General features: G+C 33.9%; 3 protein-coding genes and 1 long non-coding RNA gene across 4 annotated transcripts; 2 read left to right on the top strand and 2 right to left on the bottom strand.

The window, feature by feature from the left end:
• The first annotated feature begins 9,386 nt into the window (after positions 1-9,386).
• On the top strand, positions 9,387-12,533 carry LOC112420055 (protein ALP1-like). Its single transcript, XM_024778662.2, has 5 exons — positions 9,387-9,563; positions 10,655-10,824; positions 11,229-11,519; positions 11,655-11,886; positions 11,972-12,533. The coding sequence occupies exons 2-5, from the start codon at positions 10,675-10,677 to the stop codon at positions 12,454-12,456; spliced, it is 1,158 nt and encodes a 385-aa protein (XP_024634430.2). The 5' UTR covers positions 9,387-9,563; positions 10,655-10,674; the 3' UTR covers positions 12,457-12,533.
• A 35,632-nt stretch (positions 12,534-48,165) lies between these two features.
• On the top strand, positions 48,166-49,716 carry LOC112420054 (protein FAR1-RELATED SEQUENCE 5-like). The gene has a single exon (XM_024778661.1). The coding sequence runs from the start codon at positions 48,166-48,168 to the stop codon at positions 49,714-49,716; it is 1,551 nt and encodes a 516-aa protein (XP_024634429.1).
• A 753-nt stretch (positions 49,717-50,469) lies between these two features.
• LOC11443745 (uncharacterized) lies at positions 50,470-52,174 on the bottom strand. Its single transcript, XR_003010110.2, has 2 exons — positions 51,701-52,174; positions 50,470-51,467 (listed from the first exon to the last, which is right to left on the bottom strand). It is a non-coding gene; the product is annotated as an uncharacterized lncRNA (long non-coding RNA).
• A 12,296-nt stretch (positions 52,175-64,470) lies between these two features.
• Positions 64,471-67,794, bottom strand: LOC11441714 (E3 ubiquitin-protein ligase RNF43). Its single transcript, XM_003598910.2, has 2 exons — positions 67,626-67,794; positions 64,471-64,919 (listed from the first exon to the last, which is right to left on the bottom strand). Exons 1-2 carry the CDS (start codon positions 67,792-67,794, stop codon positions 64,471-64,473), a joined length of 618 nt encoding a protein of 205 aa, XP_003598958.2.
• Between the last annotated feature and the right edge of the window lie 4,295 nt (positions 67,795-72,089).

The following is a 72,089-nucleotide window of genomic DNA, read 5'->3' as shown; positions in this document are numbered from 1 at the left end:
TTATCTTATCATTGTGTTTATATTTTTATTTTTAAGAAATTTGCTAACTTATATCATACGAGAACATGTTAAGGAATCGAAAGGTAGAAAATATTTATTTAAAATAGCAATACTTTAACTTTTTCACAATTCATGTACAATTTTAAAGAGAATATTTCTTTTTGAGTACATCCTCCGATCACTATTATAAGCTAAAATTAACATTTTAGATTCATCCATTAAATGATGTATATGGTCATTATTATAGATCAAATACATCATTTAATAAATGAATCTAAAATGTTATTTATTGCTTATAATAGTGATTGAAAGGTGTACTTTAACATGTGACTTAGTGTAAAAACTAGCATTTTTCATATAGTATACCCCGTAATTAATATGAAATGCATCACTCTCAATTCATTAGCCTCTCCTTATATTTATGCTAAGGAGAATACACAAATGATTGATGAAGTTACTTTAATGATTATTATTCTTTTTCATCAATTCAAAATATTTTTTTTATCAATTCAAATCCATTTTATTCGTGTAAATTGTATAAGAAAAAAATATTAAAAATGCATAGTCTGCTTCTTCCAAGGTCTCTTATCTCTCCATAAAATAATGAACTAGGCTTGTTAATTTTTAAATGCCTTTCACCTTGAAGTAGTGCTCATTTGTAACCCTCTCCGTGAAATCTAATGACAAATGCACTTGTTTGATGGAGATCACTTCAAAATTCTTGATCTACGAGACTTGTTCTTGTGTAGCCAAGCATATGAGAGGTACATTGTAGTCCTCAAATACACAAGAATTACGAGTTATTGGATCATTATATGTTGGGTCAGCGATATGTTTCGAGGCCTAGTCTGAAACATGCACTAAAACATAAAAGAAATAAGAATTATGCTCTTCTCCTAACATGTTTTGCTCATTCCTAACCAAACTTGCGATAATGCCCCTGCGTGAGTTAATTCACTCACGGATGTGTTAATATCTCTGCGTTCACACAACGTGACTTAACTCATGCAGGGGCAATTTGGTCATTTTAATTGGGAATGAGTGTTTTTTGTTGAAAAGATGTCAAAATTCAAAAAAAATAAATAAATTAGAATTGATAAACATTCCAAAATTAAAATTATATAAGAACAAAATGTAGTAGCCAAGTATACAAAGTAACGTGAGTAAACCAAAGGAGTCAGATTAACTAAAAAGAAAATGTGATGTTAATGAATATAAAAGATTAAAATGCAAAGTATAGTAGGAAAGAAAGGTACTAAAGCAGCATATCAAAGAGTACATAAGAAATCAAAGATTCATGTAGGAGCAACAACAAATAAGAAAAGAAGAAGACCATTTTGAAATTGAAAAATGAAACTGAGGATAATATTGAAAATGAAATAAAATTGTAAAGATTAGATTTCTCATCCTTTCCCCTTCCCTCATAAACCCCAATTTTTCCCTCCTCATCCACTTCCTTCCCCTCATAAAAATTAAACCAAAAATATTTAATTAAAAATATTTTTTACTCTCACCATTCTTTCCATCCGTCTACCCCATACCAAACATGACCTCATGGGAGACAGAGAAGTATAATTTTAAGTCGAGTTGCTCACAAAGATATTTCTTTAATTCAGGAAGTTTTTTACTCTAGAAATGTCGATAAAATTTTTGACAATACAAGTTTCACATCTTACGTGTCGAAGAGTCTTTGAAAGAAGTCCAAAATTGGGAATCAAATATAATGCCTGATACAAGGGTGAAAGTACACTACAAAAAAAAGCGTGTTTTCCGGTGGTTTTTTACCGGTGATCCATGATAACCGTCACTATATCCAGTGTATTACGACAGTGTTGTTATCCGCCGCTATTTACAGTACATTGCGGCGGTTTTGACCGTCAGTATTAACAAAATTTAATTGCACAATTTACATTGTACATTATGGCTTTTTAGACTGCCGATATCAACCATTTTAATTTTCCCAACCTCACAATATTTGGCGCACTAACTTTCCTTTTTTTTTTCTCCCAATTTTTTAGAAAATCCCTTCATCTTTTTCTTTTGTCCTTTTCTGTTGACATAAAATATTTTAGGCTTAATACATGCTTTGGTCCCTTAACTTAATTTTGGATTTTATTTTGGTCTCCTAATTATAAAGTGTCTCAATTTGGTCCCTTATGTCTTTTGCCGTTACCTCTTTTGGTACTATCCGTTACATTTTAACCATAAATGTCTAAGGTGTAACAACATTGCAGGTGGTCTACCATAGACCTATTAAATTTTTTTAATTTTAACTGTTTGATCTTTTTTTGAAATAGAAAACCGTTGGATCATGTAGGTCTATTGTAGCCTAGGGTGAATGATTAACACCTAATTTTTTCTCTTCATCATCTTCACTATTATTTTTCTTCATCATCATCTTCTTCATCTTTATTCGTCATCTTCATATAAGAATCCCGGAAAATCAAAAAATCAAAATGAAAACTCATTATTTTTTAATTAATTAATCTTTAAATCAACAAATCATGTGTCTCTAATTCATCTCCTCTCTATCAAAGATTTTATCTCTCTCTCCTCCTTCTTCAATCCTCGTCTCCTTTTTCTCTCTTTTTTTTTTTTTTTTTTTAAATGTCAAACCAAAAACAATCCACACCCATTTGGTTTTGTTATGATCCAAATATTCAACAAAATATCTTATGAAATCTTCTCTCAGCCTTCAGGTCACACCAACATACATATACACATACAAATTACATTAAATCACTCCTTCCTAATGTTGATTCACATTAGAAAACCAAACCCCTAAAATCATTACTTCAAGAAACTCAACTTCCTCATCAACACAAAAGTGACAAAACTTAAAAGATTTAAATCCTCATTGTCCTCTATGTGTATCATGTCATTCATGAAGAGGGTGTTGTTGTTTATTTTTTACTCAATCCATCTCATCAATCCTTCGGCAACCCTATCTCTACCACATATCAAAGCTACATTTTCTATACTTACAAATCTGAGAAAAAAATTTCAAATTTCTATCAAGACAATTTTCTATCTGATAAAATAGCATGTAGTATGAATAAAAAAAATATGGGTTCGTTTTCCATATTTGGCTTTTCATTCCTCTCACTCGTCTCAATGCTTTTTTAATTTTGGGTTTTTATTTTTTTAGTTTTATGAAGATAAAAGTGAGAAGCTAGTGATGGGTGTAGATTCTGTTACGCTGCAATTGTTGATAGATTTGTGATTGTTGTTGTTGAAATTGAATGTTCATAGAGTTGTGGTTGTTGTTGTTGAAATTGAGTGTTTGTGATTGTTGAAAAGGTTGTTGTTGATGATGAAGAAGAAATTGTTATTTGTTATTGTTGAAAAGAGAGGATTTACTTAAAATCTTGAATATGTTGTTGGAATTGTTTTGAGAAAAATGGATGATGAATTGTATTGTAGTTTTAGTTTTGGGTTTGAATTTTTGTGTTGCGGTTTTTTTTTTTTTTGGGTATGAAGTTGGGAGATGAAGAGGGAAGAAGATAAAGATTGATGGTGATTTTAAATTTTTATTTTTAAGAAAATCAAGAAAAATAGAAATGATCATATGTGTTGAGCTTGTATACTTGTGTATTTTCAAATTAAACCCTTGATCACCAATCTTAAATGACATGTGGACAAGGATTAGTTGTTTTTGAAAAAAAAAACTAACGGAGAGGACCAAAACAGTAAACGACATAAAATTTATGGGTCCAAATTGAAACACTTTATAGTTAGAGGACCAAAATGAAATTCAAAAATAAGTTAAGGGACCAAAGCATGTATTAAGCCAATATTTTATAACAAAACTTAAATCTTTTTACAAACCTTCTCCAAGCTTCTAACCCTCAAACACGATTCCCATCTCTTCTAAAAATATAACTAACCCTTTCTTCAATTCACGTCCTTTTCTTCACTGATTCCTCAATCTTTTTCAATTCATTCCAAAACCCTCAAACACCCAAACCCATTCGATTCCCTCAAACCCAATCTTCAACCGATTGCAAAACCCTCAAACACCCAAACGATTTCTCAATGTTGCCGATCTAAAACCCTCATCTATGGTCCATGTCGAAGTTTTCTCTCAACTTGGTGAGTTTGAAGTTTGCTTAGTCTGAAATACCCATAATTTTTCTCTTTTGAAGCATTAGGGGTGTTGCATTGTCATTATTTCTTCTCAAAGTGAATAAAAAAACAATGTATAATAGAAAGTGAATTTTTATATTCACAAACAAATACAAGAAACAAAAATTAAAACATGGAAAGAAACTACATAAAGTAAGTCACATATTAGGAAGAATCTGACGACACATAGGGCAAGTGTTTGATCTACCTAGCCATTTCATAATACATCCTTCGTCATACAAATGCGAACACGGAAACCGAGTTGCTTGTGATCCAACCAAAAGCTCCGCCAAACAGATAGAACACATCATTGCTTCAGACCCCTTTCCTTCTTCAACTTCAATTTTTGGAAGATTACGATTAGAATATGCCTTTGAATAGTTTCAGTATTTCTTGTAGTAGTCTGAACCTCGTTGATGAGGTTATATATGGTGACGAACAACAGAAGGACGCAAGAGAGCGAACCTTGTTGATCGATTTGTACCATGAGTATGACGACTATGAGTGAGATATAGATTAATAGCATCAAGAATCATTACTTAGTCACTTTCTACAGTTTTAGAACTTCTTATATAGCGTGGTTGTTGCTCCATAAATCCACTTGGATTTTTTTTCCACTGAAAATATAACAAAGAATTAGAAAATAAGAAATAAGATAAGAACAACAGGTAATGAAATTTATTGATTTATGATAAGAGAAGGAAATTGATTGATTAAATGATAACATGAAAGAAAAACAAAGTTTGGAAAAATAGAAACCTTGTGAAATTTAGGGTTAGGGCACAGAACAAGAATTGCGCAAGAACCGCAGTGCAAGAAGCAACACGGCAACCTTAATAAAGAGAGAGAGAACACGGCAACACAGCAACCTTAGAGTAATCGAAGAATAAGCAAAAATGTAAGAGAGAGAGTGTGCCCGAACAACCTAATTTATAGCTAGGTTTTGACACGTAGCACCTCACTTAGGGTGCCACGTCAGCGTTGACCGAGTCAACAATGGACCGGGGATCCAAAACTGCCAAAGAATCAAAATATAGATGACTATTTTGTATTTAAATTAGTTAGGAGTCCATAACCGCAACTTTTAGAAAGATAGGGGTTCAAAAGTGCAATTAAACCTAAAAAAAAATAAAAACAAAGGATAGAATCGAAATTCCCACTGCCTAGCGGGTATGAGTCGGTGAGTTTCATCCCAACGGCAATAATAATCTTTTCATTTATTATCTTTATGATTTATTTATTTTAGGATAAATATTAAGGTTTCTATAAATATAAGTGGTATGTATTTATGGAAAAAAGTACCAATTAGGGGCAAAATATATATTCTCTTTTAAGAAGGCTCATAGACCATACGATCCTAATTTAAGTCTTTTAAACTCTAACTTGGTCCAACCTATTATTTCGACCATAGTCTAGGATAAATTATTTAATATTAGGATCCGTTTGATGGTCAAGATAGGGATATATGATATGATACATTAATCATATTCTGCTTAAATCTCATGTTTGATACACTAAAGAGATAGAATAAAATAAACATTTTACTATCCTATTCTAACTTTCCTTTGTAATTTCTATCCTAAATATAGATTGGGTTAGAAATTATCCCAAGTAAAACTTGGTAATAAATAATCTTTTGTAGTTGATGTTTAAGAAAATAATAATAATCTTTTGTAGTTAATTTACACTCTGGTTCCTTGAAGTTGAGCTTCTTACCCAACTTCAATGTCATTTTGATTAAAAAACAATATTTTTGTTGTAATTAATAATTTAGCTGTAATTGACTATTAAACCTACACAATTAGAAATATTGAGATTTAGTAAGAAAAAAATTAGAAAGATTGTGAGTTTAACTGAAGTTAGTTTAAGTGGATGGCCAGCAAAATTGTTTAATTAACATTGGTTAAACTCACAATCTTCAATGTCACTCTGATTAAAAAATAATATTTTTTCTAGCCAACTGTTTACTTGACTATAATTGTTATCATCGTGATCATGAATGAATTGCAGCATATATCAATTTATTTTATTATTATTTTGTAACTTTGAAAATATATTTACGTATAAATTGTGACCATTTACAAAATATTACATTCAACCTTGCTCTCACAATATCATTTCTTTGCTCTTAATCTTACACTCAATTTTATCTTCAGAATTTTATCTCTTTAGTATTTAACTTTAATTTTTAGTAGTTGTCTTAAAAATTTAAGTTCATTTTTTTTTAATTATTTTTAATATTAATATTAATTAAAAAACTAAAATTAATATTTTTTAGTTGCAATAAAATAAAGTATGAATAAAATATTAATATGTGAGATAAAATTGTAGGAGCTGAGTTCTTTTTTGGGAGGAAACTAACATGAGTTCTTTAGAATTGGACCATTGAAGAAAGAAAAAAATCATTCATCAGTCATTTACTCATTTTTGCTTGTGCCAGTAACTCTTACATGCAGTAAAAGACTTAAGAGGCAATTTTGATAGGGATATACAACACCTCTAGGGTTGACCTAGATAGGGCATCGCTGCCTATTCCTTTCTTTCACGACTACCATCATCACCACAGTGGTGGCTCCTCATCGCTATTCCGCCCCATCTATGTGATCCAACCACGAAGACTGTGAATACGCATCATAGGTTAGGGTTCACACATGGGCATGGCTTTCTCATGTCCACGACCTTGTGTGGAAGACAACCAGATAATAATATTCTCCTAAAACCAGTGAATCGACAATGTTCATTTGTTCAAGTTCTTTCACCATCATTGTGCGTCGTTAGTGATCCTCTTCCTCGACCTGTTGTCAAAGGATATTTTTTACCGATCAAAATTACAGAAGAGGTTTATGTGAAGGGAATTAAAGCATGTAAGACAATCTACATGGGAGACTTGTTTTGAGCACGGGAGATAAACCGTGCACTGCCAAACAAATTACTGCGAAATTGATGACGCAGTGGAAACAACCGACACCATGGAAAATGATTTCCTTTGGTAAATGTATTTTTGAGTTCTCTTTTGCATCTAATGAAGACATGCACCTTGCTTGGGAAATGGGTACAATGAACCTTTTAAACCGGGGTTGCTTTGGTTGTCTCAATGGACGAAGGACTTCAACAAACATACGCAGTGGCAGACTCACGCACAGGTATGGATACGACTTATGGAGTTGCCTCAAGAATATTCGTTAGATCGAAATTTCTAGAGCGTTAGGAATGCCACTCATAGTTGAGATAGATGTTGAACCTCCTGGCTAAAAATGAGGGTAACACTTTGGTTACGCAAGAGAAAAATATTTCGGAGACGCCGCTGGAAGTATCACCAACACATCCAATTTAACCGCGTTGCTAAAAAAAATATTGCTTTTATTTAGGAAGTTTTTGACTCTCGAATTGTCGAAGAAAATGTTGATAATACAAGTTTCACACCTTATGTTTCGAAGAGTCCTTGAAAGAAGTCCAAAACTGGGAATGAAATATAATGCCTAATACAAGGGTGAACGTATCAAACATTACTAATGATGTTTCTCTTTTGGAGCATTAGGGGTGTTGCATTGTCATTACTTCTTCTCCGACTGAGGATGGTTTGGTTTGGGAAAATTCGACGGATGAGGAAATTCCTTTGTTTTTAAGAGACGTAGTTTTTAGGGATAGACTTGAAATCCCTTAGCTCTTTTTTTGTTCTTCTCGTCTTTTTTTTCTTTTGTCTCACAGCCCCGCAACTCTCTGTATTTCTTTCTCTTTTATTATTAAATTTTTCAGTATGCTTGTAAGGGATTTGTGGTTCTAGGGATACCAACCTAGTAGGGATGTCTATTGCCACCTTGATGCAAGTTCATACTCTTGCTTATCTAAAAAATATGCTTTTCATTTGCTAGTTATATCTTGTTTCATTTTAATTTTTCTTTACCTGCTTAATATCTTTTTGACTAGAATAATTAATCATGAATATGCTTTCGTTTAGATTTTCTTACCAAGATTTTTTCTCTTGGCGCTTTCTTCTGCACTATCAACCTACTGGTGGTGGAGAGGATATGTTATCAGCCTAATTATCATTTGAACATTATTTGTTTTGGTTTAAAAATGAGTTTGATTTTATCTTTTTCTGAAATCTCAAGAGTAGGTTACAGATATTTTCGGGGAAGCACTTGATTTGAGAAACTAATCTCATTGTAAAAGCACTTCATCTGCGAATTCATTGATTTTAGTTTATTTCTCGTTGTGCATTGTGATTTAATTTCTTGTCGCGTGAATAAGCATTCTTCCCTCCCGTGTTTGACAGGCTTAACCAATTGTTGTTTGAGTTTTCTGCTTGATGGTGGAGAAGAAAGCACCAAGAGAAGATAGGACTGCCTGAAGACATGTAAGGAAAACATCTCAGAGGTAGAATTGTACTTGTTCTAGTAACTTGGATTTCTCTCCTCGGAAAGTGACGAATGATCCCTTCAGAAAGAATTTAAGTTGTAATGCTTCCTAATATTATTTCTGCCAAAAAGTTGGTAACAAATAGACAGGTACACAGATTCTGAATGTGTCCCTCAAAATTTATTAATTGGTCACTTCTCAACAGTACATGGAACACAGGAGCATGTTCAATCGGTAGTTTAAGAATCGAGGAATTCTCTGTTTTAGGAAGGTGTCTTAACTCCCTATATCGACAAATATCCTTACTAATGTAGAGCACATCACCACTAGAATGCTTGATAGCGTTAAAGGACTAGTGCGACTCAGATTTTAAGATTCTACCTCGTGATCATTATCCACTTGTAAAGTCATCAAGTGGTAGTAATATATAGAAGGCCCGAAGTCTAGTTCTAAGGCTCGAGAAAGAGCCTTCAATGACATCACGAATGAAACGTGAAGTGAAGTCCAAATAACTTGACCTTTGTTATTGAGATCAAATCTGGTAATGTTATACTTTCAGCTTGTTTCAAAACTCCAGACTTAGGGCCTGTTTGAAACACTTTTTAAAAACAGTTTTTTAATTTTTAAAAATTAAAAAATTAAAAACTTGTTTGATTACCTATTTTTAAAATATATTTTTGAAAAGTGTTTTGGGTTTTTTAGTTTTGGAAACTAAAAAAGTGAAAGAGCTAAAATGGGTTTTGCTTTTCTATTTTTAGTTTTAAGTTTTTAAAATAGAGTAAAAAATAAGAAAAGTGAAAACACGGAGAAAAGTGTTAGTTTTCTCCAATGGCATAGTTGTAATTATGTTTGAAGTTCAGGGGCATTTTCATATTTTTTATCAAAAAAATTTGGATCAAAAATCATTCCTCATTTTACAGAAAAACTAACGTGAGAACAGTGAGAAGCGAAATGGCGATTTCCACGGCGATTCTTCTCCGATCTCCGCCGTGATTTTTCTTCGGTCTACATCTCGCTTCTTCTTCTCCACCGCGCTTCTTCTTCTCCACCGTGCTTCTTCTTCTCTGTGGTTTTTTCAGGTTACATCTCACATCTAATTGTTTTTCATTTTTAAATTAATTTCTGTTCTTTGATTCAGAATTTTGCACCTAATATAGCGATTTCTTACTTGATTTTGTGTTTTTAGATCTATGATTTTCAATATTAGGTTAATTTGTAAATTTGAGATTGTGGTAGAATTCGAAATTTGTAATGCTTTTTATATGTTGTTGTGTTTGATAAACTCTGATTCATTTTGATAACTTATTTGTAGCTTATGTGATTGATATTTGCAGCTTATAGATCTGGATTAAGTTCCTGTCTAGATAAAAAAACTTATTTGCAGCTTATAGTATAAGTGCTTATCATAATAAGCACTTATTTATAAGCATAAGCTATTTTTATAGCAAAATAGAAAATAACGTTAAATTATTTTTCTAATTGCTATTTATAAGCTATATTAAAGAACTAAGAAATTATGAATATAAGTTGAAATCAACTCATGAAAATTGTTAACATTATTTAATTATGGCTTCTATCAACTTGTATCTTTCAATGTCATTAATAAGTTACAATATTCACACGGATACCAGATACAAAACTCACCGATGGAAAATAATTTGAAAATCTGAAGTAATTGAACGTAACATGAGTCAATGTTGTGTTAGTGCTAGACAGTGGACATTACTTCAATTTGAACTGTTGATGTTCTTAAGTGTAATTAGATTTCAGCTAGTGTGGCATTTAATTAATTTGTTAATACTGATAGTTAGTTAGTCAAGTGTAACTTATTGTACTTATTAGTGAGTTGATATGAGTTATAAATAGTGCTGCATTTGATTTTCAGTCATTCAGATAGACAATCAATAAAATGAGATCATTCTCAAGTTTTCATAATATTCCTTTTTCTAGTTCTTGTGTGCATTGATATGCTTGTTCCCTAACAGATGGCTACATATTTGTTTGGCTTACTTAACATATGAATTTTGATCCATGTATTGTTGAATCATTTGTTAACATAGACATGTAATAATTTGTTAACTGAACCTTATTGATATGACTCTCTCTTTGCATATCTGTTTTAGACATGAATCTCATCATGAATCACGATTAATTATTTGAAGTGGTGCAGGTAGAAGGATTTGAAGTAGTATGAAAAACACTAGCCACCGTCCACGTTTCACTGCTCCTGCCTCCTCATTTGTTGCGCCTGCAGCCTCTTCATCAGTCGTGCATGCCTCCTCCTCGGTCGTCGCTCCTGCTTCTTCTGGTGCGCCTGCCACTGCTGCTGATGCTACACAGGTAACCTACCTTCATCTCAGCCCCATGTATGCAAAATATTCTCATTCATCTACTGCAGTTGCACTACACCGACTCTATTTTGTTTTAGTGAGGCGTCACAGTTTAGTCATTAATTAAAATGTGCCTTAGTTGGTTGAGTAGAGCAGATAAATGTTTATGAACTAGTCCCTTGAGTCTCGATTTCCAAGCAATTTGATTATGAGACTTTTGTTTGTTTATGAACTAGTTATAAAATGTACGTTAAACTTTGGTTCCATGATTCTAATAAAACTGTGCACACAAGGAATAGAACAGAAATGAACTCTCTATTGCTACCTTGATTTTATTTGTTCTCTCTGCTGCTACTTTTATAGGACATAAGTTGTTATGAGAACTAATATTACTCAATGCTTATTCTAATGAAGAAAGAGTGTTTTCTTAATTTCTGTAATGAACTGAGAGACAAGAACTACTTAAGTGACTCGAGGGATGTGCTTGTTGAAGAGAAAGTTGCTACATTCTTATTCATAATTGGTCATAATGTTCGTCATAGAGTTGCTTCAAACCGTTTTCAACATTCCACAGAAACAATCTCACGCAATTTCAAGGAAGTATTAAGGGCAGTGTGTCGATTAGGAAAAGAACTGATAAAGCAAGAGTCTATGGAGTTGCCTAGTAGAATTAAGAATAATCCAAAATATTATCCTTGGTTCAAGGTATGTGTGTAATTCATATTATTGTTATTGTAGTTGTATCTTCATTTCACATAATTTAATCATTTATGCGTTCATATTATCAAAGATATTTGGTTGTTGTTTAATTATCCGTATAATTTGGATTATGCCTTGTAGAATTGCATAGGTGCAATTGATGGTACACAAATAAGTGCATGGGCTCCTGCTGAGAAACAAATTTCATGTAGAGGTAGAAAGGCAACAATCACTCAGAATGTCATGTGTGCTTGTGATTTCAACATGATATTTACATATGTATATTCGGGGTGGGAAGGAAGTGCACATGATTCTAAAGTTTTACTTGATGCAATTACAAATCCAAATGCAGGATTTCCTTGGCCACCTAAAGGTAAGTATTAATATCTAACATAAAGTTATACAATCATATTGACGAAATTAACAAGTAGAGCTAACATGTATTTTATTTGATGAAGGTTCATTTTATCTTGTTGATTCTGGGTATCCATGTACCGGAGGTTTTCTTCCCCCTTATAGAGGTGAAAGATATCATGCACAAGAATATCGAGGTCAAGGTAGACAACCAAAAAGTCCAGAAGAGTTATTTAACTACAGGCACTCGTCTTTAAGGATGACAATAGAGCGTTGTTTTGGGGTGTTGAAAAACAGATTTCCTATTTTAAAGTTAATGCCTTCCTACAAACCTTCAAGGCAAAGACTCATAGTAACTGCTTGTTGTGCTATTCACAATTACATACGCAAGTGGAATTTGCCTGATGAGTTGTTTAGGATATGGGAGGAAATGGATGATATAGAACTTGAGGCGGTGAACGAGGTTCCTAACCTTGAAGGGAGCTCGAATGTTGAAAACTTAACAAGGTTATCTAATGAAGGTGCAACTGAGATGGCAATGGATAGGAATCATCTTAGAGATAGGATGTGGGTACATCGTCATAATTAATCGAACTAATTACACTTTTTTTTAAATTTTCTTATATGCAACAATGGAGTATGGAGTTTTGTTAGTTATTTTGCGGATGATTGTTTTTGTTTGCTTATTTGATGTTTATGTTATCGACATTAATATGCTATAATATTTTTATATGTTTCACATTTTACAATTTTGTATCGCTTGAACAAATTATGACTTCATATCTAAAAAAATTATTTATTTTATGACTAAATTCTACATTTAACTATAGTACTTAAAATTTAATTTGATTGGTAACTAAGGATAAAATTGTAAGAAAAATACAATTATATAAAAGGTAATATAATTTATATAGGTTAAAAAAAAAATTAAAAATTTGATTACCAAACAAGTTTTCTAATTTTCTATTTTTTAAAACTGTTTTTGAAAATTATATCACCAAATGGATTTTCTAATTTTTTCATTTCTAAAACAGTTTTGAAAAGTCACATTACCAAACAAGTTTTTTCTTTTACTCTTCTTGAAATCCCTTTCCTAAAATTAGTTTTTAAAACATATTTTAAAAACTAAAAACAAAAAGTGTTCCAAACAAGCCCTAAGTCTTTGTTTTGGAAATTTATTTTCTCTGCTGATGATCAGAAATATCTATTGAAGAACTGAACGGCGATTATGCACTTGGTTACATTACGTTCGATTATCTTCAGCCCTTTTCAAAAACTGATTTGTGTAGTTTTCAAACATCTAGCCATGGAAATTGGTCTTGTCTTGCAATGTTCTTCCATACAAGTTCATCTGTTTCCTTTTGGTTATGTTTCTTACATTAAGGTTTCAAGTGATGGAAACACAAGAGGAAGTGGAAGCAGCCATAAGAACATTACAGTTGTTTTGGTTGTCATGATAACATTGCTTGTAATTTCTGTTCTGCTCTTTGTTAGGGTTTAATACTACATGAAAAAGAGTAAGTTACCTTCTCCTAGAGGAAAATTTCTTGGAAATCCCAATGCTAGTATAATCAACAAATTCAAGCCCAAATATAATCTATTTTTAACCATTTAAATTCGATCCGATTAAATTGAATATATATGAAATTTATTGAAATCTTGTGGGACATTTTGATGAATAGTTTTAAACACAATACATTGTGTATATACTAACATAATAGAAAAAATAGAAAGGAAAGAAACAAAGGTAAAAACCCAATATATTTAAAACATATTTCACCAAGAAATTGATCAAGAAACAAAAAGTTAAAACATGTACAAAGAAACAATGTCAAGAAGAAGTATGAGATACGCTCTGACGACACATAGGGCATGTGTTCGATCTATCTAACCATTTCATGATACACTCATCGTGGTAGATATGCGAGCACGGCAACCTAATTGCTTTCGACCCAACCGAAAGCTCCACCAAACAAATAGAACACATCAAAGCTTCACACTTCATTCCTTCTTCAATTTCAACTCTTGGAAGATTGTGATAAACATGTCTGACTCCACTTCTTCTACTTGTATGATTCTCGTTGATGTGGTTGATAACATGGAAAATATAGTGGCCATCAATATAAGGAGTAGTCGTTGTAGATCTTATTAAATTTCTTGTGAACCTTCTTGATGGATTTCTAGTAAGTGTGTGATAAAGAGGAGGGGGATTTAGATCAATAGCATCCAAAATCATAACCGAGTCGTTGTCTTCGATGAACACACTTCTTCTTGTACGACGTTGATGTTGCTCCATTGCTCTCAATTTTCTAAAAGAAATAACAAGGAAATACAGAAAGAAGGAATTATCAAGAAAAGAAGAACTGTTAATGGAAATTAAATTATGGATAATAATAGAAGAAAAAAGAAAGTGTGGAAAATAGAAACCTTTAGGTTTAGGGCACTTGAAAGAAACAGAGAAAGCGTGGCGTAAGAATCAACACAACAACCTTAGAGAATTATTTATCGGAAGCAAAGAAGAAGCAGTAATATATTGAGTAATGATGAAAAAATAAAGTGTGAAAAATAGAACCCTTTTGGTTTAGGGCAGAAACAGAAGAAGGGTGGCGCAAGAACCTTAGAGTTATCGAAGAATAAGCAAGAATGTAAGATAGAGAGTGTGACAGAACAACCTTATTTATAGCTAGGTTTTGAGGTTGCTTCCTAGGTTATTTCTCTAACGGTAAAAACAAAAAAGGATAGAATCGGAAGTTTCATCCTAACGGTAATGCATGTATTATTTATTTTATTTTACTTTAGGTTAAATATTAGGAAATCTTTTGCATTAATTATCACCTTTCACTCTCTCTCTCTCATCACGTGTTTGTTCGCTCTGCTTCTATATATATATATATATATATATATATATATATATATATATATATATATTTATTTATGATATAACTAATTAATTAATTTGATAAATAATTTGCTTTTTGTTTGTCACGCTACTTTTTTATTGTCTAAAGAGGCGAGGAAAATTTCATGTGTACGATGGTCAGATATGTACTGTAAGCCTAAGAGTGCAGGAGGATTGGGTATTAGAGATCTATGATTGATTAATCTTGTCTTTGTAGGGAAGTGGCATTGGAGGTTGATCACAGGAGGGGAGGTTTTGTTGAAAGATATTATTGGAGCGAGATATGCAAAAAATGTCTTCGTAGGATCATCACAAGGAAACGGGCGATGGGTTTATGATGTGTCTCAAACTGGTGAAAAGAGATCTTTTTACTGGGAACATGTCAGCAAGAGTCTACTGATTCTTCTAGAAGGTTAGAGATGATCGATTTACAAATTTTTTACAAGACCCCTGATTGAGTGTTATTCCTTTGAGAATTCGTTTCCCGAGCCTTTTTCAAGTTTCTATACAAAAAGAAGCTAAAGTGATTGATATGACTGTGAGAGAAAGATCTGATTGTGTCTGGGATCTTAAGTGGAGAGATCTTTTTGAGTGGGAATTGAACTTGTGATTTTGGAAGAGGTGCTCCAGACTTTAGAGAGCCCGATCTTCTCTAAATGTGTAGACTTTTGAGTCTGGAGCAATGATTCATCAAACATTTATTCAGTGAGATCGGCTTATAAATTCCTTCATATGAGAGACAATGTGGTGGACGAGAGCTTAGTAAAATTTGTGCAACTTCTTTCAAGGTTGTGAGAGTCTTGGTCTCCTCTCAAGATGAATGTCTTCTCTTAGCAGCTGCTTCATGATAGGAATTCTGACTTGACATAATTATTTTCAAAAAGAATTATAGTTGATCTTGATATTTCTTGTGTTTTCTGAAATGAGATGTAAGTCGGTTTGTCACCTTTTTGGTAGATGTCCTTTTTTAGGCTAAGTGTTGTATCATGTGTTTAGATAGTTGGGGTGGGAATTTGTTTTACAATCAAATTTAACGAGCCTTCTTAGTATTATGTTAGACTTAGGAGTGGGGGGAAAAGGATAGGTTATATATGTTTCTTATTAATCTGGAAAATTGTTATGTGATCCTTGTGAAGATCCTGAAATTCTCACATCATTTGGGAAATGAGACGTTTGAGCTCCAGTCGGTGTATATGATTGCATTCACCGCTTGGAAGTATTTTTTAGAAAAATATTATGGTCATACATGTTCCTTCTATGAGTGGACCATGAACACATTATGTCTTAGCACCGATAGTGTCATGTGACGGATTTTTATATTGGTTGGTTGACTGAGGGGTTATGTTCCGAGTCTTCCTCTTGTTCGACTGAGGTTGGGTGTTACTGATATGAGTCTAGATTGATTTCTGGTGTTTTTTTTACCTATTCACTTTTGTTTTATTGTGGAAGAGATGATTTGATATATTTTTTTACCTCTTCCTTTTGTTTTTTTCTTTTTTTGGTACAAACTCCTTCTGTTTTTTTACCTCTTCGCTTTTTGACTGAGGGTTTATGTTCTGAGTCTTCCTTTTGCTTGATATATGTTTTCACTTCTCATATATATATATATATATATATATATATATATATATTTGTCATTCAAAAATAAGGAAAATGAAAAATTCTTTTTTTCCTTTAGTTTTAATTTTAATAATTATAAATGTTCTGGACCGGTCAGAAGACCAATTGCACGCTAACACGTGGCATAATTTACACCGCCTTAAGGCTCCACGCATGAGGGAACACACCAGCTTAAATGCACCGTGACATACAGCAGCATTGAGGTTTTTTTTTTGTTAGGGTTTGGTTCTAATACGCGCGACCTAGCAGGTACGAACGAGTGAGTTTCGTTTCAACGGTAATATTTTGTGCATTTAATATTTATGCGGCAACAGCAAAAGAGAATCAGAAGAACTGAAAGAAAGGTGTGAAGAAGAGAAACAACGTTATTTTGTCTCAACTCAACAAACCCTTAATACTTGTGTCAAACAACAAGCAAGGATCTAGTGAATGAGTATTCTCAGGAACAAGACTCAAATATATAGCAGCATTGATTTTTTTTTTTTTAGGGTTTGGTTCTAATACGCGCGACCTAGCAGGTAAGAACGAGGGAGTTTCGTTTCAACGGTAATATTTATCTTTGATCAATTATTATATTAGAGGGTAAATCTTGGTAATAATATTTTCTATTTAATTGGTTCAAAAAAAATAATCTTTCCCATTTAATTTATTACTCTCTTTTCATTAAAAAATAACAATTATTACTCTCCCTCCCAATCTTATCACTTTTTTTTTTTTTTTTGTTTAAATGCAGTTTTTGTCTCCTTATTTTATTAAAATCAAAATTTTGGTCCTAATATTTTTAATTGCGCAATTTTTTTTTTCTGAAAAGAAAAGATGCTTATAGAATTTCATTAATAATAATATCAGTAATACAATGAGGGATATGAAAATAAATAGTGGGATTAGCTTATAACACGACTTCTCCAACTAAAGCATGAGCTACCACCTTTGTTTGTTATTTGTTGAACTCCACCTGAGAGTTTGTAAACTATGAATGAAGTGAAAAGTGGTATGACCAAATTCTAAAGCATCAGGTTTGTTGGAGTGAAAAGTGTGGTTGGTTGTTTTAGAATCCATCACAAAGCTGAGATCATTCATCTGCATGTCACTTAACCATTTTATAAAAATAGAATTTACCACCAAAGAGATTACCAGGTTGAGTTGCGACCAGGTCGCTCTCTTTAAGACGATTCACGACACTACCTAAAATTGTAGGTAGACTATCAACCACGCTGCCTCGAGGATAAAACAACTCAGTTCAAATTGTGCGATTACCTTTTACACCATAGATAACCGTTCAAGAATTAACACCCTCAATATAGTATAAAATCACTTTGAAATGGTACGAATACCACTCGAAACCAAAGGAACAAAAGGCGTAAAAGAAAAGAAGAAAGACTCGTCAACACAAGTCAAAAAGAGAGAGAGAAGAAAAATACTCGAAATTTGAGAATATTTTTCGGTTTATTGAATGAGTGAGCCGAGCTTTCCTTTTACATGAGAGTTTGTAACAAAATCCGAGTGACTTAATCAGTAAGAAACTTATTGATTAAGCTAACTTATGAATTAAGCAAACTTAAAAGGCAGATCAGCGGGTGGATATACCCAAAAACAATCGGATATCCTATTGATCGGATTTATAACGAAACTTATATTCGTTTAGAAAGCGCTCTCAGATAAATGATTAAATTAAAAAATTAATTTAACGTTAGCAAAAGTAAGTACCCCAAGGGCACATCCTTGGAGGTGATCCACCACTTATATAAACACTACTAGTGGTTGTGTCCTCTCCTATGTGGGACATTTATTTCAATACACACCAACACTAGTTCTATCCAATGGGACTGGTGATTCCTCTTCTAACTTCAACTAGTATTCTAACATTCATAAAATGCGAAATGGATGCATCAATATTGCACTTCAGACATCTAGGGGTCGACCTTTGCAAATGCACATCACAACATGTGATGACAGGTCATCTTACGTTATTCTTAGCATGTTTTTCAATCATTTTCAGTATGTTTTACATCCAAAATAGAGGAGTATTAGAGCAATTACTTATGATTTTGATACATTTGTAATGTTTTCAATATTTGAGTCTTTAATTATATTCGTCCCAAAACGTAGCAATATTACGGTGTTTTGTTGTAATTCACGAAGAAATCACGCATATCGTCAAAGCGAAACATCTGAAGATTTGGTCGTCAGGGGGCGTTGTGTTGTTCGTCGTCTTATACGGCATTGTTTGTTTTCGCATGTTAATGTGGTGTTTATTTGGTTCCTACTAAAAGATCAGCTTCAGTCATTCACAAATTCAATCGGTGATTTGGTCATCAATGTAACACCCTGTTTTTCCAATATAAAAATTTCTAAACATTTATCAGAGTAAACATCAAATAACGGGATATCACATTCAAACATAATCGCAAAACAGTTAAATAACAATTTTGAAGGTGAGAAAAACACAAGAAGGGGGGGGGGGGGTTGAATTGTGTTTTCTTTTTCTCTAAAAATACTTCTTTTGATAAAACTTCAGAAGCAGTTTGTAAGTGCTTCTGATGAAATGATCAAAATCAGATATGCAGCGGAAAAGATCAAAGCAGAGAAAAGAAAAGCAAGACACAAGCAGTTATCCTGGTTCCTTCCACAAAACGGAAGTAGTCCAGTCCCCCTTGCACTTCCAAGGAGATTTCACTATAATCACAAAGATTACACAGTGCTCAATACTCTCTAAGTATGAGACTTCACAAAAATGCTCAAGCACACACGCAAGAGTCTTCCAATGCTCAAGCACTAAGCAAGAGTCTTCTAATGCTCAAGCACGCAGGCAAGAGGCTTCTGATCAAACAAAAATATAATGAAATAAGTTTGACTTGAACACTTGATATACAATCAGTGGTGTTCACAATACAATACGTTAAAGACTCTAGACTTTTGAATTTCTAAGATGTATCAAATCAGTGCAGAAATTCAGTGTGCTTTGTAGAATCAAATTGACAGAGTTTTGGCGCTTTTTAACTTGTATATCTCTATCTACAATCTTCAAGTCTTCACTCCTTTATATAGAGGTGTGAAAGAGACGTTGAGATGATTTGCACGTCTAAAGAGTCGTTTGGAATCCTTTGATCATTCACCAGTAATCCTTTGCCTGATTTGGGTGTAGTCCTTTTAAGAATTAGCTTCAAATTCATTCCCATCTTGAAGGCACAAATTCTGCAGGCATAGCTGTTGTATTGTCTTGTAGCGTGGACAAAACAGAGTAGTGGAGGTAGTGGTTGTACACTTGTACTTTGTCAACTCTGTTAACGAAGGACAAATACTCAGTGCTATCCAAATGACCGTTGATACCTCCCTTTTAATTCTTCGTTCTTCTTAGATAAGGTTGAAATGAGAAACAGCTACTTTGGATCTTCAGTTTGAATTTATGGATTAAATGCAGCTTCTGGTGATGATATTGCTTCTGATGAAAACCTTGCTTCTGATGACGTCATCACTTCAGATGCAGGAGCACTTCAAGCTTCAGACGCAGTTTTCTTCAGATGCTATGAATTCCTTTGCTTTCCATTGTTCTTCCAAGACCTATTGAAATTACTTGACTAACATTTGGTCCTGTATACTTGAACAATTATTAGTAGTAACCAATTGACAATTTTAATACCTTGTTATCATCAAAACTCATTAAGGTTCATTGTAAAACACATTTTGTTCTAACATTCTCCCCCTTTTTGATGATGACAAACAATAGTATTTAAAATGTTCAATTGTTGTTGATCTAATTAATAAGTTGACTACTGGGACAGAGTTTTGAAAGCTCCCCCTGAGTCTTATAGATCTTTAAGGTGAGGTTTGTAAGCTCCCCCTGAGTTCTATACTCATTAATTAAATTTCAATAAAATACTCATAAAATATCAGAAGAATTAAAAAAAGTTTTAGAAGTGGTTATGAGCAAGGCTCATATCAAAAAGTTAACTTAATCAAGTTATTATAATGGGGCTCAGAGCCTTAAAATACTATACATCTACTCCCCCTTTTGTCATCAACAAAAAGTAAGTAAAGAAAAACAAAAGAAAGAGTATCAGAGCAACAGAAGGATAAACAGATATAACAATTATTTTCAGAGCAGCAACTTAAATAAATAGCATGATAAATATTGAATTGATTCAGAAGCAATGATAAACCAGTTAAAGATACATAGTCAAAGCAATTCAATACTTAAAAAAATCTAAACAATCAAAATTGGTGTGCAACTAAGGTTTGGATAGCTTAGACACTTGTTCCAATAAGAATTTGATCTGCTCAGACTGCTTCTGAAGTTCTTCATCCTTGGCTCTTAGTCTTCTTCTCAGCCCTTCTTGAATTCTATCAGCCCTTGAGATGTAAACAACTTCTGGATAGAACGGAGCGTTGGCTAGCAGAGGCACATAATCAAGCTCCTTTACCCTAGCTGCTTCATGCATATCATCCAATAATTTCTTGAGCATAGCAGAGTGAGATGAGACACATTTTGTGCTCAGTTGATCCAGCAGCTTGTTGAAGTCTTTCTTCAGATCCATCCATTGATCAAGATAGTGAATGGGAGGTACAAGAACTGTTCTGAGAAGAATTAGTGACTGAATCTCATCACTTAACCTTATAAGCTGTTCATCAATAAATTCAGATTCCAGGATGGTGTCTGGGATGAGTGTTTGAGATGTAGAAGGTTGATTAGAGGCTGTTTGATGGTCAGAAGAGGTTAGGTCAATTATTGGTGGTTCTGGTTGTTGTTGTTGTTCTGTGTTGGTCTGGGGTTGTTCTATGGTAGTTTGATCTAAGTCAGAAATAGTCTGTTCAGGAACAGTTGGTTCAGGAACAGTTTGTTCTAGGTCAGAAGCAACTTGTTCAGGAACAGTATGTTCAGGAACAGTTTGCTCAGGGATGGTTTGAGTTTCTGTTTGGGTTTCTGTTTGTTGGTTTTCCAAAACAGTCTTTTCAGGGACTGTCTTAGAGGCCTTTGTAGGTGTAGGTTGCATTTCACCACCTAAATTCTTTTCTAAGTTATGAAGGGTTGATGATCCTTGTTGTTGGGGGGTTTATGAAATAGTTGCTTCTGAAACTACTTCAGAGGCTTTTTGTGGAGATTGGTTATTTTGTGGGTTGGTTTCAGGAAATTGTATACTAACAGCTTCTGGAATTTGTGGTTGAAAAAAGTGATCTGGAGGCAAATTGAATTTTTCACAGATTTTTATCCTCTGTTTAGAGAATTCAATTTGTGTCTGCTCATAATCAATTGTTCCATAGGTTGTTAGTTTGGTAGGTTTGCGATTTAGTAGTTTTTCAAAGTGTTGACTAAGGGGTTGGTCATCTGATTCAGTGGATGATGATGAGGGTGAAGAAGGAAGTTCAGGAATCTGAGTATTGATATCAGCTTGTAAAGAAGTACCTGAAGTGTGAGCTTCTGGATGAGCTGCTTCTGGAGCTTTAGGTGCTGGTTCTGATGGAGTAGCTCCTGAAGCCTGCTTGTCTTTCAAAGCTTGAGATAGCAGTTTTACTCTCTCCTGGACAGTTTCTTGTTCAACTTCAGCAGCTAAAGCAATAAACTCAGCAGCCTTGAGTTGTTCCTCCCTTTTCTTCTGCTGTCTCAACTGCTTCCTCCTAGCCAACTCAGTAGAAGTATAATTTCTAGCATATTGCCATTGTTCTTCTGTAGGAACAAACATTGACATTACACTAGGCTTATTACTCTTAGCCTTCTTAGCACTTGGTTCTTCTTCCAACACTCCTGATTTCTTGATTTTCTGCTTCTGAACACCTTCTTCAGAAGAAGGTACTTCTTCATAAGCAGCAGCTTGTTCAGAAGCTGAAACAATTGCTTTGGATTTCTTGGGCTTTGGTGCTGCAACCTCAACCTTGGTTTCTTTTCTGGTCCTCTTGGAAGGTTTTCTTTTAGCTTCTTCTTCTTCCAAGTATTCTTCTTTAGAAAGGGGTTTGCTTTTTGATTTCATGCTCTTGGCAGCAGGAAGAACACCTCTAAACATCTGTTCAGAAACATCTTTCAGACTGATCTTCTCCCTTGTCCTTTCAAAATGATCTCTAATATAGTTCATCTGAACATCCAGAGGATCTTGTTTGCAGATAGGAGGAAAATTGGGAATCAATGCTGATTTGGCATCAGATGCCTTCATATCTGTGGGTAGCTTCTTAAGGTCTTTTACATCAATCAGATGCATGGACCTCAGTGTTTCTCCATTGATAATCTTTCCTCTAACAGTTCCCAACTGTTCATCTGTGAAGAACTCTGCCTCCTTCAGCATCTTGATGATACCTCCTTGATGAAAAATCTCAGAGAGTAGCCTCCCATAGGGTACCCAGCACCTATTCTTCAGCTGGCTCTCTCTGAGCTGTTGTACCATATGCCTGAAGATGTATCTGGGCACATTAGCCTTTACACCAGTTATGAAAAAGTGTAAGAGGATTTTGTGTTCCAGAGAAGGTTGATCACTACCACCACCTTTTGGTAGTAGGTTATCATTTTGAATTTTCAGCATCACCTTGGTCTTGGCATTCATATCTGCATAGGCGAAGTCCTTGACCTTGTTGAAGAGTGTTTTATTCACAATATCATTCCAGGGGCTGTCTTTGGGTTTAGTGATTCCAGCTTTATAATCTCATTCTGCTGGTCTTCTGAGGACGAAAGCAATCACATCCTCATTGATCCATACAGGAATCCCCATGATGCTTGATCGTATCTGAGTTTTAGTAAATGGTTCCAAGCCCATTTCCTGTCTGGATTTTCCTTTGAGTTCTGGATAGAGAAGAACTTTTTCATCTTCTTCCATCTTAGCAGCATCTCTATCAAAGATACTGGCTCTAACCCAGAAATGTCGTACCAACGTTTGATAAGTTGGACCGTTCAGAAAATTGAAGTAGCTTCCCAAGCCTTGCGCTTCATAGAAACTACCAATATCACAGTTATGAGCGGCAAAAGAAGCAAAATCCACTGGATTTTCTGATTGAATCTTTAAATCCCATTCCTCCAAGGACATGGTTCTTCCTTTGATCACGTAGGCAGGAGCCTCTTCTTGTTGCATGTTTGATGATGAACCAGGTGCAGAACTTGAAGAAGCCATTAGATTGATTGAAGAAGAAAAGTGTTTCTAGGGTTTTTGGAGTTTCTTAGCAGAAAAGGTTTGAAAAAAAATGAGAGTGTGAGTTGTGAAGTGAGTAGTGTGTGTTTGTTTAAGTGTTTTTATCAAAAACGTTTGCAATTCAAATGAGACAAACAAACATAGTATTAATGACAAATTGGGGGCGCGTGTTAGTATGTTAAAAAGCAAATAAAACATCATTGCCCTTTTTGTTATACTCCAATACAAATAGACCACGTCAGAACCTATTCAGAAAAACTAACCTTTGGGTAATGGGACAACTGTTACAAAAAAGTAACTGCAAACGATCCCACTAGCCAGCTGTTTAGAAGCACAGAATACCGCTTCTGAAGTTTTAGTGCTGACATCATTTTCAGAAGCACTTTTTCTTCAGAACCTCAGTTAAGAGCTTCTGATGGACCAAATGCTTCTGAATGGACTTCAGAACCAAACTTCTTATTCAGAGGCAAGCAAATTTTCAATCAGACACAAAGTGCATGTTCAAATTTTTCTTAATAAAATCAAATCTTTCAACAGATAAAGGTTTTGTAAATATATCAGCCCATTGATGTTCAGTATCAATGAATTGTATATCTAAAATTCCTTTTTGAACATAGTCTCTGATAAAATGGTGTTTGATCTCAATATGCTTGGCTCTAGAGTGTAGAATTGGATTCTTAGACAAACAAATAGCAGCAGTATTATCACAAAAGATGGGAATACTGTTAGCATTAATCTGATAATCTTTCAACTGATGTTTCATTCAAAGTAGTTGTGTGCAACAACTTGCAGCTGAAATGTATTCTGCTTCTGCTGTAGACATAGCAATAGTTGCTTGTCTTTTGCTTGCCCAGGATATCAACATATATTTGCACAATCAAAATGTCTTTCTTAAGAGTCCTTTTGAAGAGTGTTGTGTCAACTTGTCCTCTTTCAAAATCATTTTTAATTAAGAAATTACTTAGCCTATCATACCAAGCTCTGGGAGCTTGTTTCAAGCCATATAGTGATTTCTTAAGTTTATAAACATGGTCAGGATGCTTAAGATCCTCAAACCCAAGAGGTTGTCTGACATACACTTCTTCTTCAATGACACCATTAAGAAAAGCACTTTTGACATCCATTTGATATAATATTATGCCATGATTAATTGCATATGATAGAAGTAACCTGATTGCTTCCAGTCTTGCAACTGGAGCAAATGTTTCAGTGTAATCAATGCCTTCTTGTTGACTGTAACCTTGTGCAACAAGTCTAGCTTTGTTTCTGGTTACTTCTCTTTGTTCATTCAGCTTGTTTCTGAATACCCATTTTGTTCCAATAATTTTCTTCTTAAAAGGTTTGGGTACCAGATCCCACACATCATTCCTCTGAAACTGATTTAGCTCTTCTTGCATAGCTAGTATCCATCCATCATCTGAGAGAGCTTCTTCAACAGTTTTTGGCTCTATTATTGAAAGAAATCCTATCAAAGATTCTTCTTGTCTGAAGTGAGATCTTGTTCTCCTAGGACTGTTTTTGCTTCCAATGATTAGCTCCTCAGGATGTAAAGTTTTATGTTTGAATTTAGGTTGAACTACATGCTGAGTGTTATCTTGAATGTCTTCAGAAGCATTTTCATTCTGTATTACTGGACTAGGTTCTGCTTCTGAAATAGACTCAGCTTCTAAAGTATGTTCACCTTCTGGACTTGATTCAGCTTCTAGGTTCTTTTCAGTATCAGAAGGTTGATCAGATTCTGATGCATCTTCAGAATCAGTTGTACCTGCATTACTTTCACTTTGCTCTGGAGTTTTACTTCCAGGCTCTCTATCATCAAATTTAACGTGCATAGATTCTTCAACACAATGTGTTTCTGAATTATACACTCTGTACACCTTTGACCTTTCAGAGTAACCTAAAAAGATTCCTCTTTGAGCCTTGGCATCAAATTTCTTCAGATAGTCTTTAGTGTTTAGAATGTAACAAGTACATCTAAACTGATGAAAGTAAGAGATATTGGGTCTTCTTCCTTTAAAGAGTTCATATGCAGTTTTCTCCAACATAGGTCTGATATAGATCCTATTTTGAATATAACATGAAGTATTAACTGCTTCTGCCCAGAAATGTTTGTCTAAATTATTTTCATGGATCATGGTTCTGGCCATTTCTTGTAAAGTTCTGTTCTTTCTCTCTACAACCCCATTTTGTTGTGGAGTTCTAGGAGAAGAAAATTCATGGAGAATCCCATGTTTTTCACAAAAAGATTCAAATGGCTCATTTTCAAATTCTCCACCATGATCACTTCTGACTTTCAAAATTTTCAATTCTTTTTCAGATTGTATTTGAGCGCAGAAGCTGCTAAACACTTCACATGCATAGTCTTTACTTTTAATGAATTTTACCCAAGTCCATCTGCTGTAATCATCAACAATGACTAATCCATATTTACTTCCATATAAAGATGCAGTGTTAACTGGTCCAAAAAGATCAATATGGAGTAATTCTAAGGGTCTTGAGGTTGATACAATGTCTTTGGATTTGAAAGTACTTTTCACAATTTTTCCTTTCTGACATGCACCACAAAGTGCATCTGAATGATAATCAATGTTAGGCAATCCTTTGACAAGTTGTAACTTGCTAATTTTAGAAATTAATCTCCAATTTGCATGTCCCAACCTTCTATGCCATACCCACTTTTTATCATTCAATGACAGAAGGCAAACTACCTTATGATCAGCCAGATCAGAGAAATTAATTTTATAGACATTCTCAACTCTCTTTCTCTTGAATGTAATGGATTTATCATCCTTGTTGACTAGTGTGCAGTTGGTCTTACTGAACATTACATCATACCCATTGTCACAAAATTGACTAATGCTCAATAGGTTATGCTTCAGACCATCTACAAGCCACACATTACTAATTGAAATGGAGGAATTACCAATAGTACCTGTACCAATGATCTTTCCAGTTTGGTTGCCACCAAACTTCACTTCTCCTCCATCTTTCATGGTAAGGGTAAGGAACAAAGCTTTCTCTCCAGTCATGTGCCTTGAACACCCGCTGTCTAGGTACCATGACCTTTGTTTCTCTCTTGCCCTTAGGCACACTTGCAGTTTTAACCAATTCAGATTTAGGTACCCATATCTTTATGGGTCATTTTGGGTTAGTTCTGGAGGTTTTACTTTTCCTCCCTTGTACCTTGGGATGAGTGCTGAGTAGCTTCTGATCACTCAATACTTTAGGTTTAACACCTTTGGGTATTGTTTTCTCAGAAGCAGTAACTGATTTGTTCTTCTGATCCTTTGGCTTTGGGATTTTAGATTCTGGTTTAATCAGATTCTGAGGAACAGGTTCTGATCTTTTCAGAATTTTAATCTTTTAAGTCTTAGGATCAGATTTTGTCATAACCTTAGACTTGAGGTTTTCCGGCTTTGATGTGATCTTAGCCTTAGAACCAGAAGCTTCAGGTTCTGACTGAACAGCAGTTACAACATCAGTACCTTCAGGCACAAAGGTGGATTTCAATCCATCCTTGATACAATCACAGTTGCTCTTGAGACTGTATTCTTTGGATTTCTCCTCAGAATAACCAATCCATTTGCCATTGTTTTTGTATGTGCTGTAGATCATAGAAGCAACTTTGCTTCTGTCTATGCCAGCCATAATAAAATCATCCAAGGCAATCTCATGTTTATTGCCTGAACCTTTATCACATCTTTCTTGTAGCTTCTGACAAAGAATCTTGAGTCTATCTTCATATGTTGTTGATATGAGGTTAAACCCTTTGAGTTCTTCTTCAGAAGCTTTTAGTTCCAATAGAGTTGTTTTTTGTTGTTTCATTAAATCAACATATTTTTCTTTTAAATCTGTCAACTCATTGGTTCTGTGTTCAAATAGTGATAAAAGTTCTTTTAGAGAATCAACAAGTTCTTGTCTGGGAATTTTGGAATATACCTCATTTTCATCTTCTGAGTCTGATTCAGCTTCTGATACTGCTTCTGATGATACTGTTGCCACTAACCCCATGGCTGCTTTTGCATCATCATCTGCTTCTTCTTTATCAGAACCAGATTCACTGTCCAAATCTTCCCAGGTCGCCATCAAGCTCTTTTTGATTTGCTTTCTGAATTTACTGGAGCTGAAGCTTGATTTCTTGGGTTTGCTTTTAGACTTCTCCTTCTGAAGATCAGGGCAATCAGCAATGAAATGACCAGGCTTCTTACAGTTGAAGCACCCCTTCTGATCTTCTTTCTTGGAGTTCTTGTAGCCACCTCTCTTGCTCAAAAATTTCTTCTGCTTCCTTGCCAGGTACTCAAGCTTGTTGGACAGCATAGCCATCTTCACAGATTGATCTTCATCAGATTCTCCATCAGGTGATTCTTCTTCAGATTCACTGGCTTTGTAGGCTTTTGAAGATTTTGAAGATTTTCCTTTAGATGGTAGAGCAATAGATTTACTCTTGTTAGAGGTCTCATGCTCATTTAAACTCATTTCATGCACTTTGAGTGAACTGACAAGATCTTCAACACTTAAAGTGTTTAGATCCTTAGCTTCCTCAATGGCAGTTACTTTGGGTCTCCATCTAGAAGGCAAGCTTCTTAAAATCTTACTAACATGATCAGAACCAACATAGCTTTTCTTCAGTATTTGCAATCCAGAAACTAAAGTTTGAAATCTTGAGTACATTTCTTCTATACTCTTATCATCCTTCATTCTGAAAAGTTCATACTGATGAACTAGCATCAAAGCTTTAGCCTCTTTCACCTTCTTGCTGCCTTCAAAGTTGGCGCATAGTGATGCAAACATAGCCTTCGCAGTGGATTTGTCACTCATCTTCATATATTCAGTACGAGGAATAGAAGCAACAATAATCCCTCTGATCTTGTGATGCTTTTTGTAAGTTTTCTTCTGAGCAGGAGTGTGTATTTTTCTATCAATAGCAGCTCTTTCTTCATCCAAATCCAGATCATCAACTCCATCTTCAAGTATATCCCATAGTTCTTCATCCAATCCCATGATATAGCTGTACATATTGGTTTTCCACCATGAAAACTCTTCTGGATCTCCATTGAACTTTGGAGCTTTTCCAGAATCTGATTTCCTTTCAGCAGTATCATAGTCATGTTTGACACTTGTGTATTTTAAGGATGTAGTTGATTCCTCTCCTCCATACATGTTTTTCTTTTGGATCTTGATCTGTCATACGGTTAAGTGCTTATGATAACAGAGCAAGCTCTGATACCAATTGAAGGTGAGAAAAACACAAGAAGGGGGGGGGGGGGGGGTTGAATTGTGTTTTCTTTTTCTCTAAAAATACTTCTTTTGATAAAACTTCAGAAGCAGTTTGTAAGTGCTTCTGATGAAATGATCAGAATCAGATATGCAGTGGAAAAGATCAAAGCAGAGAAAAGAAAAGCAAGACACAAGTAGTTATCCTGGTTCCTTCCACAAAACGGAAGTAGTCCAGTCCCCCTTGCACTTCGAAGGAGATTTCACTATAATCACAAAGATTACACAGTGCTCAATACTCTCTAAGTATGAGACTTCACAAAAATGCTCAAGCACACACGCAAGAGTCTTCCAATGCTCAAGCACTAAGCAAGAGTCTTCTAATGCTCAAGCACGCAGGCAAGAGGCTTCTGATCAAACAAAAATACAATGAAATAAGTTTGACTTGAACACTTGATATACAATCAGTGGTGTTCACAATACAATACGTTAAAGACTCTAGACTTTTGAATTTCTAAGATGTATCAAATCAGTGCAGAAATTCAGTGTGCTTTGTAGAATCAAATTGATAGAGTTTTGGCGCTTTTTAACTTGTATATCTCTATCTACAATCTTCAAGTCTTCACTCCTTTATATAGAGGTGTGAAAGAGACGTTGAGATGATTTTCACGTCTAAAGAGTCGTTTGGAATCCTTTGATCATTCACCAGTAATCCTTTGCCTGATTTGGGTGTAGTCCTTTTAAGAATTAGCTTCAAATTCATTCCCATCTTGAAGGCACAAATTCTGCAGGCATAGCTGTTGTCTTGTCTTGTAGCGTGGACAAAACAGAGTAGTGGAGGTAGTGGTTGTACACTTGTACTTTGTCAACTCTGTTAACGAAGGAAAAATACTTAGTGCTATCTAAATGACCGTTGATACCTCCCTTTTAATTCTTCGTTCTTCTTAGATAAGGTTGAAATGAGAAACAGCTACTTTGGATCTTCAGTTTGAATTTATGGATTAAATGCAGCTTCTGGTGATGATATTGCTTTTGATGAAAACCTTGCTTCTGATGAGCTTCTGCTTCTGATGAGCTTCTGCCTCTGATGACGTCATCACTTCAGATGTACTTCAGCTTCTGGAGCACTTCAAGCTTCAGACATAGTTTTCTTCAGATGCTATGAATTCCTTTGCTTTCCATTGTTCTTCCAAGACCTATTGAAATTACTTGACTAGCATTTGGTCCCGTATACTTGAACAATTATTAGTAGTAACCAATTGACAATTTTAATACCTTGTTATCATCAAAACTCATTAAGGTTCATTGTAAAACACATTTTGTTCCAACAAATTTAACTTTAACAAATATTTCAAACGTTGCAGCGGAAATTAATTCGAAAACCATAAATCATTTTGGCACGTAGGCCCCTTCAAAATATTTCAAATGAGTTAATTCAATATCATAAAATAACATAATTGTTCACGTAAGAGAATGAAGCATGCATATCATAACACCCCATCCCATTACGTATCAGAGCGACCTAGACGACTTAGTGAGGCAAGGCCACTCACGACAGCAAATTGCACACTAAGCACGATCACCTGCAAGTTACTCATACGAAGAGCAACATTTTCAAGCAGAAGGGGTGAGATTTCATAACACAATAATATTAATCAATATAATTCGAAATCATAATTAACAACATAAACAGTCTTAATCATCATTGCATCTTTGATAACAATTATCAAGTAATCACAACATTCAATCATCATCAATAACATAACATCTTTAGACTCGACAAATGCGACAATGCAACTTAGACCTCTTATATGCATGTGGTACCAATCGTTATCATAGTATTAATATACTTTAAGCATCGTGGGGAGGACAAAGCTCCAATCGTGGTGAGGACAAAGCTCAAATCGTGCTGAGGACAAAGTTCAATGTATGCTAATGCATGGACTCTATCAACAAAACATCTTCATCATCAAATCTCTTATACATCCAATAATTTGGAGTTCATCATCATTTTAATTATCTTATTCAGACTCATGCAACTTAGTTAATTAACAATAGCAGCATAATTCAGATCACATCAACAGCTTAATATCAATTCATCTTCAACAACTTCTTGATCATTCAATAATAATTCAAGTAATGCAATCAATCAACAAATCACATTATAATCACTTAGCATTTCATAATAGCTTCACAGTTCTCAGTTAATATCTTAAATAGGTCTCATTAGTACCTAAAGTTCCTTTCCTAATAATCAATCCAAGCAACTCAGGTCTCAAAATCCTCAAATGCACTCAGTTCTGGAAGTGCTCGCGAGGCAAGAGCATCTGCTCGCCATGGCGAGTACAAGCCAGATTCCCAACTAAGGTTGTTCCAGGTTCAATCTTGTTCTAAATCATCCTCTAATCTTTAGTAGACACCTAAAGGTACTCAAAGGCATCTAAGGTTCAACTCAAAAGTCAAAAACTCATAATTCGACATGCTCTCTGGTCATGCTCGCTATGGCGAGTAGGGTTGCTCGTTGTGGCGAGCTACGACATGTAACTCTCGAGGCGAGGGGTTTTGGCTCGCGTGGCGAACGATGAACTTCATCACTCGCGAGGCGAGGATCATCGTTCGCCAGGGCGAGCGATGAATGTTGGCTCGGGCAGAATGCAATTTTCTTCAAAAATTCATCTAATCTCATGGCTCTAAGCCTAATCTCAATTCCAGAATTCATCCTAAACATATTCTAATGTCAGTGGACAGTTTCTACATCAATCTAATCAATTTTTACCGTTTGATCATCAATTTTAGGGATTTGACCTAATTTCAAAACTTTCTAATTCAATCCTAACTTTGTCAATTAATCGTCAGAATCATAGAAATTAACATTACTGAATTATTAGTCTCACCCTTACCTTAATTGATGAAAATCGCAGCTCTCCTAGGTGTTCTTGCTCTTCTATTGGTTTTTCCTCCTTTTCTCCAAAAACAGTCGTACGTACAAAACGTTTTCTAAACCTAGGTCTTTCCTTTTTATATTGTTTCCTAATATCTTATCTTATCTCACTTTCTCCCCCAAAACTCTCTAAAATCTCAAAACAGCCCTCAACTAAATATTTTATTTTATTTTTAAATCTTATTTTATTTAACAATAAAATAAGTCTCATAATCTCATCAAATCATCAAAACACAGCAAAATCATCCAAATCATCTAAATCAACAAAACTCACACATATATTATATAAATATAATATAATCGTCTAAACTCGATTAAATAATTAACTAAACGAAAGTGGGCGTTACAATTAACGTTGCAGAAACAAAAGCATGAGTATTCTAGTGATTTAGATTTTATCATATTATTTGTAGGCATTTTGCCATTGTAAGCTATTAACTTAGGTGTTAAGAGTTTGTTTGAAGATTCATCCTCCTTATTTAGTGATGTTGATCATGTTACTGTATCTGATATATTATATCAAGAGGAATGCTAGAGACACTCTCTCCAACACTCACTTTCTAATTGGCTTAAATCACAGTGGGTCTCACACTTTGGAAATAGATTCCACTTAAAGTGGTGGGTCACACATTGGTTTAAGCCAATTAGAAAGTGAGCGTTGAAGAAAGTGTTGAAAAGAGAGTGTCCCTAACATTTCTCTTTTATCAATTTAAATGTATGAATATTGTTTTGCTTTTGTTAAAAAAAAATATTATGAACATGTTTGTCTATTCTTTTTTTACTTAATTGTACATATAGAAAGATTTTTTTTGAAGGAATTGTATATAGAAATATAATAAAATATTTTTGACAAATAGGATTATAATAAGTTTGTTTTTATCTATTGTTATAGATATAGATAAGTGACCATATACAAAGTTGGTACATCTATATCTATACTATATATAAAGAAAATAACATGTTTTTCCTCTTTTGGATTAGCTTTTTCTCTTTACGAAATTACACTCAACTTTCGATACAAATATCACATATGACAAATATATAAGAGTAAATTGAAATATTAAAATAAAAGAGTAACAAGCACAATACGAGTATATATATGTCTAGTTTTTTTTTTTCTTTATGCTTTAAAAAGTGTAACAAACTAGATGAATATATCTATACTTACTTTTTCTTTATCACAATTATATTTTAAACAATTTTTTCTATAATAAATATTGTTGTTGGTGTCATTAAAAAATAAGAATTTAGATTATATTTTTTTGTTTTATTGTCGGTGTCATTGAAATAGATAATCATGGTTAGCTTGATTTGTTATAATTTGAAAGCAAAAAAGCATTTATATTTTTAATTTGAATAAAAATCAAAATTTCATAAAAAAAAACGTTCATAATTATTAAATGTTAGCGCAATAAAAAGAGTGTAAAGACGGCACGTGAGTACTCATCTTTTTGTTAGTGATGATGATAAAGAAAATTGGAAGAAAAATAATTGTGTTTGCTTATTATGGGCACGCTCATCAAATACTTTATTATTTATTTTTTAGGTATATTATTCTCATCCATACACAACTAGTATTGTTTAGGTGGAAATACTTGACATACACACTCATGTTGAAAACAAGTAGTAACACCTCCCGGCGCTCTATTACAATCAGGGAGGATACAATTAATACAATCACTGTCACTTTTGCAGGATGAACAATTGCCATTATCATTTGTATGAATCAGAGAGGATACAATTTCACTATTCATTCTTCCTTCTACATAATCCATGCACATATCTGCATACATAAACAATACATGAAATTTATTAGAACAATGTTTTTATGTAACATGTGAAATTTATATTTGATGTATCATTTGATGAAAAATAAATCAAAACAAACCTGAGGAAATGATTAACAAAGCAATCAACAATGTGAAACTGAGAGCTGAATGTGTCGTGGTAGTTTTCATCTTTGCTATAACACATATGTTGTCCTGGTAAATGTTTATATAGGCAAATGATTTGAACACCTTTTTTTATTTTACTTTTTGAACACCTTTGTTGACTAACTTTTATTTTTAAATCCATTGAAAACAAATATAAAAGATGAATATAATATAATTGACTAGTACAAATGTAGAATAAAAATAAATTTAGTTGTTAACCAAAAAAAGTTAAAAATTAGTTGAAGATGAGCTAGGTTCAAGGTTCAACTTTTGTAAACGCTTTTTTGACAAATTAATTATGATATCCTAAAGCAAAAAAAAGAAATAATATCTCAATTACAATTCATATCCACTTAAAATGCTCTTTATTATGATGTTTCTCGATCCTTTCTTTCTTGCAATAAAATATTTTCGTTAAGGGGTGAGGTTAAGAAGGTTCCTTTTAAAAAGATATTTTTTTTTTTAAAAAAGCCATGCGAATAACAAACATATACGGAGCTTCCTACTCTTTGGCCCCGAATGAACAAAAAAGAGAATTTTACTCTTCTCCATGCACTTTTCGTTCGCGTCCTGCAGCCATCCCAAAAATGCCCTTACGTTAGTTAACTAACGCAGGTGTAAAATTATGCGTTACTTAACTAACGCAGTGTGACTTAAGTCACGCACGTGTAAAAACCGTTTATTTACACTTGCGTGAGTTAACTAAAATTAGAATAGACTTTAACACTGCATTAAGTAGCATTATCCTACCTCCATGACTCACATATTTGTTACCCCAACTATTTAGTCTATTCCTCAATTGATACAATAAAGCTTCCAAGTTAAAAGTTTCTTAGAATTTGCTCCCATCGGTAACCCCAAGTATTTGAACATAATAACCCCTCACTACAATTCATAAAACTACACACCATCTTTTTTAAAACACTTTTCTTATTAAAGTATTTCTTTATTAAACCATTTAACTATCTATTATAAAACAAGTAAAGTGTTTCCACCCCATTATGAATGTTTTTCTCAAATTGCATAATATCCCATTTAGAAATTGCATGTTTATATGACTATCCACTAGTTCCATCGTTTTAAAATTTAGGGAAAAACCAGAGACAAACCAATATATTGTACTTGTTCTTGATTTGATTTTCAGGATATATCAAATTATTTTGGCAGCTAGGTTTGTTGTTAACCTGTTATAGATCGATTGTCAAGGAAATAAACTAGTTATAGACTTTCTCACACAAATTCATGCGTAAATAATTAATTATGTTGGTTATAGCTTGTAATAGAAAGTTTTTGAGCATATGCGTAAGTAATTTGATCTTCTAAATTACTGCACAGAGCCTCTCACACTAATCTCAAATCTTGTTTTTCTTTTTATAGGCTGCCTTGAAGTAATTCCAGACTATGTATTTTGATTAATCATGTGAAGATATACCTCGATTCTAAAGTAATGTCGCGGCTAAATTGCTCTTACAAAAAACGGTTGACTGACTTCATCGATTTCGATGTCTTCTTCTTCATCATCATTATCCTTCAATTTGAATTCTCATCAATGGATCTACGACATGTTCATAAATTTCAGAGGTGAAGACACACGTAAGAGCTTGGTTTCTCATCTATATGCTGCTCTATCAAGCATGGGAATCAACACTTTTCTTGACGACGAAAAGCTTAAAAAGGGTTGGCCAGTTCATCTAGAAAAAAGAGAGGTAAGAACTTTTGCGCGCTAATAAATATATATTTCCCCTTTTGCAACATCTTTTTGGTAACAAATGAAAAAAATTGTTACCGGTTACACCTTTAATTTAAGAATTTTTTTTATCCCCAGTTAAGAATGTTAAGGTATTTAAAAAGATTGACATTTGCTGAAACACATTTACAGAGTGATAGAGGACATCTAAGAATGAGATTGACATTTGATGATAAATTTTTCCCTTTTAGGTTTTGTTTGAGAGATTTAGTCCCAAGTGCCCTAGCCTTTTTGATGAATGGTGAACCGAAAATAGTCAAGAAACTTATTCTTGAAGACACTACATCTTCATGGGTGGGAAAAAGAGTAGATTTATTTAAGCTTGTGGAAGATGTGATGCAAGCTTGTTTCGAAGTCCTTCACGATGACACTAGGAAAATAGACACTCTTATTGAAGATTTTGGCGAAAGGGATAATTTGCCGTTGTTTGTCAGCGTGCAATGTAATTCATATTACTAATATTATCGAGTTATCAGAATGGTGTTTGTTGCATTCTATTGTGTATAACAAAATTTTCCATTCTATGATTTAAGGTTGTGCAAATGCAATTAGTTTTGCAATTTTTTTCCATTCTATTGGGTGATTTTGAAGAACTTGTATGCTAGTTTCATCCATTCGCCAAGTGAAGAGCATTTGAATGTTGTTTATCAAATCCTGGGATATTTGAAGAATGCTCCGGTTGAAGGACTGTTGTTCTAAAAAAAATGGTGTTCCTACGTTTAAATCAACACATTTTTAGTGTGATTCACCCAATTCCTTCGCTTCCTATATATTCACCCATCTATGCCGACGATTCTCCCAATCATTCTTTCTGCCATGCGCTTGAATTTTGAGCATGAGAAGGTTAGGTATTTTACCAAGATGCGGTGTAAAATTAACTGAGAATCAAGAACCAACGAGGATTAAAAGGTTACATTTAAAGGAGGGAAAATGAGTCTTTTCCCCTTGATGGGTAGTTAAGTTATTGTGTGAAAACAGCTTATTTGAATTAATCTATTTCATGTTAGTATCCACTGTGATTGCATGTGCTGTTGTATTGTTAATCTTGAATTGCCATGCTTTTTATATGTGTCTCTGGGTCCTATAGGCTAGAGGCAAGTTAGTATATAAATTGGGAGTGAAAAAGCACTTTTAGAAAGCAAAAAGCTGATTTTTGTAATGGTATAATTGATTACACTGTTAAGAAAAAACTGCATTTTCAGAGGCAGCAGCTTTGTGTAATCGAATGCACCCCTTGTGGAATCGATTACACCCTTCAGAAAACTTAAAAGCTACTTTTTAACCCAATTCTCTTGATTCCAACCTTTTACGAACTAAGTATAGACTTTCCCTTAATCCCTGGATGACTCATTTTCGTAGCAAATCAAGCTAAACATTTGAGTAACACAATATGCATTCATGAGAGGCATAACCTACAAGTATGTTAAGATTTGGGTGGATTAATGACCCTTATGAAATTTTTGTTGAAACAAAACTTTTTAAGAATGTTTTAATGATAACAAACTTTATGGAATAAACACTAAGTTTTATGAATGGTGATCTACTGATGTTTGCAATTGAGTCTTTTTACAGAAGTTGACAAGAAAGAAGTCGCTTACAATTGCATGTATATACTCATTGAAAGAATACTAAAACAGTAGTATCACAAGCTCAAAGAAGATATAAAAAGAATATTGTTGGAATCAAATGAGTGTTGAGTAAAGATTCAACAAGAAGATGAACCTTTTGAGTAATTGATTCATCATTCTCACCACATGGTTTTGAACAATGCCTTAAAGATTCAAGAAAGAAAAGACATGCCTAAACTAAAACATCTCAAAGATACTCAATGTACAAGAAACATTGTGTGCAATCACCATGAGAAGTTATGAGATAAATCACATCACCAACAAAATAATTCAAGGTTAATTAACCGAGAATATATTGTCATAGAAGAGAACATTATCAACTCCGATGAAAGAATGTTCTCGTGATGAAGATGCATATTACACTCGAAATTTGTCTCATCATTTCATTAAAAAGATTAGAATCAACTTTGAAGAGAAACCAATTCATGAATGAATTATTTATTAATTCATTCATTAATGATATTGGTTGAGGAAATATCAAAGAAAATTCATGATCATATGCTTGGAGATTCTATCATAAAAGACTTATGATGGTCCAAGAATCTTCCATCACTATTCACGATATGATTTGAAAAATAGAAATCAATCAAAGGAATTTTGACTTTGAGAAAGGTTTCTTATGTTCCTACAAATATCATTCTGGTCATACAAAGTGAAGAAAATATCATCATTTGATGTTTTAAAAGATAACAAAAATATTACAATTATTATTGATGAGTCAGTTATTATCTATTTTTATATGTTATTTAGTTTAGTTTTAATTAGATTTTATTTTATTTTATATTAGTATTATTTCCTTTTGAGATTGTTTACTACAAATTGCATTTATTATATTTCAGGAATGAATATTTGATGGATTGAATCTTGGAGCAAATGAAAGGGACTTGGAGCTGATTTAGTGCGAAAATAAGAAGATTCGGAGACAAAAATATGTCCCCCCCCCCCCCCCCCCCAAAGTCAGAAGCTTGGCACGGCCCGTGCTAGCATTGGCACGGCCGTGCCACCCTCCAGAGTCACTTTTGCTGCTTTTGCTTAGATTTTAAGCTACTCTATTTTAGCCCGCAGTTTCTTGTGGAACATTCTAGTGATGTAATTGCTTAGATTTTAAGTCGAATGTATGCTATAAATAGAGTAGCTAGCCAGCACAAATATTCATCTTTTCTTGGAATTCAATAAGTGACAATTGCTTTTCTAATAAAAGTTCTTTTCTTTTCTTTTACTTTCTTGTCATTTACTTTTATGCTTTCTCTCTTCTTCCCCATGTCTACGATGAACATGAGTGAGTAGACTTCTCTTTGTCTTGGGATTGTTGGATAAGTCTAAATGACATAATCCTAATCAAGCCAAGCTCTAAGCCTTAATCTTATGTAACCCTAATTTCTTATCTAAATTCACCGCTTTAACATGAATCAACCATTATCAAACTGTGGAAACGAAAGTGGAAGGTTTGATAATTGTTTATCCATTATCTCAAATATCAATTCATAAAACGAAAGTGGAGCTTTGATATTCGAACAAGTGAATTTAGACAAGGATTGCAAAGGCAGCGAAATAGTCTTTGCAATCTTTGAGACACATAGTTTCGATCTTCAAGGGAACTAATAATGATCAAGTCAGCGAAATAGGCTTGGTTGTTAGAGGAACCAAAATCTAATAGTAATCAAGTCAGCGAAATAGGCTTGGTTGCTAGAGGAATAAAAGAGAAACTGTCTTGAGAAATTAGGTCTAACATAAAGTTATAAGCTTATAGTTTGGTTTGTGAAGGACTTGTTATTTAGATGAACCAATGATCCTAAGGCTCCTTTTATATTATTATCTTTCAATCGTTTGAAAACCCCAACTCACAACTCGTTTCTCCTCTAATCATCATCAAAGGTTAATTGAATTAAACTACTCCCTGTCGGAACGATACTCTTTTCATACTACTTCGGTAAGACCGTGCACTTGCAGTTTTATCTCATCAATTATGTTGGTATCCACTAATGTGTTTTGTGAGAATGTATCAGTAAGAACGAACTGAGAACGTTTTGAGATATACGAAGCAAATAAAATAGTACATCGAAAGTATACAAGTCAGCACAAGAAGAAAGCATGGAAAAATATTTAATTGAAAGTTGGTGTCTTGGGCCCAAAGAACGGTTCGACCCATTTGGAGCAAAAAAAACCCATTAAGGAATATGTCTTCAAAGTTACTACCATATGACATCATCAAAGACATCATATTATGACATCATGCAATGACATCAAGGTTACATCATCATAAGCAACCTTCAAACTTCTACAATCAAAGTAAGCTCTTAAAGGTGTTCCATATGATAAAAGCATATGACATCATCATATGACATCAACACATCTTATCAAGTGTCTAGCAAGCTTATACAACTCACTAACAGCTGGTTATCTCTCTCACAAGCCAGCAACAATGCAAGCAAAGAAAATTGTTCGTACAGAACATTCTAAGAACATTCTGTCTGTTTAAAGAAGAAAAGTGAAATCAATTGAAGCTTTGGAAAGCTGCCAAAAACATGTCCAACAACACTATTTTCACTCTTGATCACCAAGGCACTGCTCACCTATAAATACAAGTGGTTATGAAGGTTGAAAGTAAGAGTTTTAAAAGCAAGTATTCTCTCAAGTGAAAATCATCACTACTTTCAAAAACTCTTCACATACAAACAAGCTTTAACTCTCTCACTATATCTTTGATCAATATCAAGAGTTTGTTCATCTAAATCTTAAACATGAGTTGAGAAGCCTTTGAGGCTAAGAGATTGATTTTAACCATAATCCACTTTTAAGTGCAAATATCATAATCTCTTCATCTATAACACACTCCATCTCATAACAGATTTGTGGATCAAATATTGTGAGTGTGTTCATATTATCATACCCTCAAACAATAGTTGAGTGTAAATTCGATCCCAAACCCATTTCACATACCAAGTGTATTGTAATTCTTAAGTCTATCCGTAACGATAGTTTGAGAAAGAATTGTAACAACCTTTCTTGTAGGAAGGAAAAGAATTGTAGAAGCCTGCTGAGGTTGATAATACAGGGTGTAACAGACTGATCTGGTGTGATCAAGACCTTATAGTGTTAGTCATAAGTTTCTGTTAGCAAGACAGTTTCTGTTAGCAAGACAACTGTAGTGGATAATCTCACATGTGGTGTGGGAACTGGAAGTAGTCAGGTTTGGTGAACCAGAACAGTTCTCCTGTGTTATTCTTCTTCCCTTTCTCTTTATTTAAAGCTACACAATACACACACACTATCACACTCATTAATATTTATTAATCTCCAGAATATTCTGGTCCTAATTAATCACAACCAATTTAATCAAGAGTTCTCTGGTCCCAAATTAATCATTAATATTGTTGTATTATTTTATTCAATATTAACTGCCTCCAGAACATTCTGGTCCAAGATAAAACAACTGCATAAATGTTTAACTAAAGTTTAAATTCAACTTATAATATTGTTTTATCATTCTGTCTTATATTAATCATTCTCTAGAACATTCTGGTCCGTGCATTTTTACTTAATATTGTATTATCATTCTGCTTTTATATTAATCATTCTCCATAATATTTTGGTCCTTGATAAAATAGTTTTCACATTTTATCTTAATATCATTTTTCTCATTATGCCCATATAATCATTCTTCAAAACATTCTGGTCCTTGTCAAAACTATTTAATCATTTAAAGTTGATTTAATCCAGAACATTTTGGTCGTGTATAAATCAATTGTTATATATCTAATACTCTAATCTTGTTAGACTAACATTTACCAAGAATCTTCTTGAGCATACATACTTATTTAAGTTGCAGGACTAAATTTTAAAAGGGTCATAATTCAAACCCCTTATCTTGTGACTATTTCTTCCACTTCAATTTTATTACCCTATGACATGATTAAATTATATGTTAAGTCGTGTTAGCTGATTTTACACGTCAATATTGGACTTCGAGGACCGATATAATCTACATGACTAGATTATTATCTTTATAAGAAATTATGTATACTTAGTTAAGCGTGACACAACTCTACATCAGTAATGGAGTTGAGGTTCCTCGTCGGTAGTGGATAGGCATTTTTCCAATGTAAGTCTTGCATGACGATAAGAGAAGTTCCGGTGTTAGGTTGATACGATATGAATTTTCACCGGACAACAATGGGATATGGCTGGCTTACTTCAGCCGGTGCATTCTATAAAATGAACTCATATAATTACCAAACCTAGACCGTTACCTTATGCAGAACAAGAAATCCTAAATTAGGATCATGTACAAACAAATGGTGATCATAGGTTCCCCGAGATTGCCTATAGCTTAGGATAGGTGGAACTCACTAAGACATCGTGTCTCACCCTAATCCATTTATTTTGCGTTAGATAAGCAGGTTGATGGTGGCAAGGGCAAGCAGCAGAAGCTGGATGATTATGCACAACTGTCTCTTATCATGCTATCAGTTGTTTTTCTTATATATAGTGTACTCGTTATGTTGAGATTTGGCTTCAAATTTGTGGTCTAGAAGAACAGGGAAATCGTGACACGAATTTGGCATCGTGACACGATTTCGTGATGCGGTGAGCTGGTTTGCAGGGTGCCAAATCGTGACACGATTTGCAAACTTGCTCGTTAAGTTTCCATGATAAGGACTGGTCGTGCCTTGGGACGAACGTACCAATCGTGACACGATCTGGAAATCGTGACACGATTTTATCAGTGGAGGGCTAGTATTTAAGTGTTCTTGTGCAGATTTGAAGGACAGTTGGAAGAGAGAGAAACTTGGGAAATCAAAGGGAGTAACTCTAGGTTTTAGAGTCTTTGATTAGAGCTTCTGTAACACCCCGTTTTCCCATTATAAAAATTTTGCATAAATAATCAGAGTTTTTCAACATAAACGGAATGTCACATTCTTTTCTTAAAATCATAAACTGAATAAATAACCATTTATCCTTTAAAATTCAAATACAAGATCTTTAATACTTCGCAGCGGAATTTATTTCAATAACTAAAACAGTCTTTGGCACGAAGGCCTCTTCATAAATGTCGTATAAAAATCTAATCTAAAAACATAGTCATAAATCTTCAAAAACAATACGTATGGAATAGAAAAGCAATAACAAAGTTCCCATCCCGTTACGTATCAGAGCACCTAAGACACACGAGAAGGAAAGCTCACACGACATCAACTATTCTTGGTTACCTGTTAGTTACCCATGGTGGGCAAACAGAAGGGGTGAGATTTCACAAATAATAATATTAAGCATATAATTCATCAATTACATTTAACAACATAAGCATCATCAATCATATTTAACAACTCATAGACAACATCATGTAATCATCATAATATTCATCATAGATAATAATATATCATAATTCACTTCTTTAATAGTTCATATAAAGAATCACAGCTTTAAACAATTTCATGATTTAACAACTTAACAACTCGACAACTTGATAACTGGACAACTTGACAACTTAACCTCTTGACTATGCAACTTAATCTTCTAAACATGCATGTGGTACCAATCTTTGAGCGTAAATAGGCTCCAGGGCATCAAGCCCTCAACTTTATTTGAGCGTAAAAAGGCTCCCAGGGCATCAAGCCCTCAACAATGAAATGCTAATGCATGGACTCGACCTCGTAATATCTTAAATCGACAACCTCTTATATAATCCAATAATTTGGAACTTCATCATCTTAATCAACTTAGACCGACTCATGCAGCTTAGTTAAATAACAACAGCAACACAACAGTATACAAAAACAGCATGACATAATAATATCAAATGCAAATCAACAACGTCTCAATTATTCACATATAATTCAAGTAATGCATATACAATTATATCACAATATAACAACATCAAATAATAATCAACATCTTAAAACATCATATATACATATAACACTTCATCAATCATGGACAATATCGTATTCACAAACATATACATACATATACTAATTCATCGATCATAATCAATTATTCACTGTGACCTATGTTCAGTAATTTGACCATAACTCAAGTTCTATAAATCCTTTTGAAGTCAAACCAACGGCATTAGAAAGCTAACGTTTATACCTACAACTTTTGTGTTTACACCTAAGACCAATTCTGTACCAATCAATACCAGTTTTCATTTCAAATTCGGACAAAGTTGTGCTGAAATTCATAAAAATTCACTAAGACCTCCTTGGAGTATTTTCATCATAACGCCTAAACCAGAACTCATTTTTACGCCACACCAAAGCCATTGGAAAGCTAACAAAATTATCTACAACTTTCATTTTTACACCAAAACCCAGTTCAAAACGGAAACGTGTGAAAAAGACGCAAGAACATGGAACAGAAGATGCTGTCACTGTGCAGCTCTCGGGAAAAACTAATTTTTCACCAAAAAACCCAATTTTGACTTCCCAATGCCCAAATTTGATTCCAAAATTTGTCTAAACATTTATATAGATCAAAAGAGACTCAAAATCATATAAAACTTGATCAAAAACATTATTTTAGAAAATCATCAATTAACCACTTTTAACCCTAATTCTCAAATTCTCAAAAACGAAAACCTACAACATGTTAAATCCAATTTTCAGAATCAATGACTTAAGATTATTGAATGTTAGTCCCACCCTTACCTTATAGATGAAAATCGCAGCACTCCTAGGTCTTCTCCCTCCTCTCGGCCTTTTCTCCAAAATTGATCGTACGTTATATTTTTTCTAAACTAGGTTTCTCCTATTTATAACCCTTTTTTCTATTTTATCTTATTTCTCTTTCTCCCCCAAAACTCTCTAAAATCTCATAACAAACTCTCAACTCAATCTTATTTCTATTTTCAAATCTTAATCTATTAAATAACAACATAAGCCACTTAATAAATCACATAATCAAATAAATATATTTTAAACTCTTCTTAATAAATTTTAGACTCAATTAAATAATTAAATAAATCAAATAATTCAAAGAGGGCGTTACAGCTTCTCTTGGGTTGGGAAACACCTTGAAGAGAGAAAATCATTGAGTGTCTTCGTGAGATTGGGAAAAGGGTAGAAATTAGGGTTGTTCATTGTGAACTTGTCAAATCTAATTTCTTGTAACCTTTTGTATCTCTTTTGTAAGAACTCATTGATAGTGGATTGGAGAGTTCAATCTCTCCTCCAGAGTAGGTCAAGTTTGGACCAAAGTGGGTGAACAATCTCTTGGTGTCTTTGTTTTCCTCTTCCCTCTCCTTTTATCTTGTGCTTGTGTATTGTGTTTTTTCACTTGTTTCCTAGATTAGATCTAGGTGCTGTTTTTGTTGATTATTGCTTGCACACACTTTGTTGGTGGTTACCACTCTCCTTTGCTCCACACATCTTACTTCGTATTGGTGTGGTTTTGTACGGAATTCACAACACGTTAGTTAGTGTACTATTACTCAGACAAAGATTTTACACTTTGTACTCGCGAGTTAGTGTATTTGTATTCATATACGACTTATGGTTTGTACTCGTCAGTTAGGACTTTCATCAGATGTATGAGACCGTGCTTTAATATAATTCATTCAAACAAAATTCATGTTGTAATTTTAATCTATCCGGTCTCTTATGACTAACACCCGACTATTCTAGATAGTTTAGTATGGGCATTACATTGGGCAGAACAATTAAAGCACGACAATCACTCTCAATCTTTTCCTTTATTTGTTTTGCTAATAAATTCTGCTATTTACCATGTTGAATGACAATCCTTATGGAGACTATAACTTACAAGCTTACTACTTGATTATGATTTGGTGCACTTGTCAAACAAACACCAACAAATTTTTGGCGTTGTTGTTGGGGATTGTTGATATTTCGACAAGGTAATCAATAGAATTTATTTTGTCAATAATTAGGCTAGGTTAGGTAAGTTTTCTTTTCAGTATTTTTAAATTTTTAGTTTTTATTTTTCTGTTTTACTTCTGACCTAATTGGTTTAATTGGTAAGTTAGTTTTTGTTTTTCACGTCCTTCTATCCTCACTTTTAATTGTGTTAACAAATAGCTCCCGCTTCTATGTTCATCTTGTTTAGAACATAAAACTCGTGCTTAGCACGGTTTTGTTGCTAGTTTACTGTTGAACTCGATTAGAGATAAATTTAAGAAAAACATGTACTTCTAATGCTTGCCTTTCAGTGAATTATGTAGAATAATTTAATACGCTGAAATGATTCGTATTGGTGTATTATGGTGTCAGTCAGTAATTCCAAAAGCAGTTTGGGATGTTACAAGAAGCACGACAACCATTGCAATTAGATCGACATATCTCCAAAAAATACGAATACAAAATCACGACCCACAACTTGAGAAAACTGAATCCTAAAATATATTGACTAAATAATATACTAAAACAATGTAATTAACTTTATATATAAAATACTTTTGTATTATTATTATCCTTCGAGTAAGAACTTTTTATGTTCACATTATGGTTGTTAGGGGAATTTAAACTAACTACGTAAAGTATTAGTAATTTTGTCCTAAAGCACTATGTTGGCTACCCTGCATTTCCACCTTCCTTCCATGAAATGTCAAGCCACGGAGGAAACAATAATTGGTCAAGGAATTATGCAAAAAATAAGATTTTTCTCGGTGTTAAAAAATGTCGTTTGAAATAATTTCTCCGATATTGCCACAAAAATCAGACGAAGGTAAAGGATTTCGATCTTTTCTATTGGAATGTGGCCGAAAATCCCATATCTCGTCATATGAATCAATCTTTAGAAACTCTGAAGTCATAACGATGCTTGTTAGTTTTCCAACGCATGGTCACATGCTTCGACACAATAAGGCTCGGTCACGTTACGACTTTTTAGTTAGAAAGGGTAAAAAAACGAGTGAAATCCAAAAATTAACAAGAAAATTTACTTAACCTCCAATCTGACCAAATTTTTTTGAAAATACTAAAAATAAAGCATTAATCATCAACGACATAAAAACCCACAAAAAAAACAATAATTGGTCAAAAAGTTAAGCAAAACACAAGATAAATGGTTTTTTTAATATATATTCCCATTGTGATTTAAAATGTTGCCAATAACATTTTTAATTTTGAACTGTTGATCTACATAAAATTAATTTTGGCCATAAAGTAGTGGCTGGCCTGTTGAGTGTCTTATACTCAACCGACTAAGCCTTGACTAATTTCAACTAGAAGTAGAATAAATAATAAATATTTTTCACCAACTAATAAATAATAAATATTAATTAAAGTGACTAATAATTATATATTATTTTTTATATTGTTCTTGTTAAAGAGATATAAAAGTAGGCGAGACATTTAAAAAAAAAATGCAAATGACAAACATGACATCTAACTATGGTGGCCTCCCATTATTATAACTAGCGAAAAGACGGGGCACTCACGTGCCCGTCTTACCGCTCTTTTTATTACGCTAATGTTTGAAAATTATTAATGGTATTTTTTTATAAAATTTTGATTTGGATTAAAACAAAAAATATAAATGTTTGTTGCTTTCAAGTTATAACAAACCAAACTAATCATGATTATTTATTTCAATGACTTCAACAATATAAAAAAAATCTAAATTCTTTTTTTTAATGACACCAACAACGATCTTTATTACAGAAAAAATTATTTAAGTGTATATTTGTGATAATGAAAAAGTAAATATAAATATACTCATCTAGTTTGTTACACTTTTTAATTGATAAAGGAAAAAAAAACACCAGACATTTATATATATATATGAGACAAGATCCGTTGACACCAGGTGTAAGTCCAAGACTTACACCAAATCTCAACCGCTAAATTAAACAAATCCTACGGCTCACATGTCTTGCTAAATATAACAATTAGAAACTCACGTGACACTTTTTCCCCTGCTTACGATCTTACGATCTTAACAATTAGAAATCATCTTACGATCTTACTGCTTCCTCTTTCCATTTGCCGCAAAATCACACATTTGCCATGGCTCCACACATCACTCTTGAATTCTTTAAATCTCACATGTCAGATGATTTCTTTCTGTGAATGCGAATCTAGGTTTCTTCTATTTTCTTCTTCATTGTGTCCTTCCCACACCTCGTGGTTTGTCTGCGTTTATCTGTTATTTTCTCAGTGATTGTTGTCTACTTTTCTTCTCTTACCTTCTCCATTAGTGTGGTTTTTTGCATGTTGTTTCTGTTTACACCTCACAACTCAATTCTCTGTTATTTTTTTGCGGTGTCGTTGCCTGAATCTGCTGTTCTTTTCTTTTCTTTATCGGTATGCTTCCCACACCGTGTGGTTTTTCCTTGATCATCGTTGTTGTTGTTACGTAACACCTCAAGACATTGTTTTTTCTCTTTGTCGTTCTTCCTGCTTTGGTATGTATTTTATTTCTTTTTCTTTCTTCCACAATATTCTGGTTGGGATTTAAATAAGGTTAGGGTTAAATCTTCCACTTCTTTCTTTTTTGTAGAATTTTACATGGATACAGAGTGCATAGAAAGTTCTACTATTACAAACCTAGAAGATGGGATAACTAATCATATGTCCAATGGTTTTGAAACCCCTTCAAAAGTTATTTCATCTCATGAGACTAATGATGGTGATGATCCTAATCTTCATCCTCGTATTGGAATGGAATTTAACACCATTAATGATGTTAAGGAATTCTACATATCATTTGCTAAGAAAGAAGGTTTTGGAATTCGAACTCGTACAACCAAGGAAAATTTTTGCACACTTGTATGTTCTAATGAAGGTAAACATACAACAAAGATTAGCATTGAAGAAGAATGCAGTGTTTCTATGGGAACTAAGAGAAAGACCTCAACTTCTAGAACTGATTGCAAGGCATTACTTAGTGTTTCAAAAGCATGGAAGAGGAGCAAATGGAGTATCATAAGCTTCATTAATGATCATAATCATGTCATGCTTAGCCCTAAGAGTGTGAATTATCTTCGGTGTCATAAGAAAATGGGTATGCCAGCTAGGAGTCTTGTTGAGAAGTTTGATGAGGAGGAATACCTACAGGAAAGGTTGATGAAATGTTCAATAGTGGAGGTATGTCTTTTTCTAGTAGAGATTGTTGGAATCACCTTAGAAATCTTCGAAGAAGGAATCTTGTAATTGGAGATGCTCAAGTTGTATTCAACTTTTGTAAGACAAAGCAAGCTGAGAATCCAATTTTTTTTTATGAAATACAATGTGATGATGAAGATAGAATGATAAAAATTTTTTGGGTGGATGCAAGATCGAGATTGGCTTATAAGGTTTTTGGAGATGTTGTTACATTTGATACAACATATAAAACCAACAAGTACCTCATGCCATTTGCTCCTATTGTTGGGTTGAATCATCATTTTCAATCTATCTTATTTGGATGTGCTTTGTTGCAAGATGAGACGGAGAAGTCTTTTGAATGGTTATTTCAAACATGGCTAAAGGCAATGAATGGAAAAAGTCTTGTGTCGATAATAACCGATCAAGATTTGTCAATGAAAAATGCAATAGCCAATGTGTTTCCAAATACTCGTCACCGATTATGCTTGTGGCACATCCGCAGAAAATTTGCCGAAAAGCTTTCACATATATACCATAAAAAATCACCTTTCAAGAAGGAATTGAAATCGTGCATTCATGATTCACCATCCATTAAAGATTTTGAAGAGAATTGGGAGCGTATTTTAGTCGCCTATGATTTGAAGGCGAATCAATGGCTTCAAGGTTTGTATAAAATAAGAGAGTCATGGGTACCTATTTATAACAGAAGTACTTTTTTTGCTGGGATGAACACTACACAAAGAAGTGAGAGCATTAATGCTTTTTTTGATTCGTTTGTTAATTCGTCAACTATACTACAAGGTTTTGTAGTGAAATTTGACAAGGCAGTGGATAGCTGTTATGAAAAACAGAAACGAGAAGATTTTGAATCAAGGCACCGATCACGTCTCTCAAGTATTAAGTCAAAAATTGAGGAGCATGCAGCGTCGATTTATACAAGAACCATGTTTGGAAAGTTTCATGATGAGCTCGCACAGATTCTTCAATTCAAAAAGGAGAAAATTGAAAAAAATGGATCTCAATATACATACAAAGTATCCAGCTGTTATGACTCTCGAGACACATTCATTGTCCATGTGGATCTTGACACAAAGGCTGCAAAGTGTTGTTGTCAACTTTTTGAGTTTATGGGAATATTATGCAGACATATCTTGGTGATTTTCCAAGCCAAAAATGTTGTCGGCATTCCAAGTAATTATATTTTAAAGCGTTGCACAAAAGATGCTATCAAGGGTTCTGAATTTGATGAATATGGGCGGGAAAATTCCTTTGAGAACAACAGTTCAGCAACTCTACGAAGTATACATGTCCATACTCAAGCCAATCTATTATCTGATCTTGCAGCAAAATCGCCGATTTTACACGAATTGATATCAGATGGAATGAAGCAACTGTATGAAAGAGCTTTAGAACGAAAAAATGAAATGCGCATTGAAGATGACATAACTCCTCTAGAGCCAAGTTCTAAAAATTTGATGAATGAGCCATTGAACGTATCTGTTGAATTAGATATTAAAGATCCACGTGGTTCACAAACTAAAGGAAGAAAAAAGGATGTAACAAGAGAGACTCAACATGGAAGAATCAAAAGTAGTATTGAACTATCAATAACTCGATCACAAGCCAAGAGGAGAAGTTGCCAATTATGTGGAGAGCATGGCCACAATCGGCGTAGTTGCAAACAAAAGACTAGTGACGATTCTATTGATTGATGGAGGTATGAATTTTTATTTTGAAGTTTCCAACTATTTTTAGCGTGTATTTGTGTTTAAAAAATTTGAGTTATGTTGAAATGGTGTATTGATTTTATCTTTACTATTGCAGATGGTTTGGTTTCATTTGTTTGCTTTGGTACTTCAATTGGAGGCTGCTGTTATTACTGTGTTGTTTCTGCTGCTGTTATTGCTGTGCGTGTGGAGTTTTTGAGCCTGCTGGTGTTTTTTTTTTTTTTTTTTTTACCTTTGGTGCTGTCATGTGTTTTCTGTCGTCATGTTGTTTTAGCTTGTTTGTGGTTTTACTGCTGACAGTTTTGGGTTTTTGTAAGGGGAGGTATCATGGGTTATGCCCTTTGGCAAGTGTATTTGTTCCTTGTTTTTATGCAATCTTTGAGAATAAACAAGACAATATTGAACCAATTAATGATATGTCATGATGTTTTAATAGTGTTTTTTAGATTTTGTATTGAACTATTCATTATGTTTCCTATTTGATACAATATTTGTTAAACTTGTTTTGAGAATTGTGAGAATTTAAGCTTTTAGCTTTGGTTTTATCGTAAACTGTTTTGAGAATTGCGAGAACCTCCAATATTGATAAAAATATTAGAACATGAATTGTATGCAGTGAATTTCTATTGCTGAAGAAAAGCACACCAATTTCTCTTTACAATGTTTTTTAGTTGCTGTTAAGTTTTATGCAGTGATTCAAGAATAGCAGAAAAATTTGCAGTCAAGAATAAGAATGAATTGTATAGTAGAAGAAGAAATTTTTTTATTCCCATTTCATATAATATTGCATAGTACATTTAATTTGATGATACTACAAAACTAACTCTAATTGAAAATTACAATGAGAACATTCAAACTACGCCATTTAGAAATAACAACAATGAGTGATCATTGTAGTTGCTAAGCATCTAATTCTTTTTCGCGTAAATTTCTTCCTCTTCCGCTATCACATCATTTCTTCTCCAAGGCTTTTAGTTTCACAACATCTTCTTGCTTTTACCACCTATATTTACACAATTGGAATATTACAGTTCATCAAAGTTCAATCCGAACAGTTTGGAGTACACAAATTACGTGACTTTGAATCCATCTTGCCAGGCCTATAAGCACTCACACAACCATCATTTAAGAACCCTTGTCCACCATTTATAATCGTTTAAGGACTCTCTTTGATGCTGCAGGATATCCTTCCTATTCTATATTGTTCACATTTTTAACCTCAAGTTTTTCAAACAATCACTTGTTCAATCTTTTCACTTCCTTTCACACTCAATGTCTTCATTGCAAAAGCATCCATAATTCAAGCTTTTAAACTAAATCACAATAAACCATCTTTGTCACCTTCATTCTCTTTGATAAAAGCACTTTACAAGCCACTCTTTCATACCTATATCTGCATCTGTAAATGGATTATCTCAGCGAATTCAACTTCTTTTTGTATGGTGTTTTTGGCCTTCAACTTTGTTGAAACACTTGCTACTCTTCACCTAGGTTCCTCCTCTTCATGTCAGCAACCAGGGCAGTTCTTTTTGCTGTGATTATTGCCAATGCACTGTGATATGCAATATGTCACTTGGTCTATCCTAGTAAGAAAGCTTGGTTTCATACAACCTGATATAATCAGCCGATTTCTCCAACCAAGACCACAACTATATCGATGAATCTACCTACATCTCATTTCTCCAAATAAGACCGCAACTCTGTTGATGAAATCAGAACACCGGGTTTCATACAACCTGATTGAATTCAAAAACAATCTCAGTGAAGACAATAATATACATGAGGCAAAACTAAATTTTTGAATTCTAGTTATAGTGCCTAATAAACTCTTGAATCAATTCATTCTGAGTTTCAAAATTCATTGTTATAACATATATATAAATAAATGGAACCATTAACTCTTCAAAAACCAAGAAAAACAATCTAAAAACTGAAAAAGTGAATGAGAAAGGGGAATAGGTTATATTACCATGTTTGGGGATTTCAGATTGTAGCTTCAATTGATAAGAGGTGAGAAAATGAAACCCTCAATTGATCAGTTGAAAGAACGACACAGTGTTGTGATAAGGGCTTCGTCGACGACAATGACGGTGGTGCCGAATGAAGGTTGAAAGTACGGCGCACTGTTGTGATAAGGACTTCGTCGGCGACGGTGACGATGGTGCCGAACGAAGTAGCAAAGAGCACGGTGACGGTGAGGAGGAAACGGAAAAGGAAAAACATTGTCGGTGGTGGTGAGGAACAAAGGTCGATGACAGTGAGGAGAGGAACAAAGTAAGATCGTAAGATGATTTTGCAGGGAAAAAGTGTCACGTGAGTTTCTAATTGTTATATTTAGCAAGACATGTGAGCCGTAGGATTTGTTTAATTAAGCGGTTGAGATTTGGACTTACACCTGGTGTCAACGGATCCTGTCTATATATATATATATATATATATATATATATATATATATATATATATATATATTTATTTATTTGTATCGTGTTTGTTAATTTTTTTTTAGGAAAACACTGCTTTGTACGAAAGGGAATCTACGAAAACAAACGAATTACACTACCTCCACCCATGATTTCCACTAAGAGCAATATTATATAAATTTATCTATAATTTGCAGCACTCTAAAATTATTATTAATAATTAAAAGGAAAATGATAATTACAAATATTGGGGACTAGACCAAAACCCAATAAAAGTTAACCAATGGATTTCAACATGTCCCTTATTAAAAATTTCTTAGGAAAATTCATTGAGATAAAATCTGAGTAACGGAAAAAAGTATAGAACAACTAAACAACACAAAGATCACATAAACATAGATTAAAATGCATAGATATTATTATAGTAAGAACATTATTACATAAAAATAAATTATATTTAACATAGTTATTATACATACTATAATGGTTATTGTTTTATGCATTGACAAACATTAAGTGAAATGCAAAACGGCTTTTCAGTATCAAAGTCACACCTAAGTTTTCGGATATTTTCATAACAATCAAAGTGATCTTTGCATAGAATAACTGCAATGTCAAATAACAACAAAAAAAAAAAATTAATACAAGAGTATGAAATATTATGTCTAATATAAATAAGAAAATAAGAAAGTAATGTAAAAAGTTACTTACTGCCATCGGTTACCACGAGATATATTGAAAGAAAGATTATCAAAGAATAAACAAACATGGAAATGTGAGTCATTTTTTCTTCCTTTACATGTAATCAGTACAAATCATTTTATAAGTAAAAGTTTGTTGTTTTGTTTTTTTTTTGTTTTTAAGAAGTTTATTGCTTTGTTAACATCAATTGAAGTTATTCTTAAATGTCTCAAAGCTAGATCGATGTGTCAAGTTTATCCTTTAGCTCACTCATTTGACCAGTTAAGTATAATAAAGATCTCAAATAAATTTTTTGATCCCGAACAAACATTATATTTTTTATTTTTTAGCCTTTCATAATAGAGAAGGGACAAAATACCTAAAAAGAAATAATAGTGATGAACAATGAAAAAAGTTAGCTTTCAGAGGAACTTGGCAATAAAAATAAAAGTGATTAACTTTTTACTTTCAAGGGTTTTGAGTCAAAACAATTTGTTTGAAAGAAGCATGAAGCTAAAACTCTTTAACTCTAAAGTGAATAATATAAACCTCGTCATGTCTAAACAACAAGAAAGGGTTTAGCTCATGGTGAGTGGACCGTCAATATATTTCTAAGGGCCTAAAAACTCTTTAGAAAGGCCTAAGCGCCCTCCAAAAGGGCTCCTAAGACCCAGGCGCGCCCCTAGAGGCGCCGCCTCAGCCAGCTTCTAGAAACATCTAAAATTGGGTGAATAAACCCAGAAGCCCATATTGCTTAGGGCCTAAGCCACGGTACAACCAGCCCACAAAAGGCTATAAATACCACTCTTGGGATCATTCTCAAGGCATCTCATTAACGGTCTAAAACCCTATATTATATTATTGTACTCACTGCAAGTACAATTTCTTCTATCTCTCTCTTCCTCTCTCAATGTTTGTGAAAATGAGTGTAAAACTCGAATTTCTCTTAAGACTAGAGTTTGTATAGGTTCTACATAAATGAGCTAAACTCTCGATTGTCTTAAAGAGCTTAAAGTTCTCATTAACTAATTCACAAAGTTTCTACTCACTTAATAGATAAAAATGACGAATAGTTACCGGCTCTTAATTAATTACCCCAAACTTACTAGTAACTTGGTAAAAATATTTATTGTCACTCAAAACACTAAAACTAATTCCCATAACCAAAATACTATTTTACTCTTGCTCACCAAATGACCAAAATACCATTAAGTCCTAAACGACTAAAATACCCTTCATAAGGCAAACTCTACCAATCCCAGATAAAATACACGCAGAGACAATAAATCACATACAAGCACATACAAACACACATAATAAATAATAAAATAAATCTAGCAAAAATCTGGCTGTCACATTGTCTACCTCAACTAGGAAATGCGTACATCCACTATGATTTTCACCTTGCAACTCCACCTCAAAGTTTGTTCACGAGTAACCTTACATCCTCCTCTTCAGACTGACCATGAGTATTCTTCCCACAGACTCTCTAGGATGATCTTGACTGTTTAACGTCTCTCCAGATAGACACCGCTCTACAAGGCATCATTCACAAGGTGAGAAACATCACCTTCTTCATCTCCCCAACGAGACACCACCAAAGCACCCGCATCCTCATCACCACTTGAAGCGACCCATCTTGTTACAGTTAAAACACTTAAACTTTATAACTTGTTACCACTCTTTCCCCGGTTACCTCTACCTCCACCATTCCCTCTTAAAACACTTAGGCCTTCACCGTTTTCATCATCTCTCAAGTCCTTAGACTTTGCCTACTCCTTGGTTCTCAAAGCCACTTGAACTTCTTCCTAGATAACATTGCCTTCTTTGCCATAGAGCATGGTAACTTTGAAAGATTTAAAAGATCTCGGTAGAGCACACAACAAGAATATAGCTTTATCTTCATCCTCAAGATGCACCTCAATATTCTCCACGTCATCAAGGATTTTTTAGAACTCCGTAAGTTGCTCCATGATAGCCTTTGACTCCACCATCTTGAATGAGTAGAGTTGTTTCTTTAGGAATTGCCGATGAGCCAAAGACTTTGTCATATACAAAGACTCCAACTTTGACCACATCGATGTCGCAATTGGTTCCTTTTCTACATCTCTGAAACTTTATCCCCACGGAATACATGGCACTCCTGACCTTGTCCACCATCTCGGTCTTCTCCGCTTGTGACATGGTGACTGGTAACGCGTTTTCACCCTTCAAAGCTTTATCAAACTTTTGTTGTATTATCATCGCTTCCATCTTTACCTTCCAAACATAAAATATTTATCTCTGACAAACTTCTCAATATTCCACTTCAAACCCATGGTACTTGATTATCGATTTGATCCTTGCTCCACGGTGGACGCCAATTGATGTTAAATCGTCAAAAAAATTACACTAATAAAATTTGATGTGTGGAGCAAAAAAATCAAGCAACCAATATCAATGTGGGTAACAATTATAAACACAAGCAAAAGTGGAAAACAACGAGAGAAAGAAAGAGAGAAGACACGAATTTTTTTTACCCAATTCGATCCAATACTGACCTAGTATGGGGGAGGGAGTAACCCTTCGTTCCACTATAATAATGAGTAACTTTACAAAGGTATATTAAAAGGTTACAAGAATTAGTCTTCAAACCTAATTCTACTCAAAGTTCCAATTTTAGCCCGTGAGCAAGAGACTCAATCCTAATAGTGTTTTCCAAGGTGAATCAATCTCAACCTTAGTTTGTTTGTTGCCAAGAGAATTCTCTACAAACCTTAGTTTTGATGTTGGCTTCTAAACCCTTGTTTTCCAGCTCTCTACATGATTCTCATCTGATACAAGGCTTATATTTATAGTAAAAACATCCCTAAAAAATTGGAACAAATCTCACGCTGAAAAATATGTTTTAATTTTATCGTTTAGCGCAAAATCGTACTACGATTTTGCCATACCATGCTACGATTTTTCCCGAATGGGAATTGCCAAATCTGGTCCAAAAACCATGCTATGATTTTCCAAATCATGCTACGATTTTGGTAGATTCCCAAACTTCAATTTTGAGTCACCTTCAACACCCCGCCTGAAATCCTTGTTGGTTGGCTTCATCTTACTTACTTAGTTTATTTCCTGCTTAGCTCACTCATTATTTCCAATTAGTAGTTTGATTTTGTTGTTGCCCTTATTGGTGAAAACCAGTGATTACAGATTGATTTGAATCGATTTTGTAAGAAAAAATCATCTGATTTGAATATTAAAATGACATGTGGTTTAATTTGGATTGAATTGTTTCATAAAAAAAATATTGATATGCTCCTATGTGATTAAATGTGGTTTGTATTGAGCCGTTTCAATCATATTTTTTCTTTACGCAAACTCATGCATACAAATTGTGGAGAGGAGGGGTAATGCGGTTTGTAGTATCAGTGTCTACATGTCAGTAAGCAGAATAGGTAACAACAACTAGTGCAGATTTGGTCAAATTATTCGTTTGCGAAGGGTTCTCTACATAAATTTGAACTCTTTAGGTGTGGTCTGTAAGTGTTTTGTTTTCTGCATGCCACATCTTTTGTGACAGATGCGTGCATCATATGTTGTGTCGTAGCGGAAACTTAGAATAATTTCTAAACTGGAGCTGATGAGGACTGGTTTGAGAAATATGTTGTACATGCTCAAATTTTGGATGCGAGGAACATTCATGAACAAACATTTCTTTGAGGTTTGTAAATAATACTTCAGTCAAGTGGTTGTGAGCAGGGAGAGTCTTTAGGGAGAGTCTTTAAGTAATGTTTGATAGAATGTCATAAGATTTTACTCTGATATTGGATCAATGGAGTGTCATAAGATTTATAAATAATTATGAATAGAGACAAATTTCACAGAACTGGTGTGTGTAAGTCTGAGTTATATGTCCCACATCGGATAGAAAAGTAAAGGTTGGACACTTTATAACTAAGAGGACTCATAAACCCATTGTCTTAAGGTAGGGCCGTTCCTATGAAATAGGAGGCTCGGTTCTATTTTTAAAATAGGCCCAAGTAAGATAAAAACGCATTTTTTTGTGTGTAGCTAAGCTTCATTAAAAAGTCAGAATCAGAAGAACTTTTAAACATGAAACAAAATAAAATAAAATTAAGTGAAAGAGATGTGAAATTTACCTAACTGTGTCATTTGGAATGTCACTCCTACGTCTTAGGAAATGGGAAAACGAATAGTTTATGTGAAGAAAAAAAAATAATTGTTGTGATTCTTTCAATGAAATAGCTTTTCAAATTGACTGATTAAGTGATTATACAAATTGATGGTTGTTTGATAGCATCAAATTTATGTCCAGAAAGTAGAACTGGAGTCTAGAAAAAAAACTCATACGTGTACTAAAGAAGAAAAAAAGTAACATGTAATTTTTTAATTTAAGTGGGGGTACTGGGTATTATAATTTTTTTTGAGGCCTATAGTTTTTGGAGGCTCGGTTCGGTAGAATCTTTTGCACTCCCCAGGATCCGGTCCTGCCTTAAGGTTTTAGGTAAGATTGTGGCGTCTCTCACTTGTATGGTTGTTCTAGCCTCGATGTAGATGGTCCCCCTAAACTCCCCTTGTGACCCAACAAGAACAATGTCTTAGTTTATTGAGAAGAAAATACATGTACATATTTCAAATAAAAGTGCAATTTAGAATATTTTCAATTTGAAATTTCATAGAAGTTATACTTCGACCTTTGCCCGCTACTTATCACTTTATACAATTTTGTCATTTTAATCCCTGCCCTCTCAAAAAAAGTTACAGCGCAGTGTAACAACAACACGGTTTGATCTTAAAATCGGTCTCTAAATTGACCAATTATTTCCGGTCTCTTAATCGATTACTAAATGGCATTTTTCTGAAATCAAATTTGCCTAAGCAATGAGCATCAATTTTGAATTAAAGGGTGTTCATTATGTCATTGGTGTTCATGTGAAAGCATATTTATGTCCCAGTGACCGTAAACTCCATATAACTGGGCCAGTATCAATTTGATTAATGTTTTCAACAAAAATATGGCGGCCATCATGAGCAGAAACAGGAAAGACATCACAAGTAGGTTGCACATAATTTGTTCCGAACATTCTTGATGGAGTGTCGTTGATAGAAACTGGAGTGAAATCAAAAGCATCCATTATATCAAGAGCATCTAAAATTATTTCATTGATACCACCATCGTTGTCATGATTCCACGGTACAAGTGTGACTCCCAAAGGTATTAATCTTCTTGTATGATGGTTTTGTTGATCCATTGCTTTATTTTTGCTTCGTCTTTCTAGGTACCGAAAAGGGTTAATAACGAACTGATAAGAAAGAAGACAAACAAAGTTGTTTCATCTCAACTCAACAACCTTAATATTTGTGTCAACAATTGTTGATATAACAAAGCAAGAAGTAAGAGTTCTATCGAATAAGAAGCAAGGATATATAATGAATGAGATTATTTTTTTAGGGTTTGGTTCTAATACGCGCGACCTAGCGGGTATGAACGAATGAGTTAGTTTCGTTTCAACAGTAATATTTTGTGCATTTATTATTTATCTTTGATCAATTATTATAGGGTGTCGTTAACCGATGCCCCCGGGGCACCGGTTTTAATTAAAAAAACAATAGTTTTTTTCACCGAAAAAAAATCATGGAAAAAAATTGGTTTGAGTATAGGCCTTTCAGTGAATTGGCTTGCAAGAAAAAAATGATTAAAAAAAAATCACACAAAAAAAATCTCGGATGGAGTAAAATTCACAAGAAGAAAAAAAATTGTTAAGATATTAAAGGAAGCAAGGGGACTAAAAAAAAAATTCACAAGAAAAACTTTTCACTTTAAGATATGAAATGAAAGGAAGCGTATATTTCTAAAGAATATTAAATACAGTATTTTTCTATTTTAATTAAGTTGATAAACTTTTCACTTTAATTGAATCAAAATTAAATGAGACACATTAATATATTATATTATAGGATAAATCTTGGTAATAATCTTTTCTATTTAATTTATTACTCTCTTTTTACCAAAAAAATAATTATTATTACTCTCTATCCCAATTCCATCACACACACACACACACACACACACACACACACAGATATATATATATATATATATATATATATATATATATATATATATATATATATATATAGGTTTAAATATAGTTTTTTCTCTCCTTATTTTTTTAAAATCGAAATTTTGGTCCTGATATTTCAAATTGCACAATTTTTTTATTAAAGAAAAGATGCTTATAGAATTTCATTAATAATAGTATCAGTTATACAATGAGGGATATGAAAATAAATAATTGGACTAGCATATAACACGTCTTCTTCAACTAAACCATGAGCGCTACCGCATTTGTTTGTTACCTATCGAACTTCAACCGAGTTTATAAAATGTGAATGAAAGAGTCTCTGGCATCTTGATATGGTATGACCAAATTCTGAAACATCAGGTCTGTTGGAGTGAAAAGCGTCATTGGTTGTTTTAGAATCCATCACAAAGTTGGCATTGTCCATGTTGTGAATTCCGGACTCAAAACTACACCAATACAAACTATGATGTGTGAAGTAAAGGAAAGTAGTAACCAATATCAAAGTGAACACAAGCAATAATCAACAATAACAGCACCTAGATCTAATCTTGGAATCAAAGTGAAAAGCACAAAACCACAAACAAAAGATAAAAGGAGAGAAGAGAGAAACAAACACACCAAAGATTGTTCACCCAGTTCGGTCTAAATTTGACCTACTCTGGAGGAGAGATTCATCTCTCCAATCCACTATCAATGAGTTCTTACAAAGAGATACAAAAGAGTTACAAGAAATTAGCTTTAACAAGTTCACAAAGAACAACCCTAATTTCTACCCTTTTCCCTCTCACCAATGAACAAGACACTCAATGATTTTCACTCACCAAGGTGTTTACAATGTTTCCTAACCCAAGAGAAATCTAATCAAAGACCCTCAACTCTAAAGTTACCTCCTTTGATTTCCCAAGTTTCTCTCTCTTCAACTCTAATGTTTACAATGCTCTCCTTCAAAATTTGCAAAGAACACTTATATAGCAGTCTTCAGCATCTAAATCGTGTCACGTTTTTCCCCAATCATGTCACGATTGATGCGTACGACCCAAGGTACGACCAACCTTATCCTAAAAATCTTGCCCAACAAGCCAAAAATCGTGTCACGTTTTCCCAAAATCGTGTCACGATTGGACGCCCTGAAAACAGCTCTCGCCATTACCAAACTCGTGACACGCTTGCCAAATCGTGTCACGATTTCTCTGCTTCCCAACTTTGCAATTTGAAGACATACACAACATTTTCCACCTTGACTTCAAATTGATGATGATGCCACTTTAACCATCAACCACCAATCTCCCTTTTCTTTTTCCCTTGCATCCAACTACACCAAGTTGCTCCACAAGTCTACACCAAACCATCTTCAACCACGGAACGTCTCCCGCTTCCTCGAAGATCACCTTGCATCCAATCAGGTAATCGCACAAGCAACGTCATACATTCTTCAAACCCCAGAATGTCTTCCGTCCTCATGAAGAATTCATATGCTCACACCTAGAGCATAAACACCCAAGGCCTCCATAGTCGTACCATTCTCGGTGTCACAAACTCCACCTCAAGTTGAGCTTTCTCTACCTCAACTTCCAAATGAGTACTTCCACTATGCCTTCACCTTGCAGCTCCACCTCAAGGTTGATCACGAGTATTATTCACACCGCCTCTCCAGACTAACCATGAGTATTGTTACCACCGCCTCTCCTGGCTGATGTTGAGTGTTTAACGTCTCTCCAGACGAACACCACTCTACAAGGCATCAATACCAAGGTGAGAACCCTCACCTTCATCATCCTCCCAACACTCACCACCAAAGCACCCGCATCCCCATACTCTTCGGACACAACTTGCGCGGAGCTCTCATTGTCCTCCGGACAATCCCTCTTGAAGTGACCCAACTTGTGACACTTAAAGCACTTATACTTATCCTTGTTACCGCTCTTTGAGCTTCCTCGGTTACCTCTACCTCCATCATTTCCTCTTGAAGCACTAAGGCCTTCACCGTTTTCATCCGCTCTCAAGTCCTTGGACTTGGTTAACTCCTTGGTTCTTAAAGCCGCTTGAACTTCTTCCAAGGTGACAATGCCTTCTTTGCCATAGAGCATGGTATCCTTGAAGGATTCAAATGATCTCGGTAGAGCATACAACAAGAGTATAGCCTTGTCTTCGTCCTCAAGTTGCACCTCAATGTTCTCAAAATCATCAAGGATTTTGTTGAACTCCGTTAATTGCTCCATCACGGTCTTTGACTCCACCATCTTAAATGAATAGAGTTGTTGCTTAAAGAATTGCTTATGAGCCAAAGACTTGGTCATATATAATGACTCCAACTTTGACCACATCGATTCCGCGGTTAGTTCCTTCGCGACATCCCTTAAAACTTTGTCACCGAGGCACAAGACAATGGCACTCTTAGCCTTGTCCACCATCTCGGTCTTCTCCGCTTGTGACATGGTCACCGGTAACGCATGCACCTTCACCCTTCAAAGCTTTCTAACACTTTTGTTGTATCAACACCGCTTGCATTTTCACCTTCCATAACCCAAAATCGTTAATTCCGGTGAACTTCTCAATATCCCACTTTGAACCCATGGTACTCACTAAAACAATTCACTCCTATACCCCACGGTGGGCGCCAATTGTTGTCAATTCAGGACTCAAAACTACACCAATACAAACTATGATGTGTGGAGCAAAGGAAAGTAGTAACCAATATCAAAGTGAACACAAGTAATAATCAACAATAACAACACCTAGATCTAATTTAGGAATCAAAGTGAAAAGCACAAAACCACAAGCAAAAGATAAAAGGAGAGAAGAGAGAAACAAACACATCATAGATTGTTCACCCAGTTCGGTCCAAACTTGACCTACTCTGGAGGAGAGATTGATCTCTCCAATCCACTATCAATGAGTTCTTACAAAGAGATACAAAAGAGTTACAAGAAATTAGCTTCAACAAGTTCACAAAGAACAACCCTAATTTCTACCCTTTTTCTCAATCTCACCAATGAATAAGACACTCAATGATTTTCACTCACCAAGGTGTTCACAATATTTCCCAACCCAAGAGAACTCTAATCAAAGACCCTCAACCCTAAAGTTACCTCCTTTGATTTCCCAAGTTTCTCTCTCTCTTCAAGCTTTCCTTCAAAATTTGCAAAGAACACTTATATAGCAGTCTTCAGCGTCTAAATCGTGTCACGTTTTTCCCCAATCGTGTCACGATTGATGCGTACGACCCAAGGTACGACCAACCTTATCCTGAAAATCTTGCCCAGCAAGCCAAAAATCGTGTCACGTTTCCCAAAATCGTGTCACGATTGGACGCCCTGAAAACAGCTCTTGATATTACCAAAATAGTGACACGCTTGCCAAATCGTGTCACGATTTCTCTGCTTCCCAACTTTGCAATTTGAAGACATACACAACAAGCCATCTGCATGTCACTTAATCATTCCATAACAATAAACAAATCTAAAGGTTCACCAACCGGAACAGAATATAAAGGAGTGGAATTCCTGGTTTTGGCTAGAACAAAAGCTTCATCATTGTCGCGCACACATGTACCAATATCTATACGATGCATTGTTGTAATTTTTTGATTTAGAAAACGCACATTTTTAAAAAGAGCACTTACCATCAAAGAGTTTATCGGGTTGAGTCATGACCATGTCACTCTCTTTAAGTGTTTCCAATGGAGAGATGTGGGGTTTTCTTGCCAAAAAAAAAAAAACTATTTATGATGAGAACATTATTTGTGTCTTGGAATCACATCAGGACATGAATCATGCATGGAGTCGGAGAACAGCAAACCAAAGCTAAACTAAGGAATATTCATTATATCATTTGATTTTATACATTTTACTTCTATTTGCAGGATTATTTGGAAGCTGAAGCCTTCAATAGCAAATAGATAATTGGCATAAATCAGTTGCAGATATACATAGTTTTACTTTTATTTGACTAATTATTTTCAGATTGGGTTTCATTCTTGATTGCATAAATTAAAGATTAGGGGTTTTATAGCTATATCAATATCGGCCTAATTTACATTTGAGTATTATTTGTTTTGGTTTGAAAATAAGTTTGATTTTTGCTTAAAAGCACTCCATCTTTGTATTTGTTGGTTCGTCTATATTCATTCCTTGTCATATCATGACTGGTACCTATAGTATACTCTGAAGAATTTAGCTTATTTGACATTGTGCATTGTGATTTAATTTCTTGTGACGTGAATAACCATTCTTCCCGCCCTAACTCTTGTTCGATAGAGTTCGACAGCTCTAACTAATAGTTTTGTGGGTTTTCAGCTTCAACCAACTGTAACCAAATCATTGCAGAGATGGAGTTGTACTTGTTGTGATAACTTGGTTTTCTCACCTCGGACAACGACAAATCTTCCTTTGCTGAAAGAATTTAAGCTGTAATGCTTCATTATCAGCGCTACATGAGTCCCAAGTGGCTTCTACTGCTAGTATTAAGTCTGCCCCAAGTAGGGTTAAATCATGTCCTTGCACTAAAGCTTCCAGATTCTGAATGAGTCTCTCAGTATTTAATGTTTGGCCATTTACTAATAATACATTGAACACATGAGTGCAAACGTTGATCATCCGGCCTTTAGAAGATGTATAATTTCATGTTTTTCTCATGTCAATAATCTTTTTTTTTTTAACCTAGATATTGTTTGGCTAAGAAAAGATGGAGGAAGAAGACGGTTTCAGGATTAAAGGAAAATGACATTTCATAGTAAGCCAGAACCTTCTGATCCTTATAAACAACCGCATTTGAAATTGTCCATACGTTGCTTGTCGGTGTAATGATAAATCAGAAAGGTGATGATGGACTTGGTTACTCTGAACTTGATTTTTTCAGCCCTTTTTTCGAAAATCAATTTTTCTAGTTTTAAAACATATTGCTGTGGAAATTGCTCATCTTGCAATGTTCTTCCTTTGATATTCAGGGAACTATTTCCTGTTGACAGTGTCGGAAACCTTCAGAAATCTTATGATTTCGGTTCTTTGTTGGGGTTAGATACTACGTGAATAAGAAAAAGTTGCCTCAATCTTCGAGGGGAGATTTTCTTGCAAAATTTAACTGGTACGCCAATATGTAACCGATATAAAAGTATTGAAGTTTTTACCTAATAACTTCTATGTGAAGCTTGGTCAAAGAGATTTTGGCTCAGTTTTACATCATCACCATTTGCAGCTCCAACAAAGAACTACACTCTAGACGATTTTGAAACAATTAATTTACAACTTTCTAGTCGATTGTTTTGGTTAAAATGAAATCTAGTTGATAGTTTTTTTTCCCCATATTTAACATTCGAACCGGACGTGTTAATAGTATAAGGCGATCCGACTAATTTGAATATATATGATATATTGAAATGTTGCGGCTTAACTGATCAAAATAAATATTTTTTTATGGGACAATTTGGAGAAGTATTTTAAACGCAATACATTGTATATAGGAACATATAATGGACAAAATAGAAAGACAATTTTTATATTCATCAACAAATACAAGAAACAAAAATTAAAACATGTAAAGAAACTACATAGACGAAGTCACATATTCTGAACAATCTGACGACACAAAGGGCAAGTGTTTGATCTACAAAGCCATTTCATAATACATCCTTCGTGATACAAATGCGAACACCACAACCGAGTTGCTTGCGTTCCAACCAAAAGCTCAACCAAACAAATAGAACACATCATTTCTTCAGACTCCATTCCTTCTTCAACTCTAATTTTTGAAAGATAACGATAAGAATGTCGTTCGATAGTTTCAGTATTTCTGGTCGTAGTTTGAACCTCGTTGCTGAGGTTATGGTGGCGAACAACATAAGGACGCAAGAGAGTGAACCTTGTTGATCGATTTGTAGCATGAGTATGATGAGGACGAGCGAGATTTAGATCAACAGCATCGAGAATCATTACATGATCACTTCCTACATTTATAGAACTTCTTATATATCGTGGCTGCTCCATAACTCCACTTAGAATTTTTTTGACTGAAAATATAATAAAGAAATAGAAAATAAGAAATAAGATAAGAAGAACAAGTAATGAAATTTATTGATTTATGATAAGAAAAAGTAGAAACCTTGTGAAGTTTAGGTTTAGGGCACAAGAAAGAAACAGAACCTCAGTGCAAGCTAAGAAGCAACACGGCAACCTTAGAGTATTATTTGAGTGAATTTATCGGACAACCTAATTATCGAACAAACCTAATAAAGAAGCAAAAATATGAGAGAGAGAGAGAGAGAGTACGTAGATAGCGAAGGAACAGGACAATCTAATTCATTGATAGGTTTTGAGGTTGCTTTTTTCGTTTAGTGCAATAGAGAGAAAGAGAACAAGGGTGGCGCAAGAACCTTAGAGTTATCGAAGAATAAGCAAGAATGTAAGACAGAGAGAGTGTGACAAAACAACCTAATTTATAGCTAGGTTTTGAGGTTGATTCTAGATTATTGCTTTAACGGTAAAACTTGAGTCGGTGAGTTTCATCCCAACGGTTTTAATAATATTTGCATTTATTATCTTTATGATTTATTAATTTTAGGGTTAATCAAGTAAACGGTCCCTATAAATATTTACAATTTTATTTTTAGATCCTACAAAATAAAATCAACCCTATAAAATTTTCCATCAGCATTTTTACTACAAAATAAAATCATATTTTTTAGTCCCTATAAAATTATACACGTGGCATGCCACTTAAGCGTTGACTAGGTCAAAATTGACCAAAAGGACCAAAGATACAAAGGGGTTAAATCTTAGGGGGCAAAAATTGTAGTTTTTGTACTTAGGGGGTCAAAATTGCAAGTTTTTGAAAGTTAAGGGGGAAAAAGTGCACTTTAGCCTAAATATTAAGGTTTTTATAAATAGCTTGTATGGTGTATTGTACATTTGCCCATAAGGTGCGTCATTATATCTTTACTTATTGCAATTGTGTCCCTAATTAAATCAAAATTAAACATAGATTCTCATTTGTGCACTAAGATTGAAATTCCCCTTATATTTTGTATGAAGACTGATTTGTAAAAAGATAAAGCTTAGTTTTAGAGTGCTCCACTAGCTGACATGATATCGGCAATTATACTATTGACTAAACAAAATAACTTTTTCAAAAAAGTAAATTTTCTAATTTCACCGTAGAAGCCCCCTAAAGCAAAATGACGTGAGAGATAAAAGAAAGAATAGATCCATTCCGCTTCTCCTTCTCCCTGCAACCTCGCTTCTGAACCCACCACCCATCATCAACTTTTCTCTGCCTCTCTCCGCCGCCGTCCTCCTGATCTCCAACGTCGACGACGGTTATTCCATAGGCTGTCGTCAAATCTTCCTCTTGCCTTCACAATCTTTTTTCAAATTTGATTTGGAATGAAGTTTGGGATTCATTGAAGGTTGTTATTGTAGAGATCAGTAGACTAATAAAAACAACAAATGTTCTTTCAGTTTTCTCTTGAGAAGTAGGTTGCTTTATTTGCTTTTTTTTATTTTTAAAAAGGGTGTGCCACGTGGCACGCCCTTATTGGCAATTGTATATACCATTAAAATCACTATGGTACACAAGTGCAACCCAAACCCAAAACAATAGCCGTTTAGGGTTTATGCACGTTTGTTAAGGAAAAGATTAATTGTGTTGATTTCAATGATAAAATTATTATCATTCAAAGATAAGTATAATTTCTTAAAATATAAAGTATAAAATATTTATCTATCTATACTATATTAATATATAAAGTGAATACATTGTTTTGGGATAACTTGTTCACTATCAATTATACCCTTAGACAAATTTGCATATAAAAATGCGATATTGTTAGTTTCATTCGAAAAGATGAGAATTTAATTTATATTTGTTTTATTTTTTGTGTCATTAAAAAAGATGAGTATAGTTTGTTAGAATATGGGAATATGAATGTGTGAAATGTTCATACACATACTTTATTGAAAATTAAAATTAATTGACTCAAAATATAAATTTCACAAAAATTAATATTTGTAATTTATATGTATTGTGTAATAAAAAGAGTAAACAGACGGATATGGAGTGCCGTCTGAACGCTTGTTAATATAACATTTATTAGGTCATAATTTTTTTTTTGTGGTGGTCGGGGTTCGAACTCTGAACCTTGCATATTTTATATATTGTCCATACCAACTGAACTAAGCTCATGAGGACAGGTCATAATCTTTTATATTCATTTGTTAATATAATACTTTGTTCCCCTTTTTATATTTTTTTATATAATATTCATTTGATTGTGTTCGCAACTCAACTAGTTAATGGACTAAGTATCTGTTTAGAGTGACTAGGATCCACAAGAGTAAAAGTTTTGACAGATCATAAATTGTTGAGAGTTTTTCCCTTCATCTGTTTTCCTTTTACTTTATGTCATTAAAAGTCTCTTGTTTTTAAACTTACAAGTCATTTTTATTTGCAAATTCATGCCATTAAATGCTTTTTACTTTGTTTAGGTCATAACAGAACTGAAGAATGCAATAGAGAAGCAATATCAAAAGATGCTGCCAATAAATCAAGTAAGTTTTGACAATCTCTTTATAATTTATTGCACATGCTTTTCTAAGAGTAGGCACCACAATTTGCTTTTTCTATATAGGAGCTAGCAATGATCATTGCTGATGTCGTATTCTGCAGGTAACATCTTTTTTGCAGCTATCGTGGATTTTGTTAAATTATGACTTAGTACAGGGTTCTATGCATAAATCAGAACTTGTTAAATTATTAGTGAAACCAAAAGCATCCATTATATCAAGAGCATCAAGGATTAATTCATTGACACCACCATCGTAATTAATACGATTCCAAGGTACAAGTGTGACTCCCAAAGGTATTAACCTTCCTTGTTGCGACTCCATTGTTTTGTTGCACTGATAATTATAACAGAGAAATAGAAAGAATGAATAAAAGGCCTGTGTGGAAAACAAAGAAGAAGAAAATGGGCAATCTTACCAAAAAAGTAGAAACCCTAAAAGTTGTGACTCCGTTGACTCAAAAAGGTGAGTCGATGGCGGAAGAGGGTCGGTGGAAGAAGGTCGACGGAACTGAAAGAAATACGTGAACGAAGAAGACAAATAGAGTTGTCTTGACTTAACTCAACAACCTTATCAAGGGAAGCGGAGAACAAGCAAGAATGTAATGGAAACAGTAGAAACGAATGAGTCATTATTGTTAGGAAGCGACCAAATTTATAGCTACATTTAGGTTATTGGTTTTAGGGTTTGGTTCTAACGAAAAAAAAAAAAAAGACAACGAATGAGTAACTGAATTCACAGTTATCTAGAATACCCTTCCTCTTGGAGGCCGGATATAATAATATTTCAGTAGTGCTATATGGTACGAGACTTTTCTTCGCACAAAATGCAGGACAACTTGTTTGCCTTACAAAATCACCATATATGGGCTCATTTTAATTATTTTAAACGGATTGCTCACAATAGAATCCTATATAGCTATCATTGCATATGATGTTTGCCATATAGCACTACTGATCACCGCCAACCTCACATCGCTTCATATTTGATATCATCATTGCATAGGAAGGTATACACATGAGAATGTGAGAGAGAGAAATGAAGCATAAAAAAACTGAGAAGTGTTGGCAGATGGTAGTTACTCCTATATACTTTATAGAAATTTAATCTAGCTTGTTGGGTTTTAAAAATAAAATGAATAGTTACTATTCGTATAAATTCGTACAATACCGTGTCTCGTAACATTAAGCATTTTCCATAATATTTTGTACATGGTTTTTTCTAGATTACCTTTGAAGAATGGTGGGTAATTTACCCACCAACCAATGAAAATGAGCAATTTGTTGGTGGGGTCAAGATAGATTATGGATACCACTTAAAATGTGCTTATGTGGCTAATGTGTATTGCTTGGGGTAAATAACCCATCATTCTTCCATGGGTACCCTACTTGTCACCTTTGTACATTTATAATTTATTTTAGTGTGTTTTGTGCATTTATAACTTTTTTTAATGCATCAACCAATATTAATGTTTAACAGGCTTAATATCGTACGAGTTGTGGTCAGGATAACTCATACATATTTTTAATGCTGCTATAAAAGCAACATATCAAAGACAATCTAGAGACCAAAACTTATTGAATATTTTTAGAGGACCAAGAACAAAATTTGAGATATTTATTGAGTTAAAAACTCATTTAAACGGCTTCTTAAAAAAAAAAAAAAAAAAAAAAAAAATCTCATATAAACCATTTTTATTGGATCATGTTAACGAGTGCCCGGGGGCACTAGTTAAGGAAGCCAAAACAAGAAATTACAAATCAAAAAAGATACATTTTTAAACTTTTAATTCATTGATTACACTGCTTTCAATGTAAAACTTACTATAAGGATTCCAAAAGAAGAAGTAATTTTATAAAAAAAGTCAACGATTTCGATTTCCGATGCATTGATTAGACATATTTTCATGATAAGTTACTATTTAAAGGCCAGCACTGGTTAACATTCCCTTCTATCTAATGTATCGGTGACCTTTTTTTAGGAAAGTAAACCTATGAAGCCCAGATACATGATACAATACGGATATGATACGGCACCGATACGTCGATACGGGAAAATTTTAAAATTCAAGATACGCTGGGATACTTCAATAAAAAATTAAATTTAAACTACATATTAAAAATCAAAATACAAAATATGGACTAAAACTCAAAAGCAAAAAAATTGGTGCAAAACCTAGACCAAAGAGACATAGAAAAACGATAAAGCACAACAATGAAATTGTCTTCACACAACAATCAACAATAGCATCGTTCTCAAACAAACAAAGAGACGCAAACTAAATGATAGCAACAAATTGTACTATAAATGTAAGTAATATTGATAATAAAGAAAACGACAATTAGTCAATTACATATATGATATATCATAAATAAAAAACATTATTACTTAATCAATTACATATATACCAAATATATATAATAGAAACATTAGGTAATCTGCACATATCGGTTTTCCACCACCTATCGCTCTTACCCCAGATGTATCTTAAAAGTATTGGATAATTAGGTGGCTGATTTTGACCTGTTTTATTTGAGCTTCAAGTTCGGCAAAAATCGATGGCCGTGCCCTGAAAATCGGCCAGCGATTTTTAGCTTCCAGAATTCCAATTTCTTCAATTTTGAGCCACTTTCACAACAGAGCCAACGGTAGTTAACTGCCGTTGAGTGTATTATGTTAATTTGCGGATGCATAAGAGCAATTTTAGAAGCTTAAAGAGCATTTTTTATGAGAATATGGAGATTAGTTAAGAATGGAGTCTTTCCGTGCATGGGTATGAGCTACCTCATTCGCTTTGTCTTTGATCAAACTCAACCTAAGAGTTTTCAAAATAAGCTTGGAAACATCGTTTGCATTAATCAATGATTGCTACAAATTCCTAGCATCTTCCTTACCTTTATTGTGATAAGTCTACAACTTTCTTTGCATCGAGTTCAAAATCAACATTTGAGAGTTGTAGTGCATGCATCCAATTAACGACATGTAAAAGTGTCATTACTTCACCAATGTCTGTAAGACATATCGGGTTCGACCATAATATTTAGGATTGGACAAAATGACATTAGTCCTCTCTCATACACATGCCAAATCCAACACAATTCAAAGATGCAAAGAATGATGCGTTTTAAACAAAACATGATAGGTTTTCTCCACATTATGTCTATATGCAACACGTTCCTGCGTCAGTTTTCTACTGTTTTGGGTAACTTTCTGCCATAGGCCCAAATTACGGCTCTTCTAAACACTCAAACTAACTGTTGTCACTTATTCCACCTTTTGCTATGGAAAATTCAGCACTAAAGCAAAAATCACATTAGTTGTTGTTGTACTTTGTTGAACCGCACTTGCAACTCGTGATCAATCAGAGAATGCACTCGTGCTTGTTGTAGCACCGGTAGGGGCTGATCGTCCCCGGCAATACAAGCTCCGCGACTAAGCGAAGTGTCATAAAAAATTAGAATATTAATGCCATAACCTATTATAAGTAAAAGTTATGCTAACAAGTGTCTTAAGGGTATTGTTTAAGGAATCCAATAAAAAAAGTTTTATCTTGAAAACATAAATCAAACACATATAAAAGTAATAATTACATAAATTTCTATGCAAAATTACTATTTTTAGTTGCTTAAACGATACTACAATGACACTTGTTAGCATTTTCCTATAAGTAAAAGGAGGCATTAAATTTGCGTTAATTGAAAATTAACTACATTTGAATATGTAAAGCTAGTTTTCTTGATGGTTTTTCCTACATTACCTTTTGATGAAACAATTGTTAAAACAATTTTCTTTTTATGAACAGTGATACTGATGTTTGCACTTAAGTTTTTTCACAAAAATAGACAAGAAAGAAGTCTCGTATATATTCAACAGAATAATTAGAGTAACATGATAATACTACTACAACAACAGCATCACAAGATCAAAGAAGATACCAAAGGATTATTGTTGAAATCACAAAAATGTTGATTGAAGAGTCAATAATAATGAGTTTTATTGATTCAACCTCATCACAACAAGGTTAAATATTTAAGGAAAAAGAGGTTTATAGTTGAACAATCATCATAGTCGAATAATTTGAAAGCTACACAAGATTATGATTAAAGTTACGTGACAAAACTGACATTGAGTTACGTTACATATCTTAAGGATTTACTTCAATAATACATGTCAAAGCTTTTCAAGATATGAAAATTTAAGAATAATCTTTAAATAGTTTCTAAAAAAATTTAAGGAAAATATGCAAGAGTTTAATGAATCCACATTGAATGAATGAGGATAACTCTCTTATATGATTCTCTTACTCTTATATTTTATTATATGTCTTAAACACAAGCCACCCACACTCATGTTCATAATATTGTCATTACATTATCCATAACGATCTAGTCTCTCATTAAACCAGTAACATCTATCTAGAACAATATGGTCTTAGCAAAATATTTGACTAATATTTATGATTATTATATCCAGAACAGTATGATCTTTATTAATTTAAATATCCTAATTACTACGAGTCAACCCAAGTGGGTTAACTCATCATCCATTTTATTTAACTATTGATAATTCTTTTGCTTAAAATTTTTTCTCTATAATTACTGAAGAAATTATAATGTACA

The sequence above is a fragment of the Medicago truncatula genome, chromosome 3 (genome assembly GCF_003473485.1).
Source record: "Medicago truncatula cultivar Jemalong A17 chromosome 3, MtrunA17r5.0-ANR, whole genome shotgun sequence".
Classification (NCBI taxonomy): Eukaryota; Viridiplantae; Streptophyta; class Magnoliopsida; order Fabales; family Fabaceae; genus Medicago; species Medicago truncatula.
Note: the sequence above shows the minus strand (reverse complement) of the source record. Positions and strands in the feature narration are given on the sequence as shown.

Bases quoted from the DNA above. Each gene is read 5' to 3' on its own strand.
- LOC112420054 (XM_024778661.1), top strand. From the start codon at position 48,166: ATGATAAAAATTTTTTGGGTGGATGCAAGATCGAGATTGGCTTATAAG.
- LOC112420055 (XM_024778662.2), top strand. From the start codon at position 10,675: ATGAAAAACACTAGCCACCGTCCACGTTTCACTGCTCCTGCCTCCTCA. The intron at 11,520-11,654 runs GTATGTGTGTAA...TATGCCTTGTAG, and splicing joins AATATTATCCTTGGTTCAAG to AATTGCATAGGTGCAATTGA. The intron at 11,887-11,971 runs GTAAGTATTAAT...TATTTGATGAAG, and splicing joins ATTTCCTTGGCCACCTAAAG to GTTCATTTTATCTTGTTGAT.
- LOC11441714 (XM_003598910.2), bottom strand. From the start codon at position 67,794: ATGGAGTCGCAACAAGGAAGGTTAATACCTTTGGGAGTCACACTTGTA. The intron at 64,920-67,625 runs GTACTAAGTCAT...TTATATTTTCAG, and splicing joins TGATTTATGCATAGAACCCT to TCAAAAAAATTCTAAGTGGA.